General features: G+C 46.8%; 1 protein-coding gene and 1 non-coding gene across 3 annotated transcripts; one reads left to right on the top strand and one right to left on the bottom strand.

Moving 5' to 3' along the window:
• The first annotated feature begins 9723 nt into the window (after positions 1-9723).
• On the top strand, positions 9724-9796 carry TRNAV-AAC (transfer RNA valine (anticodon AAC)). The gene has a single exon. It is a non-coding gene; the product is annotated as a tRNA-Val (tRNA).
• A 16798-nt stretch (positions 9797-26594) lies between these two features.
• LOC137438765 (NUAK family SNF1-like kinase 1) lies at positions 26595-64268 on the bottom strand. 2 transcript variants are annotated; one of them, XM_068134110.2, is made up of 8 exons: positions 64056-64268; positions 63154-63307; positions 46087-46207; positions 41968-42119; positions 40645-40710; positions 36427-36546; positions 30432-30564; positions 26595-28961 (listed from the first exon to the last, which is right to left on the bottom strand). In XM_068134110.2, the coding sequence occupies exons 2-8, from the start codon at positions 63298-63300 to the stop codon at positions 27907-27909; spliced, it is 1794 nt and encodes a 597-aa protein (XP_067990211.1). In that variant the 5' UTR covers positions 63301-63307; positions 64056-64268; the 3' UTR covers positions 26595-27906. The 2 variants fall into 2 exon arrangements, with proteins under 2 accessions (XP_067990211.1, XP_067990202.1); XM_068134101.2 differs by having other exon boundaries at positions 64119-64268.
• Between the last annotated feature and the right edge of the window lie 7821 nt (positions 64269-72089).

Genomic DNA, 72089 nt, shown 5'->3' with positions numbered 1-72089 from the left:
CCAGAAGGACAACCATCACTGCAACACTCCACCGTTCTGGGCTTTATGGCAGAGTGGCCAGATGGAAGCCTCTCCTCGGTGAAAGACACATGAAAGCCCGCTTGGAGTTTGCAAAAAAGCACCTAAAGGACTCTCTCAGAATGTGAGAAACAAGATTCTGTGGTCTGATGAAACCAAGATTGAACTGTTTGGCTTCCGTCTGGCGGTAAGAGTACTTACGCTATTTTGAAAGACTTGTGTCTCCTGGAAATACCTTCTGCTAAAACGTACGAGCAGTTGTGTGAAATGCTACGAAATCATTTCAAGCCGCGAGTGTTAGAAGTGGCGGAAACATCGTTTTCACCGGACGACCCAGAGTGAAAACCAGAATGTCACGGACTATGAAAACAAGCTCAAACGTTTGGCCGTCACTTGCAATTTCGGAAACCACCTCCCACGTGCTTTATGGGACCAGTTTGTTGGAGGTGTATACAGCAAGTCCACCAGGAAAAAGTTACTTTCCTAGGACAGAACATTCGAACAAGCTGTGGCTGAGGAAACGGCTGAAAAGGAGGTAAAACAATTCAACTATGGAGAGCCAGGGTGTCGGACTCTGTGGGCTTTACAACGAGTATAAAAAAAATTATTCGCATCATGGTTCTCGTTTCAAGGATCAGTCGGAAAAAACGACCCTACCGTTTCCAAAGGAAAACGTTGCTGCAGATGTGGCTCTACGGAACATCTGGCTGATACAGGCAAACATGTTCGTACCCTCTGCGGATACTGCCGACGTGAGGGCCATTTGGTTAAGGTGTGTTTGAAGAAACAGCAAAATGCAAAACGGCTTTTGAAACAAACCCATCATGTTATGGTTTCGAGCGATGAGTCAGAGGACGAGCTGGATACGGTTCATTTAATGCGCATTAACTCTACATCTGTTTCAAAAAACACTCCTCACTACCAACTCGAAATCTCCATCGACGGAACAGAGATTCCGATGGAAATTGATACGGGAAGTTCAGTTACTCTACTAAACAGTCGTGATTTTCAACGTCTGTTTGGTGACATCAATACCTTGTAACCAACTACATTATTACTGAAGAGCTCCATGGGTCATGTCATCAAATGCTTTGGTGAGAAAGAAATGTGTGTTCAAATTGGGGAGCAACGTGGTTTTCTTACAGTGCGTGTGGTCGATGGAGCAGGACCTTCATTACTGGGTCGAGATATTATTTCCAAATTTTCCCTTCCCTGGAAAAATATTTTCAATGTTGCCGTTCCCATCGCCACCGATGACATCGTCAGGCAATACCCCAAGTTGTTTGAAAACAACGCTTTGGGGAGGTTGAGAGGGGTACAGGTTACGCTGAAGGTGCGGGACGATGATCCAGTATTCATGAAAGCTAGAACTGTTCCGTTTGCCATCCGTGAAAGGGTTGACCAGGCTTTGGACAAGCTTGAAAAGGATGGGGTCATTGAGAAAGTTCGGTACTCAGAATGGGCCTCACCCATTGTGCCGGTCATTAAACCAGATGCCCAGTTGCGGATTTGTGGTGATTATTCAGGCACCATAAACAAATATTCCGAGTTGGAACAATACCCAGTACCTACGCTGGAAGAACTATTAAACAAACTAGTTGGTGGGAAGAAGTATATGAAGCTGGATTTGTCCCAAAGCTTACCACCAATTAGAGTTGGCCCCTGAGAGCAGAAAGTATACTACGGTAAATACACACCGAGGCCTGTACCAGTACCGAAAGCTTTCATTTGGGGTAAACACAGCCGTTCCAGTTTTTCAACGTACCATGGAGAATTTGCTAAAAGACCTTCCCAAGTGCTGCGTGTACATTGATGATATCCTGGTGACGGGAGATAGTGTTGACAACCATTTTAAAAACCTTCACATGGTTTTGAAAAGGCTGGAATAAAACGGAATTACATTAAAATGTGACAAGTTCCACCTCATGCTGGACAAGATTGAGTATGTTGGATTTGTTATTTCAGCTGCGGGGGTATTTCCGACAAAACAGAAGCTTGAAGCTATCCAACAGGCAGGGGTCCCCGAAAACGTGGATGAATTACAGTCATTCAATGGCCTCGCAAATTTCCTTCGTCGTTTTGTTCCAGATTTTGCCGAAATCGTGTCTCCTTTGTACAAGCTACTAAAAAAGGAGGTGAAATGGAAGTGGGGAAAGGCCGAGGGTAACTTGTTTGAAAAAATTAAAGCTGCTTTGTGCTCCATTCACGTACTACGTCATTACCCTCATGCCTGCTTGGTCCTTCAGGCGGACGCATCCTCCGTGGGTGTAGGGGCAGTCCTACTTCAACCCAGTCCAGAGGGTGAGTTAGAGCCGGTGGCCTACGCATCGAGAACTCTGAATGACGCGGAAAAAAATTACTCCCCGATTGAGAAGGAGTCTTTAGGAATAGTTTTTGGAGTGACAAAGTTTCGGCAATACCTCCTGGGGAGACATTTCACGCTAACGACAGATCATAAGCCTCTGATAACTCTGTTTAACGAGCACAAACCCGTGTCACAGTTAGTGTCAGCAAGGATAAAGAGATGGTCCTTACTGTTGGCAGCTTACGACGACACCACACAGTTCATCACAGGGAAGAAAAAAACGTTTATGCGGATTTCCTCTCATGAAAACCCGTACCGGGTCATCCTACAAAGCCTGAACGAGTGATTGTGGAGGTACTTCTGGTGAAAAATGATGAAATTGTGAATGCCGCTGTCGTCGCGGCTGAAACAAAGAAGGATCCAGGTCTCTGCAAGGTACTTAATTTCACAAAACATGGGTGGAATGAGAATCAGGAGGAGGTGATTCGGCCTTATCACAACAAAAGGCTGGAACTTTCTGTGGAAGACGATATTGTACTGTGGAACTCTCAGGTGGTTATTCCCACATCACTTCGGCAGATTCTACTCACTGATTTACATGCTGAACATTCAGGCATGGAAAAATGAAACAAATGGCCAGGAGATACCTGTGGTGGCCAAATATCGACGAGGATATTGAAAGCACCGTGAAATCGTGTGTAATGTGTCAGGAGAATGCGAAGGCTCCGCCGGGGAGCCAGCCCGCATCGTGGTTTTGGCCTGCCGGTCCCTGAAAACGACTTCATCTGTACCTGGCGGGCCCTTTTAAAGGGAAAATGTTTTTGGTTCTGGTGGACGCTTATTCAAAGTACTTAAAAGTAATTCCCTTGGAGAACACTACTGCCACGACCATTATTCAAAGCCTCCGACATGTTTTCAGTGTTTTTGGTTGCCGGAACACCTTGCGACTGATAACGGCAGCCAATTTACCAGCGCCGAGTTCAAAGAGTTTCTCACGACAAATGACATTAAACATACCCTGACTGCCCCAGGACACCCTGCAACGAATGGTTTGGCAGAACGTTATGTCGGTCATTTTAAAGAGAAAATGAATTTTTTTGGGAGATACCAGAGAGTTGTTACAAACCAAACTGGACAGATTCCTGTTGACATACAGGGCCACGCCGATCTCGTTTGGGAAATCACCTTCAGAACTGTTAATGAACAGACAACCTAGAATACGGCTCAGTGCTCTTCGAGCTAACCAAACCAAACAACAAGTGAAGGTGTTCCAAGAGAACCTCGGACATGTCCCAAAGTTCCAGCAAGGCCAACTCGTGCTTGCTCGATATTTTGGAAAAGGTCCGAGCTGGGTTCCTGGGACTATCTTTCGGGTCATTAGCCCAATAAATTATGATGTGCGAGTAAACGGGTTGGTGTGGAAGAGACATGAAGAACAACTACGTCTCCGGGATGTGACCACCTCTTCATGTTTACAACCATGGTGGTGAAATGGGGGGGGGCGACCAATTTTCAGTCTCACGTTCTGGACCCTTGTCTCCAACTAGTCTTGTTGGGAGGGGGAGTCAGGAAATGTATATTCCGTTTACACCACCTGTTGAACGAGCTGCTCTTCCCGATCAGCATTTTGATGACTCGATTGTTTCTCCACGGGTTGATCAATTTGGGAACCCAGAACCGGTTGTGGATGAACCCGTGCCTTCCCTATCATCTGGTCAACTACCTCATCGGGTTGGCGAGTCCAGAAGATTTCCGGTGTGAGAAAGGAAGAAAACGCGAAGACCAATTGAACAATGCTGAATCTGTGTACTTGCCTACCTCCTGGTTGGATGAGAAATTTGTTTTTTGACCTCTCTAGTCTAACATTTGTGAAACTGAGTTAAGTGTAGGTTGGTTAATGAAATGATGAACAGCTTGATGTGATTGTACAGTGATCTTAATTGGTTCACGAGTTATCAAGTGACCACAATATTTGTCATGGGTGTGTGTGTCTGTCTGTGTGTGTGTCTGTCTGTCCGCAGCATAACTACCCGATGATATCATCCGATCTTGATGAAACTTGGGTCGGAGGTTGATATCATGATCTAGTTGTGTCCTGCCTCGAGTGGGCGTATTGCGCCCATTGTGGGCGGAGCCACGCCCGAAAAAGATGTCCTTTTAGGGGGTAATCGAGTTCAAGCTACATCTTCTCCGAGGGGTTTGGTGGAATCTGACAGGGGTTTCGATATTTGGTTAGGCCAATGTCATGTAGCTATCTAGCCCCACGGAGCTCGAATTTTCGTTTTTATTTTATTTTATTTTATTTTTCACTGAATTTTCTGTATTGTGAAGCTAACTAACCTCAAACTGATTATACATTATTTTCTATCTCATTTCAAGGTCAGTAACCTTCGTTTTGACATTTCCTGGCCTGGCCTGTCCGGGCCTGTTTCGTTTACAGTCGGTCCTTTGTCATTGAATACCGCTCGCTCGTGAACCATCGTCGTCTCCTGACTTGTGATTAACTACTTCTTTGTTGTGAGATTTAAAGAGGGGGCAGTTGCTGTGTCTGTTGGTTCGGGGAACCACGTGATGGGGGGTCAATGGAAGAAGGGTGCGCATGCGCAGAAGAGGGGGAGAATGCCGAATAAAGAAAGCCTTGTGGTGCTGTGCACACATGACTCGATTGCCAAAAAGGTAGGCCACAACGCGTGGATACAAACGAAAGCACTTTATTACAAGCTCGCACATCAGCACTGGGCGGGCTCGACCTACGAGCCCGCATATATGTCCCGAGGCCACGCCTTGCCCCCGGGCATGGCCGATTGGCCGAAAGGCGGGGCATGTATCTCGGTTCCACGCCCGGACGCTCGCGCCACCCACTGGTGCGCGGAATTATTGATCCTTGTGCCCGCCACACACGCCCTCCAAGAATTCCCGTGCACCTGAAGGGTGAGCTTGCGGGGAAGCCGAATGACCCGGCCGAAACGCCCTCTTTCGATGCGTGCAGGGCTGGGGGGTAGCGGGGCTGGGGGATGCCGGGGGTCTGACCGCCGGGGGGCCGCCTCGACGTGGAGGCAGAGCTGCTTGCGGGGGGTGGTCCAGATCGAGGTGGGCCGGCTTGAGGCGGTCCACGGAGATACGATCCGGGGCACCGCCGATGTCCACGGTAAAATGTTTGTCCCCGGGTCTCCAGCATGCGGAAGGGCCCGTCGTATGGGGGCCACAGCGGTGCCCGGTGGGCGTCGTGCCGGGCAAAAACGTACCCCGCTGTGCCAAGCTGCGGGAGGACGGGCAACCGTGGTGTGCCGTCGGCACCAGGGCGAACCTCCTGGCGGTCTCCTGCAGGGTGGAGCGCTGTTGCGCCGCGGACCAAGGAGCCGTGGAGTCGGGGATAAATTCGCCCAGCACCCGCAGCGGTTGTCCGAAGACCAGCTCCGCCGAGGACGTGCGCAGGTCGTCCTTGGGCACCGTCCTGAGGCCCAGCAGGACCCAGGGGAGCCTGTCGGCCCAGCTGCTGTCGCGGAGGCTGGCCCGGAGCACGGCCTTCATGGAGCAATGAAAGCGCTCGCACAGGCCGTTGGCCTGGGGGTGGTAGGCCGTGGCGCGGTGCAGTTTGACGCCAAGCCCTTGCGCCACCGCTCCCCAGAGCTCTGAGGTGAATTGGGGGCTGCGGTCGGACGAGATGGGCACCGAACCGGGCAACCCACGTGGCGATGAAGGCTTGCGCGACGTCAGCCGCAGCCGTCGCCGCCAATGGCACGGCCTCCGGCCACCGGGTGGTGCGGTCCACCATGGTGAGGAGGTGGGTGAACCCCCGCGAGGGGGGCAGAGGTCCCACCAAGTCGAGGTGGACGTGGTCGAACCGACGCTCGGGCACCGTAAACGGGGCCAACGGGGCTTGGGTGTGGTGGTGGACCTTTGCGCGCTGGCACGCGAGGCATGTCCTGGCCCAGTTGCGGACGTTTTTTCTGAGGCCACGCCAGACGAACTTCGCCGCGACGAGCTTCTGGGAGGCCTTCGTGCCTGGGTGGGACATGCCGTGGATGGCGTCGAAAAGCGGGCGCTGCCAGCCAGCGGGCACGATGGGGCAAGGCCGGCCGAGGGAGTCGTCGCACAAGAGGGCCGTGCCCGCGACGTCGAACGGCACCTCGGTGACGCGGAGGCCCGTGACGGCGGTCCGCAAGGCCTGGACGTCGGGGTCGGCGGTCTGGTCCTCCGCCATCCGGGCATAGTCGATCCCGAGGTGGCCCACGTGTGCGACGGACCGGGAAAGGCAATCTGCCACCGGGTTGTCTTTACCCGCGACGTGACGGATGTCCGTCGTGTACTCGGACACGGCAGAGAGGTGACGTTGCTGCCGGGCCGACCATGGCTCGGCGACCTTGGCCATCGCGAACACAAGGGGCTTGTGATCGACGAAAGCCATGAACGGGCGGCCCTCGAGCAGATGGCGGAAGTGTCGGACCGCCAGGTGGAGCCCGAGCAGCTCGTGGTCGAAGGTGCTGTTGCGGCGTTCGTGCGGGCGAAGCTGCCGGCTAAAAAACGCCAGCAGCTGCCAAGCACCACGCACCCACTGCTCGTGCACCGCACCCACCGCGTAGTCCGACGCGTCGGTGGTGAGGGCGATTGGTGCATCGGGCGCCGGGTGCGCCAGCATGGTGGCGTTGGCCAAGGCCAGCTTTGCGCCCGCAAACGCCACGGCCATCGGATCCGTCCAGGCGATGTCACCTTTGCCCGGCTTCCCCCGGAGGGGCTCGTGCAGGGGGCGCAGGAGCTGGGCGACGCGGGGCACGAAGCGGTGGTAAAAATTCACCATGCCCAGGAATTCCTGGAGCCCCTTGATCGTGCGGGGACACAGGAAACTCCTGACGGCCTCCACCTTGGCCGGTAAAGGGATGGCCCTGTGCCTGGTGATGCGGTGCCCCAAGAAGTCGATGGCGGTGACGCCGAAACGGCACTTCGCAGGGTTGATGATCAGGCCATGCTGGCCCAGGCGTTCCAAGAGCGTGCGGAGGTGGAGCAGGTGCTCCTCCCGGGACGCGCTCGCGACTAGGATGTCGTCCAGGTAGACGTAGATGAAAGGTAAGTCGCGCAAGACGCTGTCCATGAGCCGCTGGAATGCCTGGGCCGCATTCTTCAACCTAAAAGGCATCCGCAGGAACTCAAAGAGGCCGAAAGGGGTGATGACGGCCGTCTTTGGGACATCATCCGGTTGTACGGGGACCTTGTGGTAGCCCCGGATGAGGTCCACCTTGGAGAAAACGGTCGTGTTTGCCAACCGGGTGGAACAGTCTTGAATATGCGGGACCGGGTAGCGGTCGGGGGTGGTGGCATCGTTGAGCCGGCGGTAGTCACCGCACGGCCGCCATCCGCCACCGGGCTTGGGCACTATGTGCAGAGGAGAGGTCGATGCGCTGTTGGAGCACCGTACGATGCCCAGCCGTTCCAGCGTGGTGAACTCCGCTTTCGCCACGGCGTGCTTCGTGGGGTCGAGGCGGTGCGCCCGGGCGTAGACCGGTGGGCCAACGGTGGGGATATGGTGCCCCACCCCGTGTTTGACGGCCACCACTGAAAAGGTGGGCCGCGTGAGTGCTGGGAAACTGGCGAGGAGGCAGGTAAACTCATCCGCTGCCGGAAGCGTACAGACTAACCTCGCCGGGACGGAACCACTCAGCAAGCCGCTCGGTGAGCCGCTCAGCGAGCTGCTCAACGAGCCGCTCAGCGAACAAGCGAGCGAGCTGAAGGTTTCGGCCTGGACGAGACGTCGACGCTTAACGTCCACCAACAGCCCATGCGCACAAAGGAAGTCCGCACCGAGCAGGGCCATTGGCACGCTGGCGGTGACGAACGACCATTGGAAGCGCTGCCCTCCAAACCGCAGTGAGAGGCAACGCTTCCCGAATGTGCGGATGGGTGTTCCGTTGGCGGCAAGCAAAGCGGGGCCCCGGCCCACGGCTTGCTTGTCGGACGCGGAGGCAGGGAGGACGCTTACCCGCGCTCCCGTGTCGCACAGAAAACGACGACCAGACGAGGTGTTCGTGATGAACAGGAGGCTGCCGGAATGGCCGACGCTCATGGCCGCAAGTGAGCGCCGGCCCGGTCGTTTCCCGACCCATCAAAAGAACATGGCGGGCGGCACGTTCTAGCCCTGCGGCCGAACCTGGCGTGATAGTAGCACCAGGTTTGCGGCGGTGACGGCCGCGTCGCCGTGTCGGCGGCGGTGGTGGTGGCGGCGGCGGAAGTGGGCAGGGCGTAGCAGCGGCCACGAGGGAAGCCGGGGGCGCTGTAGCCTCTGCACCGGGATCCACTACGGCAGCACCGTAAACCGACCGCGTGTCGCAGGCCGCGAAAAATTTGTCGGCTTCTCCGGCCAGGGCGCGGGGTTCCGTTGTTTTTGAACCGGCCAGCATGAGGCGCACCTGCACAGGTAGCTGGCGGAGGAAAAGTGCTCGGAAGAGGAAATCCGGGCGCTGGTCTCCGAGAAGGGACAGCATAAAATCCATCCGAACGGACGGTCATGTGTCGCCGAGGGCGGGAAGGTCCAGGAGGCGGTCGGCGCGTTCGACCTCCGTGAGCCCGAACGTGGCGAGGAGGAGACGTTTGAGCGCCGCGTACTTGTGATCGCCCGGCGGGCGCCGAAGGATGGACACGACGCGGGCGGCAGTGCCAGGCCCGAGGGCGGCGACCACGTGGTAGTACCTGGTCTCGTCCGCCGTGATGCCCAGGAGTTGGAATTGAGCTTCGGCCTGCACAAACCAAACGTCGGCTTGCGCTTCCCAGAACTCCGGGAGTTTGATGGCGACGGCGTTGATAGCCAAGGCGCGTTCGGGGGTCAGCGATGGCTGAACCAGTCGGGGTCACCAGTGTGGTGCTGTGCACACACGACTCGTTTGCCAAAAAGGTAGGCCACAACACGTGGATACAAACGAAAGCACTTTATTACAAGCTCACACATCAGCACGGGGTGGGCTCGACCTACGAGCCCGCATATATGTCCCGAAGCCACGCCTTGCCCCCAGGCGTGGCCGCTCGGCCGAAAGGCGGGGCATGTATCTCAGTTCCAGGCCCGGACGCTCGCGCCACCCACTGGTGCGCGGAATTATTGATCCTTGTGCCCGCCACAGCCTCTTGATTGTCGTTCCTGTTGCTGTTTAATGACACTACGGACACGACAATACCCTTGCGAGAACTTTATATTTCCACGCGATTCAAAACTCAATTAATATTATACAAGGGAACAACCTAAAATGGAATTTATTTGTGTACAAAATAAAATAAAATGCGGATTCCAAAAAATCTATTAGTAAATGACGTCACGGACAGTTGGGCATGATTTTAATTTGAGGAATGGAAGACAACACGAGTTCATCTCAACACCAGATTCATATATGGAGCTGCTTCGTTGTTCATCACGAACAGTTTCTGTAGTGTAGTGGTTATCACATTCGCCTAACACGCGAAAGGTCCCCGGTTCGAAACCGGGCGGAAACAGTATTTATTGATTCCCTGAGATCTTTTCTCTCAACCCGTCACTATTATTACCCCGCGTACGCGAGCCGCACGGTGTAAACGAGCACATGGTTCATTTCTGTTGACAAACGTCAGTTTATGATCGAGGATCAAGAACTTCATTTCAAAATAAAGTTTTCTTTTAAACTCGAATCGGAACGTGAACCGGAACATGAATCTGCAGTTTGGTAGACCTGCGGCTCCGCGTTGTGTTCCATAACCAGGGTATGTTCATTTACCAGGGTGTGTTCCATTACCAGTGTGTGTTCATTTACCAGGGTGTGTTCCATTACCAGTGTGTGTTCATTTATTAGGGGTGTTTTCCATTATCAGGGTATGTGTTCCATTATCAGGGGTGTTTTCCATTATCAGGGTGTGTGTTCCATTATCAGGGTGTGTGTTCCATTATCAGGGTGTGTGTTCCATTATCAGGGTGTGTTTTCCATTATCAGGGTGTGTTTTCCATTATCAGGGTGTGTGTTCCATTATCAGGGTGTGTGTTCCATTATCAGGGGTGTTTTCCATTATATCAGGGTGTTTTCCATTTACAGGGTGTGTGTTCCATTATCAGGGTGTGTGTTCCATTACCAGGGTGTGTGTTCCATTACCAGGGGTGTTTTCATTATCAGGGTGTGTTCATTTACCAGGGGTGTGTTCCATTACCAGGGTGTGTTCATTTACCAGGGGTGTGTTCCATTACCAGGGTGTGTTCATCTACCAGGGGTGTGTTCCATTACCAGGGTGTGTTCATTTGCCAGGGGTGTTTTCCATTATCAGGGTGTGTTCAATTACCAGGGTGTGTTAATTAACCAGGGGTGTGTTCCGTTACCAGGGTATGTTCATTTACCAGGGGTGTGTTCCATTACCAGGGTGTGTTCCATTACCAGGGAGTGTGTTCCATTACCAGGGAGTGTGTTCCATTACCAGGGTGTATTCATTTACCAGGAGTGTGTTCATTTACCAGGGGTGTTTTCCATTATCAGGGTGTGTTCAATTACCAGGGGTGTGTTCCATTACCAGGGTGTGTTCCATTACCAGGGGTGTGTTCCATTACCAGGGTGTGTTCCATTACCAGGGTGTGTTCATTTACCAGGGGTGTGTTCCATTACCAGGGTATGTTCAGTTACCAGGGGTGTGTTCCATTACCAGGGTATGTTCAGTTACCATGGGTGTGTTCCATTACCAGGGTGTGTTCATTTACCAGGGGTGTATTCCATCACCAGGGGTGTGTTCCATTACCAGGGTATGTTCATTTACCAGGGGTGTGTTCCATTACCAGGGTATGTTCATTTACCAGGGTATGTTCATTTACCAGGGGTGTGTTCCATTACCAGGGTATGTTCATTTACCAGGGGTGTGTTCCATTACCAGGGTATGTTCATTTACCAGGGGGTGTGTTGCATTTCCAGGGTATGTTCATTCCAGGGGTGTGTTCCATTACCAGGGTAAGTTCATTTACCAGGGGTGTGTTCCATTACCAGGGTATGTTCATTTACCAGGGGTGTGTTCCATTACCAGGGTATGTTCATTTACCAGGGGTGTGTTCCATTACCAGGGCGAGTTCAGTTACCAGGAGGTGTGTTCCATTACCATGGAGGGTGTTCAATTACGGAGGGTGTGTTCCATTGCCAGGGGGTGTGCAGTTACCAGGGGGGGCGGGTGGGGGGGGAGGGAGGGTGGGTGTTCAGTTACCAGGGGGGGGGGGTGTTTAGTTACCAGGGGGGGGGGGGGGGGGGTGAGTGTTCAGTTACCAGGGGGTGTTCAGTTACCAAGTTTTTTTGTCGATCGCTTGCCACGTGGCTTAAGCACCCAAGCAAGTACTCCATTTGAAACCGTTGATAAGGAACCGCACGCTTGGCAAGCACTAGAAAGCTGCTTGGTGACTGAACATACCCCTGTGAGCTTGCTATCGCTTGCCAGGCAAGCCTTTGCTTAACAACCGTTTCGTTGGAGTGCTTAAACCACTTGGTGAGCACTTTCCAAGCTTATTTGGACCTCCGTCACCGAGGTTATGTTTTCACCCATGTCTGTCTGTCTGTCTGTCTGTCAATCGCCTTCAGGTCACATTTCTAAACCGATCGTCAGGAAAGTTCACCAAGTTGTGGAGGTCATCACAACTGAGATGCCTATTGATTTTGAGGTCAAAGGTTATCTTGAGGTCAAATTTCTAAAATCATCAATTTTCATCCGATTGACCTGCAATTTTAAGAATTTCCATATTGGGTCACTTAATTCGTTCACCAATAAAAAGCTAGAAGCTGATTATTTTTAGATCTAAAGCTCAAAGGTCAAGGCTGCATAAAATTATGACTTTTCATTTTGTATTTTTACCCTCGCCAGAGGAGGGTATTGCATTTGAGTCCATCTGTTTGTCCGCACAGAATAAATATGATTTTATCTGCAACCGTTGGTCTGATTGACAGGAAATTTTCACCATAGGTGCACCTCCACCTGTATAATTATTTTCATGATAATTATGACGTCATAAGTCACATGGTATGGGTGCCATCTTGGAAAACCGAAACACATTGCACCTCTATTTTTCCGAAAGCGCTACATAGTAAAAATTGAGACATGGCTCATTGTAAAGAACTCTCCATGGGGAATAAAATATGTTAATAATGACATCATAGGTGCCTCCATTATGACGTCATAATTCGACAAGTATAAAACTTCATCCGATCAAGATGAAATTTATTGAGCATCATCTGGGGATGAATTGGTGGAGAAAAAAAAAAGATGTCATCGGTCACGTGGTTCTGCAGCCATTTTTTTTTTAACACAAAAGCCTTAAAAACCTCTAAAACACGTCCTGGCAAGGGTCTGCAATCTGATTGCTCTTTCTTGTTTCAACGGTTTTTGTTATTTTGAGCGTAAGGAAGAAGAAGAAATCTGAATACAAAAAAACGTGAACGGGTTTTGCATTTTGAGATGCTTTCTCGTTAAGATTGTGAAGAGTGCTTTATTTTTGGAACTTATTGACATTGTGAAGATTACATTTCTTGCTGGGTGGGTCTCTCACTTTGAAAAGTTTGTGATAAAGTCGCAAACTCGAAAAGGAGTGGCACGTCTTGATGACAGACTCTGTCTCAAGGTACAATAGTCTACCATTTCACTTAGTTCTTGTGCTGTTTATGACATCTAAAGAAACTTGGTGTGGACAATATTTCAACTTCCTAGACCATAACCTGACAAATAATTAATAATAGAGGGAAGTTCGCGAAGAGTAGGTAAGTCGGTTAGTCGAACGTCAGGCCTGGCCAGCCGACTCGTGAAAGACTTGGGCCAAGCTTCCCTCGGCCAACTCCACGAGAACGTGGGAATAATTGTGGCCGTTAAAGGATAAGAAAAATAATATTAAATGGAGACAATCCAAATAGTACGAATAATTTTGAAAAACCCTGCACTTCCAGGTCAGAGTGTCCTGCACAAAGTAGGATTATTAGTCAAGTGCACCAAAGGGTTATTCTTGAAAAGCAGAAGGGTCATTTACATATGAAAATCAAGCAGGGCCACCAGATGCTATATACTGTATCAATCATTAATCACGGAGATCTTTCATCATGGAGACCATGGTTGTCAGGATAGCTCAGAGGTAGCACACTCACTTTAGGGCCACAGCACCACTCCCAGAAATGATGCAACCAGCAGCCAATAGATGCACAGGAGTTAATGAGTCATACAAACTGCCTTTCATCGAAGAATTATTCTGCATTTCATTTACCAACCATAGACACTCCAGGTACTCGCAGTGACAACCACCAGAAAGTGCTGCTCACCACCTTGAGGTGCTTTAAATGGTAACAACGAATACCAATCAAAGGACAACCCTCACACTCCCTTTGGTTTCTCAGTTTGTAGGAAAGGAAAGGAACTCGGTTTTGTTGAGATATCTCTCGAAAGCCTCCATTCTGGCTTTCCCTGCAAATACCTGCCAAGGATGTGGGTGCTAGGTGGTGGCAGCGACGTAGAGAAATTGGCTCCAATAACATATTCCTGGCAGGTAATACATCATTATAATTTTGGCAGGTGATACAAATGATAAACAAGGAAAAGAGCAATCAGAGATTGAAAACACTCGCCTGGATGTATTTTCAGTGGTTTTTAAGGCTTTTGTGTTAAAACAAATATGGCGGCCGAACCACGTGACCAATGACGTCATCATTATTTTTTTTTTCTAAACGAATTTATTCCTAGATTATCCTCAAGAAATTTCATCTTGATCGGATGAAGTTTTGTACTTGTCGAGTTATGACGTCATAATGGAGGCACCTATGACATCATCATTAACATATTTTATTCCTCTTGGAGAGTTCTTTACAATGAGTCATGTCTCAATTTTTTTCTATTCAGCAATTTTGGAGATATAGAGGTGCAAAGTTTTTCGGTTTTTCCAAGATGGCTGCCGAACCACGTGACTGATGAGGTCATCAATTTTTTTTTCTCCACCAGTTTATGCCTACATGACGCTCAAGAAATTTCATCTTGATAGGATGAAGTTTGGTACTTGTCGAATTATGACGTCATAATGGAGGCACCTGTGACATCATCATTAACATATTTTATTCCTCTTGGAGAGTTCTTTACAATGAGTCATGTCTCAATTTTTTATATTCACCGCTTTCCGAGATAGAGGTGCAAAGTTTTTCGATTTTTCCAAGATGGCAGCCGAACCACGTGACCTATGACGTCATAATTATCATTAAAAAATTGTAAAGGTGGAATTGCACCTGTGGTGAAAATTTCCTGTCAATCGGACCAACGGTTGCAGAGAAAATCATATTTATTCTGTGCGGACAAACAGATAAACAGACAAACAAACAAACAAACAAGAAGACGCCATGCGGAACACGGTACTTGCAAAATCCACCCCCCACCCCCAAGAAAAAAAATTCCATTGATACAGCAAATTGTCCATTTCATCAAGATTAAAATTGACAATCTTGATCAAAGCTCGGGTCAACAGGAAGAAAAGTGCCGATTTTTCAGATGAAAAATGATTTTGTAAGGTTGACCTTAAGTTGACCTTTGACCTTTTGACCCCAAAAACAGTTTCCCTATTTAGTGACTCAATGTGCAAATGCTGTTCAATTTTCAAATCAATCTGATGAAAATTGAGGATTTAAAAAACTTGGCCTATGTTGACCTTTAGGCCTATGTTGACCTCAAAAATAGTTGGTGGTTGAATTCAGTGACCATATATGTAAATCCTCTTAGAATTCCAAGTCAATCAAATGAAAATTGGTGATTTTAGAAATTCGGCCTATGTTGACCTTTTGGCCTATGTTGACCTCAAATATACTTGGTGGTTGAATTCAGTGACCAGATGTGCAAGTCCTCTTCAAATTTCAAGTCGGATGAAAATTGAGGCTTTTAGAAATTTGGCAAAGTTGGTGACCTTTGGCCTATGTTGACCTTTTTACCTTTTGACCCCATAAACAATAGGCTTCTCAAATACGACGACCTATACAACTTCGTGAAGTTTCGTGACGATCGGTTTAGAATTGTGACCTGTAGGCCGGTGACAAACAGACAAACAGAACCACAAACGCAACCGACCAATGTACTTGAAAAATCTTCAATTTTGCAAGTAACAAACAAACGGACTCAAATGCAATACCCTCTCCTCTGGCGAGGGTAATAAAGCTCATTCTAACCAATGACTCACTGATTTTAATGGTCGGTACCTTCCAGGTGTCGTAGAAAGCTGACATTATTTCGATGGCCATCGAAGCCCATACACCGGGAAAAACCACCAAACCGTCGGAAAGCGTCGGTAAATGAAAAATTATGTAAAAATAACAATAAATGTGTCCGTAAAAAAAATAGAATAAAACTAAATTGATATCCAGAAGGAGTTCGTGATGCTTGCCTATAATCATAAAGCTTCTATTTATTATGTACCTAAGTAGGAAACATTATTAGTTATTCCTTACAATGTGCACACCCCACTAGTAAATTATAAAATGAATATTATTCTGAAATGTAGATGAATGTGAAAAATAGGAGTCTGTTTTACAGTATGTACAGACAGGAGTGTGTATGAACCAGGCACGGCAAGTCCAGGTGTAACATGCCGGAAACAATGAAACAGCAGCATCATGGACATAGGTGCAAAAAAAAAAAAGAATGCATATAGCACATGTGAATTATAACATGTATTAAATGCAGAGCGCAATATTATTTAGCCATTTATCAGTGCAAGATAATATATTTGCATATTTTTCACAATAAAATGTTCAGATTTAAATATGTAATGGATATGTGTTGAAGTGAAACATCTCCCAGTAATGAGATTGTGCTCTATCTATCAACTAATCGTTGGGTTCTAGCATGTCTTGGGCCTGGAAGAATATCCTAGGAGGTACGCACACTCGCCTCTCGGTGTTCCGCATGCAGCGTGATTCATCAATGATTGTGCGTTCCACCGGATGGACGTTATGGATTTCACCGGAATTGGGTGTTCCATCTGCCGGCATTAGTTGGTGTACGTTTAATATCTCGCGGTGTCCTTCACGAAGAGTAGGTGAGCTAGAGAGAGGGAGTGCTTCTTGACATGCATGAAAACTGCTCTAGCACCCGGCAGAGCGAGAGGGAGTGCTTCTTGAAACGCATGAAAACTGCTCTAACACTCGGCACAGAGAGAGGGAGTGCTTCTTGACATGCATGAAAACTGCTCTAGCACCCGGCAGAGAGAGAGGGAGTGCTTCTTGACACGCATGAAAACTTCTCTAGCACCCAGCAGAGCGAGAGGGAGTGCTTCTTGACACGCATGAAAACTGCTCGAGCACCCGGCAGAGCGAGAGAGGGAGTGCTTCTTGAAACGCATGAAAACTGCTCTAGCACCCGGCAGAGCGAGAGGGAGTGCTTCTTGAAACGCATGAAAACTGCTCTAACACTCGGCACAGAGAGAGGGAGTGCTTCTTGACATGCATGAAAACTGCTCTAGCACCCGGCAGAGAGAGAGGGAGTGCTTCTTGACACGCATGAAAACTTCTCTAGCACCCAGCAGAGCGAGAGGGAGTGCTTCTTGACACGCATGAAAACTGCTCGAGCACCCGGCAGAGCGAGAGAGGGAGTGCTTCTTGAAACGCATGAAAACTGCTCTAACACTCGGCACAGAGAGAGGGAGTGCTTCTTGACATGCATGAAAACTGCTCTAGCACCCGGCAGAGAGAGAGGGAGTGCTTCTTGACACGCATGAAAACTTCTCTAGCACCCAGCAGAGCGAGAGGGAGTGCTTCTTGACACGCATGAAAACTGCTCGAGCACCCGGCAGAGCGAGAGAGGGAGTGCTTCTTGAAACGCATGAAAACTGCTCTAGCACCCGGCAGAGAGAGAGAGAGTGAGCGCTTCTTGATATGCATGAAAACTGCTCTAGCACCCGACAGAGCGAGAGGGAGTGCTTCTTGACACGCATGAAAACTGCTCTAGCACCCGGCAGAGCGAGAGGGAGTGCTTCTTGACACGCATGAAAACTGCTCTAGCACCCGGCAGAGAGAGAGAGGGCGTGCTTCTTGAAACGCATGAAAACTGCTCTAACACCCGGCACAGAGAGAGGGAGTGCTTCTTGACATGCATGAAAACTGCTCTAGCACCCGGCAGAGCGAGAGGGAGTGCTTCTTGACACGCATGAAAACTGCTCTAGCACCCGGCAGAGCGAGAGGGAGTGCTTCTTGACACGCATGAAAACTGCTCGAGCACCCGGCAGAGCGAGAGAGGGAGTGCTTCTTGAAATGCATGAAAACTGCTCTAGCACCCGGCAGAGAGAGAGAGAGGGGGTGCTTCTTGACATGCATGAAAACAGCTCTAGCACCCGGCAGAGCGAGAGGGAGTGCTTCTTGACACGCATGAAAACTGCTCTAGCACCCGGCAGAGCGAGAGGGAGTGCTTCTTGACACGCATGAAAACTGCTCTAGCACCCGGCAGAGCGAGAGGGAGTGCTTCTTGACACGCATGAAAACTGCTCGAGCACCCGGCAGAGCGAGAGAGAGTGCTTCTTGACACGCATGAAAACTGCTCGAGCACCCGGCAGAGCGAGAGGGAGTGCTTCTTGACACGCATGAAAACTGCTCGAGCACCCGGCAGAGCGAGAGCGAGTGCTTCTTGACACGCATGAAAACTGCTCGAGCACCCGGCAGAGCGAGAGTGAGTGCTTCTTGACACGCATGAAAACTGCTCTAGCACCCGGCAGAGCGAGATGGAGTGCTTCTTGACACGCATAAAAACTGCTCGAGCACCCGGCAGAGAGAGAGAGGGAGTGCTTCTTGACAAGCATGAAAACTGCTCTAGCACCCGGCAGAGCGAGACGGAGTGCTTCTTGACACGCATGAAAACTGCTCGAGCACCCGGCAGAGAGAGAGAGGGAGTGCTTCTTGACACGCATGAAAACTGCTCTAGCACCCGGCAGAGCGAGACGGAGTGCTTCTTGACACGCATGAAAACTGCTCTCGCACCCGGCAGAGAGAGAGAGAGGGACTGCTTCTTGACACGCATGAAAACTGCTCTAGCACCCGGCAGAGCGAGATGGAGTGCTTCTTGACACGCATGAAAACTGCTCTCGCACCCTGCAATGATTATTTGTTATTTGGACCTCGTTCAGTACAAACACAGATTTAACTCGAGCAACAGAAAAACATTTTTGGCGATCAGTTTCCCAATGAAGTGAGCAACAAATTATTTTCCACCACCAAACATGCACGGTCGTTTGTAAGGACTAACTTTCCAGGAGGCCTTGCATGGTTCTCCAACATGGTGGAATCCACCTGCCACAAGTGATGGATTTTGGTTTGAAAAGCTGCACAGGTCAAGATTTGAAAGACAATCATCAGTTCAATGCAAAAGAGGAGGTTGTAGAGCTAGCGAGGCCACAAAAATGTGGGAATAAATCGCCGCTTTTCAGTATTAGGCCATACCAAGGTGGCATGATACCATATTATATTAAAGATGTTGCATCGTGATTGTTTTTAACCATCTGAGTTGCAGTGAATGAAAAAATCCATATCAATGTTTCAATACTACAACAAACTCTACCGATTCTCTGTTATTACCTCCGCCACCGAAGGTGGATGGAGCTTATGTTTTCAACCCTTTCATTTTGTTTGTCTGTGAACAAGAATATCCCAAAAAGTTGTGAATGGATACGATTTGGACGAAACCTGGTGGAGAGGTTGAAGGTGTGACAACAACGAAATGATTCGATTTTGGTGAAGATCTGAATATGGATTCGGATAGGATAATTATTTAATTTTTAAATAGTTCTTCACCATTGAGAGATCGGGTGAAAAGCGATATATAACATGATATAAAAAATGTTGCAGACGAGTTGTAACTAAACTTGGTGGATGCGTTGGTTAGGCGACAAGAACAAGCCGATTAGATTTTGGTTCATGTCCGAATCCAGATCCGGCCTATCAGTGGATACAAAACGTAAACTGCTCAGCCTGGTGGAGGTATGCGCTCTACCGAGTGCAGTTCTAGTTTATACCTGATAACATTGGGTTTGCTAAGTTGTACCAATTCTGGGTTTTCTTTGGTTGTAGGGCAATCATATCCCAGACCTATTCCCATATATTACTTAACTGTACTATGGGCACCTCTCAGAGCTTCCATGAACTCGTGATGATGATGGATGTACGAGTACAAAAATGGAAAAAGATTTGTTCACCTGCAAAGATTATGCCGACACACTCAATGGAGATGAATACAAAGCAGTTATTGAAGATTGAGGGGCTGGCAGGAGTCTTAAGGTATGCACATCTGTCTCTGAGCTGCTCGCCGAGGATTTGAATCTTGACCCAGCTATAAAACCATCATCCCGGTGTTCCACATGTAGTGTGATTCATTCATGTGTGCGTCTTCCCTCTGGTGGTTATTGCACTGTTAAACCAAACGTCTTGTCTGCCAGTATAAGTTGGTGGACATTGAAAAAATTCCACGGTGACATTCACGAAGATTGGCGAGCTATCACCAGCACTCTGGCCGTGGTCCAAATTCCTGCCTTAACCTGCAGGGGAGTAGGGGGCACTGCATCACCGGCACCATCCGGTCCCTGCAAGAACTGACGGCAAGCCACATAATACACCGTGGGGTCTTTAACGTGCACCAAGGACCAGTGTTGGCAGACGGGTCCTCTGGCTTAACGTCTCCCCGATGGATGGCGCACTTAACTCCTCTCTCTGCATGCAAAACACCAGGGTGACAGTTTACATCTGGGTCGAGATTTGAACCCAGGCTACACAGCTCGAAAGCAGTGTGTGCACCTTTCAGCTGTGCTGCCAACCCTCTATGGATATTGTAGATAAGTAAAAATGTAAACAAAACATTCCTGGGTACATAGTAACCCAAGGTAACATGGAATGTATCAAAGTATCCGCTCAAGGATTTGAGCCTTGCATTTTATTTTTATTTTTGTATACATAATCGAGGCTCGTGAAAGAGCCAACATTTATCACACAAACAAATCAAACAGACAAACAACCAAAGTATATAAAAAGGGGAGCAGTAGACAAGATGGGGAGAGAAGGGGAAGCACATAAACACAACATTTGGGAGCAGGGACATCGGGAGTGTGTGGGAGGGAGAGGGCTTGGGGGGAGGCGGCATGGGAAGGGGGGGGGGGGGGGTGGGAGAAGTATAAACACAAGGATACCAAGGACTTCCAGGAAAGAAGTTGGTATTTCAAAAAAGAGGATTTGGGGTGAAATTAGCGGGGGTAGAACAGATCAAGATTTTGGATGGGGGAAGATAAGAGATGGTGGTGAACAGCTGTTTTAAAGACCTGGAGGGAGGAGTGGGATTGAAGGGAGTGGGGGAGTTTGTTCCAGAGGCGGGAGAAAAGAGGAATGAAAGAGTGAAGGTGAGCAGAGAGCCTAGATTTTGGCAGTTTAACCATAAGAGGGTTGCAGGCAGATCTTGTGCGACCTTCAGGAATATTTGGGGGACAGAGCCCAGAGAGCTGGAGGAGCAAGGCCGGAGAGGAGTCGGTAGAAGACACTGTCGACTGTGGTTGATTTGTTCAGGTAATGTGCATTACAACAAATTTTGCAAAACTAAAAGGCAATCGGTGGAAGAAATATACACAATTTCAAATCAAAATTAGATTTTCTTTGCTGATTCTACAAAAATAAGAAAATTCAGTAAAAATAATGCTGCTTTTCAGAAGTTTTCCCTGTGCGGTTCCAAAAAAAATAAAAATTCAAGTTATAGTCCCAGACTTTTCATTCACCTCCCATTGCAACACTGGGATTGTTTGTAAAAGCACGGCCTCGTGCCTGGACATGCCTCGGCATTAACGGACATGCTCTCCAGGCAGGCTTGGGAATGTTTTGAGGAAAAACATCAACTTGGGGCTCTAAACGACATCTCTGGCATTTCTGTTGGATCTGAAGGTGTTGTTCACATGAATGTGCACTTATTCAATGAAGACAACATGTATAAAGGACGTTGATACCTTGAAACTGTGTAGTCAAATATTCAAATGTAAAACTGAGGGGTCATGTTGAATACATCATAGATTTGATATTTAAAAGGATTGCCTCTTTTGCTTAGAAAATCCGATCACTGTTTGATATAATATACAAGCAAAAGTACCCGTCCCCAGTGATGAGAAAAGTTTGAGTTAATCGATATCCTGCTTGTGAAATAAGATTCGCACCAACATTATTCTTGCCTGTTCTCCTGTCATTTCAAAAGTGAATGTTGAGCTTTGCCTGTGCATCGTGGGAAACGGCAGCCGTAAATGGGAGACAAACACGCGGATAGACACCACAGTTTCCATTATATATACAGTCACGTGAAAAAGTAAGTACACCTCATGTGAAGTTTTGTCTTTTTCAACATATTTCAACAAACAGCTATTTGATCTTCATTTCAACAATATTGATAGATAAAGGTGATATAATATAACAAATATCATGAAACATTTACATTTTGTAGTCCATTGTATAATTTAAATAAACATCAATGCAAATTTTGCATGTGGAAAAAGTAAGTACACCCCTACATTTATCACTACTTCAAATACCTAAAATTAGAATCAGGTGTACCAGCTCAGGTGCAAATGATTAGAACATCGTTAGAGAGGATCTTGGAGGAACCTGTCTTATTTAAACCTCAGACATTTAGTTTGGTTTGCTCTTTGTTGTTGAAGTGTGCAGCGTCACCATGCCTAGATCAAAAGAGCTCTCTGAGGCCTTCAGAAAGAAGGTTATAGATGCCTACGAGTCTGGGAAGGGATTTAAAAAGATCTCCAAACAATTTGAAATCAATCATTCGACTGTCCGGAAGATAATCTACAAGTGGAGAAGATTCCAAACAACTGCCAACTTGTTCAGGTCAGGCCGTCCCAGCAAGTTCAGCCCGAGAGCAGACCGCAAGATGCTGAAAGAAGTCTCCAAGAACCCCAGAATGTCAGCACGGGACCTACAGGTAGCTCTTGCCACTGTTGATGTCAAAGTGCACGAGTCTACCATTAGAAAGAGGCCACACAAATTTGATCTACATGGGAGGTGTGCCAGGAAGAAACCTTTGCTGTCCAGAAAGAACATCAGGGCAAGACTAAAGTTTGCCAATGAACACCTAGGAAAAGACCAGCACTTCTGGAACAATGTGCTCTGGACAGATGAGTCAAAGGTAGAGCTATTTGGCCACAGTACCAGAAGACATGTTTGGCGAAAACCAAAGACAGCATTTGACCACAAGAACCTGATACCAACTCTAAAGCATGGTGGTGGAAATATTATGGTTTGGGGCAGCTTTGCTGCATCAGGGCCTGGGCAGCTCATCATAGAATCCACTATGAATTCTTCATTGTACCAGAGGGTGGTTGAGGATAATGTGAGGCCATCTGTTGGAAAGTTGAAGCTCAACCAAAGGTGCACCTCGCAACATGAGAATGACCCTAAACATACCAGTAAATCCACCAAGGAATGGCTGAAAAGAAAGAAATGGAGGGTTCTGGAATGGCCAAGTCAAAGCCCGGATCTAAATCCCATCGAGATGGTGTGGAGGGGATTTGAAACGAGCTCTGCATGCAAGAAACCCCTCAAACATCACACAGCTGAAATAATTCTGCATGGAGGAGTGGGCAAAAATTTCTCCCAGTCGATGTCAGAGACTGGTAGACAGTTATAAGAAACGCCTACTTGAGGTTGTTTCTGACAAAGGGGCAATACCACCTATTAGAGCCAAGGGAGTACTTACTTTTTCCACATGCGAAATTTGCATTTATGTTTATTTAAATTATACAATGGACTACAAAATGTAAATGTTTCATGATATTTGTTATATTATATCACCTTTATCTATCAATATTGTTGAAATGAAGATCAAATAGCTGTATGTTGAAATATGTTGAAAAAGTCAAAACTTTACATGGGGTGTACTTACTTTTTCACGTGACTGTATATGTATATATATATATATTTATATATATATTAGGCCTGGACGATAATGGAAAAACCTATATCACGATAATATCATAATATAAAAAAAGAAGAAAATGACATAAAATGTCACAGCCCCCACCGTGGTTTTAGTAATTTTGCTGTGCAGAGCTAAAGACCATCATTCAGCCATCTTTGGTCAAATTACAAAACAAAATCTTCTGCATATGTATACTCTCATGTATTGTCTTTGTGCCAAGTTTGAAAAAAAAATGGACTCTGCATATACGAGAATTTGTTGGAGACACGTTTAAGCAACAAAATGGCTGCCAGTCGGCCATATTGGATCTGATGTAGAAAAAAATGACGTGTATATGTAAGACATCATTCATTATTTGTGTGCCAATTTGAACAACATCTGAAAATGCACGTCGAAGAAATGGTCGAGAACGTGTTCAACATCGTTGTTTAAAAAAAAAACTAAAATGGCCGCCAGTCGGCCACCTTTGATCGCATCGCAAAACAAAATGAGGTGCATATCAGCGGCGGATCCAGGGTGGGGGGGGGGGCGGTGCAGGGGGTGCGCACCCCCCCTTCGATACAGGAGGGTGCAGGGGGTGTGCACACCCCCCTCACCCCCTGCAACGCAACGGCATGGATGTGCTGGAGGCCGACTCTACGAGTGACAAGAAGGACGCGCAACGGTCAAATGCTGAAACTGAGTCCTCTCTGTGGTTCGATCACGCTAAGGCCATGATAGAATCTGTAGGAGGTGACGTCACAATGCCGAGAGTTGTAAAACGACAAACCCATCGTCCAAACACTGCCAACAATACTCCCTTGCTCTTCTACCTCAGAAACATGTCCATTCCATTTCTCGACCACCTCAGCCAGGAAATGGACACCCGATTCTGTGCTGAAAATCGGGAACGTCTTGATCTGTTTCTGCTGATGCCATCTGCAATAATCGCCGATACCTGCGACATTCCAGCCCGACATCAGAAGCTGTTGCGTTGGAAAAACGACATATCAAACGACAAGTGGGAAAACGACACGTGGGAAAACGACAAGTGGGAAAACGACAAGTGGGAAAACGACACGTGGAACGACACGTGGAACGACACGTGGAACGACACGACACGTGGAAACGTGGAAAAACGAAACGTTGGAAAAACGACAAGCACACTGATAAATGAGCTTAGAGACTCGCAGATGTTTTGGAGAAGGAAGCCCAACAACACGCTTCCAATCACATTCATGGATTGTTTCTGCGCAGTAGATGGAGACGAATTTCCATCCATCAAAGTCCTACTCCATATTGGATGCACCCTCCCTGAAGGCTCCTGTGAGGCTGAACGCTCATTTTCTTGCCTGCGTCGTCTGAAGACCGACCTAAGATATTCCATGGGAGGGTCGGATGGCATCTCTGGCCCTCATGAACATCCACCATGACTTCACCATATCCGCACATGATTGTGACATTTTCATTCGGAAACACAAGCGCCGTCTATTCCAAAATAGCATAATTTACGATTAATAAAATAATTCACATTCCGCTGTCCAATCTGATCTCTTTTGTGGGGAGAACCCCCGGCCTTGAGCTTCACAACCTCGGAGCATGGCGGTGCCGGGCTTTGTGGGGAGAACCCCCGGCCTTGAGCTTCACAACCTCGGAGCATGGCGGTGCCGGCTTTGCCCAGCACACAGTCTGTTATCGCCATCATTTCACACGATGGGAGTGCACAGGTCTTTTATAACGACTGGTGAGCCCGTTGGTCCAATTGACCAAATTTTCATCGCCTTTCATGGCCTTTCATGGCCTTGCAGCATACCTGCCTGCTACAGTGCTTGAGTTGGAATAAATGATTTGTAAAATATTATCATTGTTTTTGTTATTTATTTAGTAATGAGAATGACATGCCATGGAAGGGCCTATTAAGCTGCTCTATGCACCGTAACATGGCGTGCGTTTAGAAACACGGGAATTATTCTGGATTATTTGTAGTTACAACAACAGGCATTTTAAGGCCATTTTCCCTGCTAGAGCAGGGGTTAACCTTGCGGTCCCCATGACAATCTTCTCCATCTTGCCCTATTTTCTACATCTCCCCTTGTTAACCCCCTTGCCCGCATTTCCATCTTTAGCCAAGTCTTTCTCGGTCTTCCCCGTCCTCTACTTCCTTCTACATTCATTTCCATCACTCTTCTCAACCAGTCACTTTCATCCTTCCTCAACACATGACCAAACCATCTCAACCTGTTCCTCTTCACAGCGTTAATTAGCCAAATTAATTAATTAATTTGTAGTTAATTAGCCAAATTAACTCAGGAGATCATAACAATCATTTCGCGAGAACTACACAAATCAGAAAGCTCCAGTAGAACTACACAAAAAACATGCGGCACACATGCGCGCACACACACACACACACACACACACACACACACACACACACACACACACACACACACACACACACACACACACACACACACACACACACACACACACACACACACACTTCATCAATTTATATCAGAATGAACAGCTGAGCAAGTCGTTTCCCCAGTTCCTCTATCTGACCATTAGTCATCGCGAATCTGTTGAACTGTTGGACCAGGGAAGAACTCAAGGAACTGCAGAAACTTCCAAGAACGCACGAAATGCTGGTTCTGACGATCAATTTAAAAAGATTTACTGGGGGAGGACCCCCAGATCCCCCTTAGCCCCCCCCTCCCCAGCGCTATAGTTTCATGCAACCCCCCATCTTGAAATTCCTGGATCCACCCCTGCATATGTATACCATCATGTATTGTATGTGTGCCAAGTATGAACAAAATCGGTCCATACACGATCTCTGATATATGGTTGCGGACACACGGACGCCCGAGACCAAATCCATAAGCCCCGTTTCAGACTAAGTCCAATACGGCTAATAATGTAATTAGTGCCTTGAGAATCATATAACCTAAAAACAAACTCAAAGACACAGACACACAGAGACACACACACACACACACACACACACACACACACACACACACACACACACACACACACACACACACACACACACACACACACACACGATATTGGTATACTCAAAACTGGCTCATCATGTATCCTATGAACACGAACATAATGATGAATAATCCTTGCAGTGAAACTCCAGCTAGACCGAGATTCAAACCCAGGCTGGACAGCTCAGGGGTGAGTACGCAAACCTCCAGGCCATCCTGACAGGCCCAGGAACTACTCATCCGAGTGGATGAAAACACACATTTTGACAGCATCATTTAGATTTTAGACCCATGGATCCTTCTGAACAAGTAATGTGAAATTACTGCATACGTTATGTTTGTGCTCCACGACCAAATGACAACACTCAGAAGTATCAATTTCTCAACAACATTTTATTCTGATGCTGTGAACTCACAGAGCCAAATTAGAGCTCCCAAAACAAAGCAGTTTCCTGCAGGATGGCACGTTTTTTGAAACACTGAGGCCAGGTGAAAGTCCATTAATACTAATCTTAACGAAAAACACTTTGGCATATTTTCCTATCCTTTAAGTAAATCATTTTCAAAACTCCCAAAATACACAAGTCAATGTAAATTCACGTCCATCTATCTTGCAACAAAAAAAATAGATATATTGCAACAGAAGTGTTAACGAAACGATATTTCACATGTTCACGAATGAAATGTCGAAGAACGCAACAGTATTCACCCTCAACGTGGTTTTCAATAACAAAACGGTAAACAAAATCACCTGAAATACAGCTCAAAATTGCCACTATCACGATGATGTGCAAAAGGCTCTGTCCGTGCTAACTGTGCCGGAAGGTATTACATCGGGCCGAAAATTTCAACCGCCTCAGACACATCGGTACAATAATAAGGAAGTGATGTACAGCATCGTTGAACGGCCACGTTGTCTGTCGTGGAAATTTGTGCAAGCTGTGTCGCATTATTGGCCTACATCAATACACTTTTAATCTAATCATTCAGGAAGAAATAAATTAAGAATCAGGTTCAGTTGAGGGATAGAGAGGTGCCAGCAAAATATAACAGATCAGCACATTTCGGTCAAAATGTGAACTTGCAACTAGAATTTTCTTGCGTGACGGTTAAGAGCTTTTCAGAGATGAGGACTTAGGTGACAGCAGATGCAACACCAGTGACTGCAGCATTAGGCCCAGTTAGCAGGGACAGAACCACAAGCCAAATGAAATGTAAATCGACTTGAGAGCCTTTGCTGTGGCTATTAAATACGATGAAGGCTTCAAGACGTCAATATAATAACAATAATAATTATGATTAAAGCGAAAGGTTCACGCTTTGGTTCAATGAGTTGCTGGAAAATAAAATGACATCTCAATGGTTTTACCAAACTGCTGAGGATCTGCATCCTGCAGCTTAAAGCACAGTAGGGGAACATATAAAAAACGAACCGGGGGTGAGGGATCAAAATCTATACAAAACAATAAATAGGTCAAGAAACAACAGGTGTAAGGAATATCAGTATTTAGTTACAGTGCCTCACGAAACTGAATGACCCAGTGATGACTTGTCTCTGACTTTGTGGCAAATGGTACAAGCTGAACGATCACATCGTGCTCTCATTTGCCCCGTCTTTCCTCATCCCACCCTTCCACATTCCTCAGTGGGAACGAAGAAACTCTGAGCCGTTGCTGGAGTGCCTCGTCAGCATAGACGGCGACATATCTCGAGAGCTTGCTTGTACGTCTGCACCCACTCGTCGTGCCCAACACCTGCAGTCTCGTGATAGTTGCGGTCTTGCCAAGATTGTGGACCTGGGGCCAACGGCGTGGTCCGAATATCTGACTGCACAACCGTAATGGTGACCTCGACGTGCGAGTCACCAGCATCTCGCAGTGGTAGTTGAGTGCCGGAAAGTTCCAAGCGGTCAAAGGATTCGCTCGACAGCACGCTGTCGTCACTGAGCACGCTTGATGGGCGGCTGCCAAGTCGAGGTGGGCGTTTCTCCTCCAAAGGCTGCACTTCGTCGAAGACCAGGAGGTCTTCTAGAGAGCAAGCAACTCTTGAGAGTGGGCCTGATGCTCCGTCACGCTTTGGAGTCGGAAAAAACTTTCCATCACGCTTTAGGATTCCTTTCTTTCGCAGCGCCACATTGCCTGTGCTGAATTTGCGCTGCGTTGACCTCAAGCTCACAGCGTCAAGTCCATCTGTAGAATCACTACGCTCAGGAGAGGAATAGTATCCACTCTCACGCTGTGACACCTTCTTAAGTATGCCCTTTTTGGGTATTTTGGGCCCCGTGATCAAATCATCCTTTCCCTCTGGGTGGTTGCTCACACTTGACAAATGTAGCACAGATGCTTCACCGTCATTTGTAAAGTTTTGCAAGCTCTTCAAAAAATCTTCTTCTTCTGATCTCTTCTTAAGGATACCCTTAGGCTTATGCTCCTCTATTGGCCGTGTCACATTGTTTTCTTTTGGAGACTTTTGCAAGAAAGGCGGCAGTACCTTGGGAATATTTTTCACTGATTTTGACCCACCCTCGCTTCGAGTATCTCCCCTGCCCTGGGCCGCACGCCGATGCAAGTCAATGAAGCGAGCAACAAGTGGGGAGGGTGCTCTGGCGTCGCTTGCAGTATCACAGTCACACACAGTCATGCTGTGGCCCCAGTTGACCCACCAGTGGTTGGCAATGTCTTCAATTGTAGCACGACGTTCAGGATTGACCATCAGCATCCAGCGGATTAAACCACATGCATCTGTGCAAGGAGATAGAATTATGAAAAAGTTACAACATTTTCAAGAAGTTGTTCTTCACATTGAGATAAATACTTCTTCAAAGCTGTAAAGCTTGGGGATAGTAGGGGCATATGGACTTACAAAGACCCAACACATCCTCACTTTTATAAGACAAACCCTTTGGAGCATATTTTAACTGCAGGAGAATAACTGTAGTTGCAAAAATCTCTATTCACCAAAATAGCATATAGATCATCTTCTTTAACAGCCACATTTATTCTCACGTTCTTGTGGGGATAGCTGGGGAAGGGTGGGGTGGGGGGACGGGACGTGTGGGGAGTTAGGAGAGGAGGGAGCTTGGCCAAAGCCTTTCACAAAACGGCTGGCCAGACCTGACTATCGACTAAGGTTAGGGCATTAATTTGGAATTTGGCCGGGGTGCGGCGAGAGCTCACCGGCTCTTTGTGAAAAACACCATGGGATCTTTAACATCCAACAACTAATGCTGCCAGATGGGATGCCGTTTAACGTCCATCTGAGGTATGGCATGAACATTGATGAATCACCCTGCCTGTGAAACCATAGGATGACAGTTTATAGCTGGGCCTAGATTCAAGCCCAGGCTAGACCGCTTAGAGACGTGTGTGCGCAACTTTAGGCCATTCTGCCAGTCCCCAAAATATCATACAAATAAAATAATTTTTTAAATCACACAAAATAATGAGGCATAATCACCTCAAAGTCAAACAATAGATAGGTTCAGAATTCAGAATTTATGCTACGGAGTGGCATTTCTTTGCCAGGGGCACTGGAGGCTGCATGAAGCATGCCGTACCAAATGGCAGGACAACACAGGCCTGCAGTAAACCTCAAGCCCTAGTAACCAACAAGAAAAGGCAGGTTTGTTTTTGCATCAGCCGTTGTAGAAACCACAAATCTTAGGTGGTGCCACCCACCTATCAAAGAATGTCTATCTTCAAGCAAACAATAAAAGGATGTGTATGGTTACTGAGTAATAAAACGCAGCTTCTAGGAAACATATGATTTGTTTCATAATCAGGAAAGAAAAAAAAAAAAAATCATTGGGTGATGAAATGGAAAGCAAAATCCTGGTTATGAAGAATGCATGTTATAAAGTACAGACACTGAAAACAAAAAGCAGGGCAAAGTGCCGAAAAGTGCTTTGTTCAATGAACTGCATTATGGGTGATGGTAGAAAGAAAGCGGAAGGAAATTCCAGAGGAGAGAAAAAAAAACACTGGATAGAAAGAATGCCAGTGACGTTCGAGACAAGACTGGAAGTAAAACAGGAAGAAAGTCAAAAGCATGGATACTTTTCAGAGCAGCCGATGGCAGACCGAGAACTTAAAGGAGAGTCAGGGTAAGCGAGTTGCGCAGTTTATAAGAAGCGCAAACGCTTCAGGTTTTCTCATTTGCTGTGACACGAGGGTTTTTCCAATGATTCACACTAGCCTACGGTCACGGCTCACCGGATGGCTGGCTCGGTTCATGGTACTCCCCATGGCTAATCTGCCGCACAAGCGTCTTGTAATCACGGCCGTCAAAGGGCATGGTACCGTACACCAGAGTGTACAGCAGTACGCCGAGTGCCCAGCTATCCACCTGTGCACAGCACGGTCAATCAAGATTAAAAAACAACACTTACAGGCGATTAAAAAAAAAAAAAGATACGATTTTAGGTAATCATTTAGAACCGTGGGTAATGTACTTAACAACCAGACTTTAGGTAATCATTACTTTTCTACTACAAATACTACTACTGCCTTTTAGGGTTGGTTTTTGGGTTTAAGTTGGACTACTTTAGGTAATAATACTACTGCCTTTTCATTGTTAAAAAAGTGTGAGCGAATAGACCAAAAGGGGCTATGCAACAAACTCCAAACTCAAGGTCATTTTAACTTTGTGATGCCAGTTTTAGGAGTTTAACTTGTTCATAGAGGAAATCGTGAAACATGAAAACGTGAAGGTCTTCAGACAAAAGGTCTGAAGGTGAATATCGGAAAGACGAAGGTGATGGCAAGTGGTAAACCATGTGGTGTGGTGGAAAGAACTGGGAAGTGGCCATGTGCTGTGTGCAGGAAGAGTGTCGGAGTGAACTCCATTCAATGTACAATGTGCGCTGAGTGGGTTCATCAAAAATGCAGTGCTCTGAGAGGGTCATTAACCAGTGTGGCAGCTACATTCAAATGTAAGGTGTGCACAGAGGGAGTTGCAGATGGAGGAAATGTTGAGTTGGATCTTGGAGACAGCGTGAAGCTGGAAGTTGGATCTTGGAGACGGCGTAAAGCTGGAAGGTGTGAAAACATTTTGCTACCTCGGAGACATGCTGAATGGAGAAGGTGGATCAGACTCGGCAACGGTTGCTAGAGTGAGATGTGCATGGAAGAAGTTTTGGGAACTGAGTGGCGTGCTGATGAGGAGGGGAGTGTCATTGAAACTGAAGGGAAAGGTGTATGCTGCATGTGTGAGAAGTGTTATGATTTATGGGAGCGAGACATGGGTAATGAACGTAGAGCAGCAACGAAGGTTGGAAAGGGTGGAAATTCGAATGGTTCGGTGGATGTGTGGAGTATCGTTGAGAGAGAGGAAGACAAATGATGAATTGCGAAAGATGATGGGAATATAGCCTGTGATTGATGCTGTGAAGAGGAACAGGTTGAGATGGTTTGGTCATGTGTTGAGGAAGGATGAAAGTGACTGGTTGAGAAGAGTGATGGAAATGAATGTAGAAGGAAGTAGAGGACGGGGAAGACCGAGAAAGATTTGGCTAAAGATGGTGGAAGAAGAAATGCGGTCAAGGTGGTTAACAAGGAGAGATGCAGAAAATAGGGCAAGATGGAGAAGATTGTCATGGGGACCGCAGGGCTGACCCCTGCTCTAGCAGGGAAAATGGCCTTAAAATGCATGTTGTTGTTGTGTTGTATAGAGGAAAGTTTGACAAAAGTTTGGTTCCATAATACTACGGGTTACATTAGGGGGATACGAGCCACCAGAAAATAAACATACCGTACTTGGTTCACTCAAAATATAACTAATTCTTTGCTGTAATAAAACTAATTCTTTGGCTCATTGAGTTTGCAAATATATCAAACTCAGGACAAAGACATTCGTAGACATTTGTATACTTTTTCTTGAATTACAGGACAGGCCATGCAATCTCCACTCCGGATTGCAGCATCTTGAGCCAATTATTCAGATGGGAATGCCAAACACTGGCCAACAAATCCAAGTCAATTGGTAAAGTTTCAACCGAAGAGCAGAAAGATGGTTTCTCTGCATCAAAATGACAGATAATTTTAAATTGGGTTGATATAGCTCACACTTTACACATGGAGGACAGATCTTTGTTAATCATTAAGGTTGGTGTATGCTTTTTAAGACAATTTAACATTTTACAGTTATTAGAGATAAATAAAATATTTTTGTTGTCATGGTGTTACTTAATTCAGCCTAATAATCAGGCTCTACTATGGAGTATTTGTCTATTATGCACTATTAGGAGGTGGAGGTTATGGAGCCCCACCTTGAGGGGGAGGAGAGGACTTTGTAGAGACCCACTCACGTGCCTGTGATGATCGCCTGCTTTTGCCAGACACCCTTGCTTAGGTAACGTCCACCAATAAATGTTAGCAGACGGGTTCCCACCCTAAAGTCCTATCCGATGAACGACACACTCATTACCTCTGCCACCTAAGGTGGGCGGAGGTTATGTTTTCACCCCCGTCTGTCTGTCTGTTTATCTGTGAACTGGTTTATCTCAAAAAGTTCTGGACCCAGATAAAATTTGGTGCAGAGTTTGGGTATGTGATAAGGACAAAATGATTAAATTTTGGTGAAGATCCAGGTACTATAATTTTTAAAATGATTCTTCACCATTGAGAGATAGGGCCAAAAACGATATAATAACCATTCCTTTCAAGCCTTGAGGCACACAGAGCTGCCGAGGCAGTATCATTTGACTAAGGAGTACAATCCTGGATGGGTCGACACTCCGACGCAAAAATACTCAAATGGCTCATTACCCCAGTAAGCTGGTAATAATCCTGCCGACCTCGAAAGGATGACAGGCTGAGTCAACACACCATTGAGAGATGGGGCTAAAACTGATATATAGCACGATATGTTAAAAAAGTTGTGGATGGATTCGGCCGAAACTTGGTGGACAGGTTGGGTGTTTAACAAGGACGAATCGATTCGATTTTTGGTGAAAATCCAAACACGGGAATGACTTTTTTTTTTTTCGAATTCTTCACCATTGAGAAATAGGACCAAAAACGATGGATAACATGATATTTCAAAAGGATGTGGACGAGTTATGACAAAACTTGGTGGATGGGTTGGTTAGGTGCAATAACAAGCCGATTTGATTTTGGTTTAGGTACGGCTTCAGATCCGGCCGATCAGTGGGATACAAAACATAAACTGTTCAGCCTGGTGGAGGTTTGCTCCCTACCGAGTGCCGTTCTAGTTAATGCAATTGTCTGTCTATGAAGCACCAATAAAACACTTTATAGACAGGTCAAGATTAGAACCCAGACTAAATACCTGAAAGGCAAGTGTGCTACCTCTGAGCTATCCTGTCAGGCATATAAAATGAATCCGATATTGCTGATCTGGTAACTATCCTTCATTACAAACATAGAAACCTGACGATGGAAATGATACAGCTACATCGCTCCACCACGGTGGTTATTCAGCATAATTTGAAAGAGACTGAATGTGCTCAACCACAGCCGTCAAACTTGTACTTTTGGCAAGGGTATTAACTGAAAGACTTGCTTTTATTAGACATTGTGTGGGATATTTAACTGTCATAGTACAAACAGGACAGTCAGCTTAAAATCTCATTTTAAAGATGATGTACTCCCTGCAGGCAGTGCATGAGAATGCAGTTATAATCAGATGAAATTTTGCCGATATAATCAAAAGTAAACATATTGTTATGTCGGTAGGGTAGTGATATGTAGAGCCAGATAGATCTGTGTAGGTTAATGTAACATGCTTCGTAGGTAACATGCTTCGTCTGTCGCGGTAAGGAATCTACCCTGTAATAAGTTTCATGTGTAGGCGTTTAGTCGGTTAAGAGTATATCTGTGAGCATACCAGGATGTTCGAGTGATAAGTAGCGTAGGGATTAAAGAGGAGCGCCCGTGTGTCTCACCTGGTAGTCAAATCGTTGTCCCTTTTGGCACTGCACCCATTTAGACACTTAGTTAGGATCTTTATTACAACACTAAATAAATCCCTTCTCTGACATGACTGTGAAAGACGAACAGGCAAGGAAACCAGGCCGGGGCACCGCCGATGATGGCCGCCGCCAATTACACCTCCAACAGGCCTAGCCACATCGAGTGCCATGCGCTATGACCACGGAACAGGGACCGAGTGAGAGGGCAGCACGGCAAGCACGGACCTCCAGCCGGCGATTCTGTGTAGGGCACTGATTGGGTGACGCGCCAGGGCTGACGTCACCACCGCGGGAAGGTTATTTAAGGGCGCGCCGAAGGACATTGTCTCTCTTGCGTCTCTGGCAGCTCTTGCAGCTTTTTCTTGCTCTTCCTTTCTTGTGGCTCTGGCAGCCCTCTTGCTCTTGCGGTTCGTGCTCTTGTTTGCGCAGCTAGCCCTTTTGGACATCCGGTGCTTCGTTTTGCGCAGCCCGAGTTGAGTCGAGTCATAGCCCGAGTGGAGTTCGCTTGCTTCTGGCACGTTTGCTTCGGGAGAGCTGACTGGGACGTGGCAGGTCGATCGTGTGTGAAGATCGACCTCGCTTGGAGCCGCTAGCCTGCGTTGGACGCGCGGTGCTTTTCCTGCTGTGGGACCTCGTGGTGCTTGGAGCGGTGCTCGGTGCTGTGGTGCTTGGAGCGGTGCTTGTGCTTGGAGCGGTGTTCGGTGCTGTGGTGCTGGAGCGAGGGACCTCGTGGGTGCATCGGGGTCGAACGGAGCCGTGTTGGACGACCACAAGACAAGACGAGGGACAGATAAGGCCGCACGCACCATTTTACACACCATGACGAGACAATTCTTTTCGTAATTCATCCTCCTTTGTTCGTTTCTGAGTCCGGTGTGTGGGATCCCAATTTAGTTACATTATTTGATTATCGTCGCGTTTCTCTGTCCCGATTCTTATTTCAATAAACCCTTGTATTATTTTCCATTCCTTTAAAATCTTGTTTGCCGTTTGAGTTCGTTCGCCTTCCACAGGTATGCGCTTTTACCGCAGCTTCCATTTTCCTTCTTCCTCCCGCGTGACCATCGTAAAATCCGTATTGGTTGTTGCCTCCGAATAAAACCCTTTAGGCCTATCCGCGGTCTCTGGTGTTAACCGGAGTCGCACGACAATATAATCACTGAACTATCTCTCTGACATGATGGGTGCAGAGATAGTGACCTTGTCTCGATGCTATCTCATCTGGGTACGATTCTCAACCCCACTATCAGTTGGATTGGTGCTTCACAGGCAGGGCATTACATCACAAAATGGTGTCGTCCCTCAGATGGATGGTAAGCTCGGAACGTCTCCGCTAGCATTAGCTTATGAACGTTAAAATATCCCATGATGTCCTTCGATGAAGAGTAGGTGAGTTAGTACCGGTACCATAACCAAAATACAAATTCCTGCCTCAATGGGAAAGGGCACTGCACTGTCTCCTTTACGTTATGTGTATATCACAATAGAGTACAAGGGGAAATGTCCGGATTTCATATGCATTGTAGGAAGGGGAGTGGTTGGGCGAGAGAGCAAGGAGAATCAATAGAAAATAAAATGGCGAAAAGAAAGGGATGACACAAGGGAGTTGGGGAGTTGTGGAGCCAAAATGAAAGAAAATGGGAGGAGATGGGAGTAAAGGGAAGGAGAGAAAAGTATACATGTGACGAATGATGAGTTAGTTAGTTAGTTAGTTAGTTAGTTCCTCTCGTTCCTGTTTTGGGACATTGGGCAGCTGAATGAAGAGGAAAGTGGTTTAAAAAAAATTCTGTTATTTGTGCATTTAATTAGGGAATTAAAGATTATACATGCTATAGAATACAGCCTGGTGTTGGCTGAGCGGTTAGGATGCGGCTTGGGATCCTAGGATCCTGGGTTCGAATCCCGGTCGATCGCTGAATTAACACCAGGGGGGTTGACTCAGCCTGTCATCCTTCCGAGGTCGGCAAATTGAGTACCAGTTCACTGGTAATTCCCTGTGTGTCGCAAGAGGCAACCCACAGGGTTGGCGGCAGGAAGGGCATCCGGCCATAAAACATTGTTTCAAAAATGGGACCACGGTGCCCAAAAAAGGCCAACCCTCAATCTGCGGGGAAAAATGGCCTCCAAAGGTGGTTCTTCTTTTGTTCTATATGCTATACGTTTGCTTCAACGTAAGCTGAATACACCTTAAATACTTTACAAGCCTGAAAAAATTATTTTGCTAAAAACAACACATTACATTGCGCTAATTAAAAGTAATCACCACATCGGCCAACCTCTGGTCCCTGATAAGGTCTGCCGTTGACGATCTCCGGTGACGCGTACAGCGGGCTCCCGCAGAAAGTTTGCAGAAAAGTCCCCCGTCGAAAAACACTGGAAAGGCCGAAGTCTGCGATCTGCATGCATAGAGCAGGTTTGAGGATGGGGTGGAGGTGGGAGGACATCATTATAAGCTCAAAGTATACAAAAGAAAAAATAAAAAGCATGGCCTGGCATTGTTCTGTGATAATGCTAGGATGTTAGCAATCTCAAAATAAGAGGTAAAAGCATATAGGAGGATGATATCAACAAACATGGTCAACTAAAAATGCAGTTCCTAACTAGAACGGCACTCGGTAGAGCGTATACCTCCGCCAGGCTGAACAGTTTATGTTTTGTATCCCACTGATGGGCCGGATATGGATTCGGACCTGAACCAAAATCTAATCAGCTTGTTTTTGTCACCAAACCAACTCATCCACCTAGTTTTGTCATAATCTTCCATAACTTTTTGAAATATCATGTTATATATTCTTTTTGGCCTGATCACTCAATGAAGAATCATTTGAATATTTTAAAAATTCTTGCATCTGGATCTGTATCTTGACCAAAATCGAATCGATTATTCCTCGTCACAAACCCAACCTGTCCATCAAGTTTCGTCCAAATCCGTCCAGAACGTTTTAAGATATCCTGCTACATATCGGTTTTAGCCCTATCACTCAATGGTGAAGAATTACGAAAAAAATTTCTCTGATCCGGATCGAGATTCAGATATTCACCAAAATTACATAAATTCTTCCTTATCACACACCCAACCTGTCCACCAAGTTTCAGCCAAATCCGTCCACAACTTCTTGAGATATTGTGCTATATATTGTTTTTTGCCATATCTCTCGATGGTAAAGAATCACTAAAAAAACTTCTCGGATACAGATCCGGATCTTCACCAAAATCTAAACGTTTCGTCCTTGTCACAATGTCACCTACCCAACCTCTCCATCAAATTTCGTCTGAATTCGTCCACAACGTTTTGAGATATCCTCTTCACAAACAAACAGACAAACTGGGGTGAAAACATTACCTCCATCCACCTTTGGTGGTGGAGGTAACAAGAAGGTTGCTAAAGTGCAAAATCCCATGACCTGCAAACCCCCCAGTTTGCTGCTCCACGTAGTCAAGGAATGCACGGCAGTAGCTGGTTTGTGTCATGTCGCATTAAAGTAAACTCGTGTAACCCTTGCAGAATATACACGGAATGTGAAAATGGCGAGGGTGCAGTGCCTGAGCTTTTTTGCACTTCCTTTTAGTAATATTTGGCTTGGAACTGTGTCTGAGCAGTCACCCCCCTCCGTATACCATTTTCAACCCGCTTCATCCTCCACCCCACCTCCCCCTCCATCTTTCCTTTCCATCAGCTCTACCTCCTGCTGTTTGCTCTCCCACAGAGACGATGAGAAAGAATGTTTTAATACACAAGCAAGAACAAAGAAATCGCAGCATTGGATTGGCAAAATAATCCCGGCAGATTAAACACACAACTTTTTTTGTATACATGATCGAGGCTCGCTGAAGAGCTAGAGCAGAACGGAAGGGAACAACATGGAAAGGGGGAAACACAAGCAGCTGTGTAGAAATGAGAGTGAGATCAAGGGGAGTGGGAGAAGGACACATGGGGATGAACAAGCTGAACGACAGCAAGAGGAGGAAGGGGTTGATGGAGACGAAAAGGAAAATAAATAAATAAACCGAAAACTAACAAACAAAAATAGGTGAGGGAGAAGGGGTGATGGGGGGGGGGATCACAATAACCTGGAAAAATGGAGTGCTGTGGAATGGGCTAATTTGAGGTAGCAGATATCATGAGTATGGATGGGGGATGACATGAGTTAGTGGTGATCAGCTGAGGTAGTGATCAGCTAACTGCTTGCTTGCTAATTAAGGCCGCACAATTCAATCCAGAAAAAAAATTAAGTTGCTCGCATCAACGATTTTCAGTTCATCGCCAAAAATAATTTTTCATTTGTGACATTGCTTTAATTAAATATTTGGGGGCTATGTATTGCAAATGCAAACATTGGTGCTGTTTTTGACACCACCTCCTCACATTTATTTATCTTCTCTCTCCCTCCATTCTCCAAACCTCTCCCAACCTCCTTTTTATACCCAATTGGCTCTTTCCAAAGTTTTCTACCCTCAAATTTTCTCCTGCTTTCTCCTGCTTTGTTGTGTCCAACTCTAGACCAAAGGCCCCAATGCCAATGCATTGCTTTTTTATCCCGTGTCACCTCGCTCTTCAATTTCGTCCACGAGTATGCCCACAAAGGACCTACAATGTCCCAACCATTACATTATTTGCTTCATTTGAGGACTGGCAAGGGCCTGGCAAGTACATGATGCCCTTTTTGGCTGAAGACATTCAGAAAAGTGTTGACTGTTTCTTGAGAAAGAAGGAGCGAGTGATTGAGGCATTGAGACACAAGAAGGGGCAGGTGATTTGGCAGAAACCTCACCCATGGCTATTCGACATGAACTCATCCAGAATAGCCCTTCATTATGGCTTTTGGTTCGACCTCATTTTACAAAGATGAGCGAGCTACAAAATTACCATCGTGAAGGAATGAGTATGCATCATAAACATCTTATTGTGCCGGTTCGCAATGCAATCAGTAATGCTTGTAATCTGCATTGCACCTCTCCATTTTGCAAACATCCACTAGTTGTTGAAAATAATACCCTCTCACGAGACCACCCTTTATGTTATGCATTCAGCATGACTTCATCATGGAAGCATGCATGCACCATAGTTGGCCATCTATTTATTATGTTTGTAAAAGGGTACAATTTTCGACCTCTTTCAACTCCTTCAATTGCTCCTATGCCATCGCAACCCTCTTTCCCTTCTCTACCCAATCCTCCACACTGCCCTACGTTCCTATCGCCATCCTTCTCCGTTCTCTTCCTTTTTCCAAATTACTATTCCCACTCTCATCCGCCCCTCCTCACTTTCCACTTCCCCATCATAATCATTCAGTCTCTCATGCCATTGAGTGCCAAGGCTACGTTACCCAAGGGAGGTTTAGTATTGGATGCCTTTTTGTATCCAAATTAATATATAAATATATTATGAAACAAGTAAGATTCAGCTACACAACAGAAAATCAGCAAATAAGTTTAATGTCTGCAATCTTGGATGTCTGGGGATTAGTAAAGCTTCTTTGGATCATGGGCAGTGGTGCTTTCGGGATATTAGGATAAAATCCATATGAGGGAGGTACCAGTATGAGGGACCAAAATTCATTGATAAGACGAAATTGGTGACTTATTTCCCTATTTATACGGTAATATTGATTAATCTACAGGATAATTTGAGATGACACCATTGACAATCACAAACAAAAAAACCAAGAAAGAGCAATCAGAGATTGCAAACCCTCGCCAGGATGTATTTTCAGTGGTTTTTAAGGCTTTTGTGTTAAGACAAATATGGCGGCCGAACCACGTGACCGATGACTTCATTTTTATTTTTTTTCTCCACCAACTTATGCCTACATGACATTCAAGAAATTTCATCTTGATAGGATGAAGTTTTGTACTTGTCGAATGATGACGTCATGAAGGAGGCACCTATGACATCATTATTAACATTTTATTCCCCATGAAGAGTTATTTACAATGAGCCATGTCTCAATTTTTTCGATTCAGCGCTTTCGGAGATAGAGAGGTGCAAAGTTTTTCGTTTTTTCCAAGATGGCGGCCGAACCACGTGACCTATGACATCATAATTATTAAAAATTGTACAGGTGGAGTTGCACCTATGGTGAAACGTTCCTGTCAATTGGACCAACGGTTGCAGAGAAAATCATATTTATTCTGTGCGGATATATATATCTATATATATATATATCTATATATATATTATATATCTATATATATATATATATCTATATATATATATATATATATATATATCTATATATATATCTATATATATATATATATATATATATATATATATATCTATATATATATATATATACATACATACATACATATATACATAAACAGACAGACAGACAAACAGACAAACAAAACGGACTCAAATGCAATACCCTCTCCTCAGGTGAGGGTAATGAAAAGTTTTATGAAACATCTGGGGTGTGAGTCTGTGTCATGATGTGACTCTTGCTACAGGTTTAATAAAACCTTTGTCACTTCCTGTCCAATTTGCTCACCTTCACATTGCAATCGCTATCCAGAAGAACGTTTTCCAACTTCAGATCTCGATGCACCACTCCATTCTGCAGAGTCACAGGACATGCATCCTTCAAAAATGACCATCCTTTGTTCAAGACAAGTTGGTGGTGGGAGGGTGGGGCAGGAGGGTGGTGCAGGAGGGTGGGAGAGTTGATGCTTCCCTGGGGGCCCAGACTAACAAATTGGAATACCCAGAAAGGATGCAGGCAGTAGAAGAAGGGAAAGGGGGCACAGCAGGATGCAGGGGGATGGGGAGGGGGAGAGGGAGGGTGAGGAAAGAGGCGAGAATATTCAAAGAAAGCTCCGGATTGGCCTTAGAAACATCTCTGGAATGTCTCCTGCATTGACTGGATTGTGCCGCATGAAAAGAGGCAGACAAAGCCAAAATGACAAGAATCCCATTGCACAAATCTCCAGGCCCAGAATAGCACATTGCTCATGAAGCTTCAACGCTATTCGCTGTACACAAACAGCAACTTTTGGTAACAGGAGAGAATTGGCAATGCCTCAAAGCCCTCTGCCAGGTTTCTCTTCATCTGCCTTTTTTCTCCCTTCTCTCGGACCACGGGGAACGTAAACCCAGCCCTGTATTATTATACAAGTTGTTAAACATAAAAGGCAGATATTCATGGAATTATTATACTTCAAATAATTTAAATTTTGCCATTAGCATTATTTAAATGGCCTATCATAATATTACAGCATACGCTGACAATGCAGGAGGGTCAATGGAATTTGAACACCTGACTAATAAAAAGACTATGGAAGGAAACGCACAGGAAGGACCCCCAAATCCGTCTGACCATCCAAGCCCGGAGCGCTTACACATTCCAGCGCGACCCGACACCACACACACGGAAATGAAGTCTCAACATTCCTGTCTGGAAAGCCGCCTGCTGCATATTTTGAAATGGAGAGTCTTACGAGGCCAGCCTCCCTTCTGGCCGGCGCCTTGCTTGCTACGTCTAGAAACCCAGCTCTGACCCCAACAGATACGTTTTAACATCAACCGAGTCCTGATTATACCTCCAGGAAAATCGTTTAGGGATTACTGAGATGATGCCTTCATCTGCGAACCACATGCAAACTGTTCTGCAGGTATTGAGGAGTTCATCATGTATTAAAATGATACATACACGTCAAACAACAATGACCAGCTCAAGTTTGAAATCCCACTCTTCGATTTGTTTCATCGGTACTTTCCTGAAGCCGAGACAAAATGCCCCAATAAATAAGGTACCCTGAGGTATTGCTAAATTATCAGGGTGTACTCCATTCCACAAGCAAAGTGTTAAACGCACCTTGTGACAGTGGTGCAGCGCAGAGACCATTTGGCGGAAAAAGCGTCGCGCTTCAGATTCGGAAAGCTTCCGTCGCTCGCTCACGTAATCGTACAGTTCACCCTGGTTTGCGTATTCCATCACGATCACGATCTTGTCCTGGTTCTCGAACACTGCACAACACATGCGCATGGAGTGAGCCCTCCATTGTTTGGTGATGCTCACTTTGACCTCAATTTGTGCACAAAGATAGCTGCCATGTAATTTGTGCCAACAGACCATGTAGTGTAGTGCCTGATGAAACCCAGTGGCAGAAAATGGAATTGTATCTCATTGACAGAAATCAAGTTTAACAGCCATTGCTTCTCTGGTAAAGCAGCTACTGTCGAGTCTGAGGCCGAAGCAATAACCCTCATTTGCGTAAATCTGCGTACTGATCATAGTTACAAAATGTGATTCGGATTACATGCATTTCCTGGTTTGGAGCAAAATTTCATGCTGCAGGTCATTCTGGCAAAGTTAACCTGAATATTCACAGCAAATATAACTAAATCAGGTCAAGCAGCAGTTTTTCATTAATTCAGAGAAAATTAGACTTGCTTCTGAACTATGGAACCATATTATGAAAGCATGAGGCTGGGCAGGTAGGTTAGGGGGTGCAGGTGAGAGCAAAATGGGGAAAATTGGGAGAAAAGGGGATGGTAGTAGAGATAAAGGAGGTGAGCGGGTTGAGGAAGGAGTAGATAGAAAGGGAAAGGTTTTTTTTATCGACAAAGTGTAGGCACATGGAAGAACAAGGGGACAGAGAGTAGAAGACAATGCAAAAGAAAAGAGCAGTTGGGTAGTCCGAGGCATATTGGGAGAGGGTGAAAAGAGAGCAAAAAGAGTTTGGCCGTATTTGCATACAAAGTAATGAGATGACTGACCATTGAGTGAATAGAGCAACAATAAGCTGGTATGTATTGTACTGATGAAAGTGGAAAAACTTATCAAACTTTCATCATGACAGTGTCAATATTAAACTAGATCGGCACTTGGTAGGCCACATACCTCTGCCAGGCTGAACAGTTTACGTTTTGTATCCCACTGATGGGCCTGAACAAAAATCCAATCGACTTCGTCTTGTCACCGACCAAACTCATCCACCAAGTTTAGTCATAACTCATCCACAATTTTAAAAAATATGTTATATATCGCTTTTCACCCGATCTTTCAATGGTGAAGAATCACTTAAAAATTAAATAATTCTCTGATCCGGATCCAGATTCGCATCATCAGCAAAATTGAATCAATTCTTCCTCATCACAGATGCAACCTCTCCACCAAGTTTCTTCCAAATCCATCCATAACTTTTTGAGATATCCTGCTATACAGTACATCATTTTTGGCCTTATCTCCCAATGGTGAAAAACCACTTTTAAAAATTCTACTAGCCGGATTCCAATCTTGATTTTCACCAGAATCTAATTATTTCATCCTTGTTACATACGCTACCTCTCCGCCAAATTTCGTCTGAATCCGTCCACAACTGTTTGAGATATCTTGTTCACGGATTAACAGACAGGAGTGAAAACATTACATCCATCCACCTTCGGTGGCAGAGGTAAATATAGAACGATTATAATGGAGGTGATGAAAACCTGGATGTATCACGCCTTTCTGGTGAGTCAGGTTATATAAATCGGCATGGATTCCTACTCCATGCAACGTAAAAGTGGATTAGTGTAGACTTTATTTGTTATTCACTGAATATCACATGTTGTCCCACTTTGTTCTCGCATGAAAATTTGTTTGGAAAACATCTATTATGTCACCATATTGTGACTGTTGGGCAGGAAAAAGATGGCATACACAGGCTGTCCCAAAATAATGTCATCACAGTCATATCAAATTCACATTGAATTGTGTAACGTTTTTTGGGACACTGCACATGTAATGTCTTTGCGCTGTTATAAAAAATAATTTGAAACAGAAAAAGAAACTTCAGCAACTATTTTAACAGAGTGAAAAAAGTAATGTTGCATGCCTCAAAAACTTTCCATTAAACCGTGTTTGACTTTCAAGGCTCAGAGCTTGCAATATTTCAATTGAAAAGCTTTCTTGCTTAGCTCATGGCATTTGGTTACAATAGCGAAAAATAATCCAACATCCGTTCTTCCAGGGAGAAAATAGAGAGCGAGAGAGAGAGAGAGACAGAGAGAGAGAAAGAGAGAGAGAGAGAGAGAGAGAGAGAGAGAGAGAGAGAGAGAGAGAGAGAGAGAGAGAGAAATGTTTCCATGTGATACTGATGGTTCAGGAAGAAAAAGATATTTTATTTATTTAATTATGACTCCGACCACAGAGGTCACGACACGTACACAATGGGGTGCCGTAGCACACCGAGGAAATGCGAGGAGTGCAGTAGCACTTTTTATCCTCGAGTATAGATAGCTTCATGACAAGCGAATGTACAAGGTGACCTGAAAGTCACCTTACCCCCGCCAAATTTCTCGTACCTCCATTCTCTGGGAAAAGTGTTGTTTTCGGATCAATGTGCCATCTATCAAAGCTCACAGACACGAAATGTGGTGTTATGGTCCTAGGACGATCCACATTCCCCATTGGAATTGGAGCATCGTCTTCTACATGTGATGATATGGGCAGGATTATGTCCTCAAGTTATTTATTTGGTCACAATATTTTAATGGACCAGCATAGCTGTGGAGTATATGTTAAGAAACTGGCTGGTACTACGACTTGTGACCAAGAGAATAGCTGAAAGTGTCTGCTTCCAACAAGACGGCACAACCACGCATGTTGCGCTGCATGTTCAGGACTATATTACTTAAACAACAATGGATTGGATGCGGATCACCAACATCAACTAGCTCGTCTTCTGCGGCCACCACGTAGTGCAGATCTAATGTCTCCAGACAAACGATGGGGTTTCATCAATGACAAAGTATCGACAAAATGGTATCTGACGATTGAAGATTTGCTTGCTGCCGTCGTGGCCTCTTTTGCACAGGTGATGCTACAAATGCTACGCAAGATGTCTAAAATGACTTGGTGGTGAACTCAGTGGTGCAACGACATATATGTTGCATGCACAGATACACAGATACAATGACTGGTTAATTATTAGCTCACCTGGAACGACGTTCAGGGGAGCTTATGCGATGACGCGTTGTCCGTCCGTCAGTCCGTCCGTAAGCACTTGAAACTTATTCTCCGAAACCGCTAAAGGGATTGTGACCAAATTTTGCATAAATGATATTTCTTATGTTGTGACTAAAGTTTGTTCATGGCATTAAAAAAAAAAATTGGAGTCTAAGGGGGTTTAATGGGGGTCAAAATGGATCCAGGTCTCACCCCCCAAAATAGGAATTTGCTTTTTCCTCTGAAACTACACATGCAATTTCGATGAAACTTCACCACAACCTTCACCACCCGTGCTGTACCAAAGTTTCTTCACGGCATTAAAAAAAATCTGCCCCTTTTGGCGTCTACGGGTGGGTTGTCCCCCAAAATAGGTATTTGCTTTCTTCTCAGAAACTACACACGCAATTTCGATGAAACTTCACTACAACTTTCATCACCCGTGATGTACCAATGTTTGTTCAAGGCATTAGATAAATTTGGGTCTGAGGAGGTATACGGAGTTGAGGGGGGCAGAGGGTTGCCCCAAAATAAGTATTTTTTGGGTTTTTGTTTAAAGTCTTATGATTATGTTAGTATGATTCTACATGCTGTCCTGTCTTCTAGCAACCATTGAAATGGGTTTAAAATACCTTTAGTCAGTGCAGTACAGTGTTTATTCTACCAGGTGAGGCACCAGGGGTATTGCCCCTATGTTTATAAGTACTGTGCAATAAAGCCAGTATATTAAAATAGTTTAAGAACGAATGCTTTACCAAGGAGGGGTAAAGTGACTTTCAGACCACCCTGTAGAAAGGGGCGTGCTGCATTTTCGAACCTACACCTTGGACATGTCGCTGCATCCCATGTCCCAGTGTCCCTAATAAACAATAGGTATGTGAAAAAGCAGGAAAATAATACCAGACAATGAAGCATCTACACCCTAGGGCCTAGGGAAACTGGAGCCCCATTTCCCTGAAATTTGCACTCAGTGAATATAACACGGCAGCACCGAAGACTCACCTTCATAAATGCTGATGATATGAGGATGGATTAATGAGGACGTGATCTCAATTTCGCGTCGTACGTGACCCATGTCTGCCTCATCCTTTACCTTGTCCTTGCGAATGGTTTTTACGGCCACCTACATGCCAGCACAGGAAAAAAAGGAAAGCTGCTTGTTAGCAGTTTTAAAATCATTTTTAAACTTATAAAATGGATCCAGACACATAAACGAATGAAAATTCTTCTTGGGGAATGACACGATTTAAACAGTTGCCAATAAACGTGGTAGGTATTGTCCCGACAGCTGCAATCCCCCATGCAAATGGCCATGCCGGCGAACAAACGCAAGGGAATGTGACCTTGCTTTTATGCATTAGATTCCAGATATAGCCGTCGGTATTGGTCAGGTGGGAGATACCTTGAGGATTCCTAAAATTCCATTGTAAAACAAAGCTCCAACATAGGTTGGCCTGTTAGCGATCCGATCTGAAGCCCTTACTCACGATGCAGGGAATATGGGTCCAATTATCTTCCATATGTGTTAGTCTATTGTCGAGGAATATCTGTGGAATTCATGTAAAAGTGCACCGATTTAAACTCATGTCTTGGACCAGAATGCGATACATGTAGAAGTTCCTCCATGAGCCTACAATCACTAAATAAATAAATACACAAAGCAAGGCAACCACTCACCCCAATACCCCATATTAAAATATATATAAATCTGGAAATGCTCAGCAAATATCTCCACGGTAACAATATCACGGTCATCTGTAAGCTTAGATCAAATCCTTTTACCCCGACAACAGAAGAAACTAGAATGTCACTGTCACTCAGTAGAGCGCATACCTCCGCCAGGCAAAACAGTTTATATTTTTTATCCCACTGCTAGGCCGGATCTGGATCTGGACCTGAACTCAAATTGAATTGGCTTGTTCTTGTCACCTAACCAACTCATCCACCTTGTTGCATCAGAATCCGTTCATGGATAACTTTTTGAAATATCATGTTATACTGCATATCGTTTGTGGCCCGGTCACTTCTATGAGGTTCATAGATGAGCTGGACGATGAATCATCAGCGGTCATATGTTAACCATGTGACCAAAGAAAACTGGTGGAAAAAAAATATGGAGAGAAGAGGATAATGCAGATGGGGACAAAATAGACAAGACTTAGGACAAATGGAATACAAGGTGTTCACAAAGCCAGAACAGATGATGTGTAAGGATTTGGGGGGGATGGGAAGAGGGGATGGGAAGGAGGGGGGCACCATCTTAAGTTCCAGAGGGAACATGACAGGACAGCCTCGGTGAGTTCTCTAGTTCCCACAGACTGAAGAGATAGAAAGGTATTGTTCGGTACTGCCATAAAATCTTTTGCAAATAGCCAAGATAATAAACTTCCTTTGCTTAAAGCTTAAGCTGTGGTAAATCAAGTCATTTACCTCAATCCAAAATAATCAATTACTTGCTTGTGGAACCTAACTAGGGGTGTGAGGAAGAAGCTATAAAAGCAGACCACCTACAGCCCCAACCAACAAACCAGTGATGTTGATGTGCCGTTGCACAACTAGGGACTTAAAGGCAATGGGCCCAAACATGCCTTTGGGCAAAGCGATTGTAAATAAACTGCAATAAAACCCGACCACCCCCACCACAACTCCCACCCCCCCCCCCCCACTTCAACCGTTTCCATTTTTTCAAAAATGAAAAAAAAAAAAAGAGGCAGAATGCTGTTGATAATCAACAATGTTTTGGGAAACATTTTGCAAATCGTTTTGACAGGCCTCCCACAGGAGGGCTAGGGAGAAGTCTGTGGGAAATAAGGAATCTTTTCATGCAGGGACTGAAAGTAAGGTGCTGCCACTCCGGAGAAAAGGAAACACTGCCCGTCTGTAAGGCACGGGCAACACCCCATCAGAAATCCTGACTTCGCCCCTCATTCTTTGGCTTCAGCGAGTGGAAACTGAGGCTAGGGGGGTTTCCGTTACCAAGCAGAGCCAAGAAGCACGTTTTCTGCTGGCGCAGCAGGTCGAGAGCAGTTCCCCAACTCGTACGGAAAGCAGCGCGTCGTCTCGCTGCAAGCATCAGGCCCTTTTCATTCCCATTGCAAAGCCATCTTTCTTTTGCCACAATTCCAGGCGAAGGAGTGTCTCCAGGAAGCTACGTTTGGATCACATACTTTCCACCGAGTTATCTCTTCAATTAAGGACGGTTTCACATTGTTATGCTCGCCGTCCATAAACACAACTGCACGGCTGCATATACAACGGCAACGCAATGTGTCGCAAGATATGGGAAATCTAATAACAAAGGCATGTGTGGATATTGTACACAAAGCAATCGTCTCATGATCGCTTCAGCTATTGCAGAAGTAGGAATGCAACGCACCAAAATCCACCGGTAGCGAGTTTGCAGATTTTAAAGCCGTTTCAAAGGATCAGGTTTCTTTTGCATCGCGGAGACTCGAGCATGCATGGACGACAATAATGCACGGACACCTTTGTTTCTTTTTCTAACACACTCCGACACCCAGCTATTTATGCGTGAAACTACGGGCTCGTGAATGTGAGCTCGGCCAACAGTGACAAATAAAACGATGCCCTGCCAATTGCAATGCAGACACAATCTGGGTGTTCATAAACACAGCTCCTGGGGCCTTGCACCATATTCCACCGCCCACACGGCCAGCGATCCTTTTGGGCGAATTGCTCTCTTCCAAATTGCACTGACATTTGCCGTGCAGAGCAAGCAAGCCAAACTCCAAATGCTAACTGCTCTGCAGAACAATTGCATACAGTGAAGGCAGGCAGAACCCTCAAAAGCTACATGGACTTATTCAGGGGAAAATAATTTACCCCTGCTCGCCAAATCCCACTCACAATCACCCCACCTCCGATAAAATAGGAAAGCGACTTGTAAATCCTAAGCACTGGAGCATGTAATGCCAAATGTGATTCCCCTTTGAGGAAACCAGGACATCACTTATTGGATTGGCTGTACTTAAGTCTGTGTATCACTCTGTCCTCTCTGCAAGGGCATTGCAGAGGGAAAGTTAAGTTGGCTGTCACAAATGCCAGCATTCACTTGTGAATGTTAAAAGTCCCTTTGGGATGCCTTTTAAAGGAATAAATAAAGAAAAAGAGGTCAGCTTTGTGCGCAGGTACCCTGGCTAAATCCAAGACTTCTACATTAACTTCCAGTGGGAAAGCAATGGCAGACTAGTATATTGCTTGCCAAGGACTTATTTGCCAGTTGCTGTGTTGCTTTCAAGGAGGATGGTATGGCACACAAACTATGTGCGTGCACAAACAAAAACACACACACATCTTCTCTAGTCTTCCTCTAGATCAGTGGTTCTCAACTCGTTTCAATCCACAGGTATCAGGCCAATCAAAATGTTTTTGTGGACCTCCTCCTTTTTGAGATACTAGGGCATGCCCGTACTATATATATATCTAAAATTATATCCCCCCCCCCCCTCTATTTACATGAAATGGTTTGGTCCATTCGCAAAGCCAAAGCGAACGGCTTGCGAGTACGGTGACAATCCCCCCCCCCTCTATTTACATGAAATGGTTTAGTCCAAAGCGAACGGCTTGCGAGTACGGTGACAATCCCCCCCCCCCTCTATTTACATGAAATGGTTTGGTCCAAAGCGAACGGCTTGCGAGTACGGTGACAATCCCCCCCCTCTATTTACATGAAATGGTTTGGTCCAAAGCGAACGGCTTGCGGAGTTTGGTAAAGAAATCGCCATAGCGTGCACAAACGCGCAGGAAAGCGAATGAATCGCAAATTAGTTTTAATTAGTTGTAAAACATAGTTTAACGCCAACATAGTTTGCCAACGTGAAATAAATGAATACGCTCTCAAATGTGCCGTCCGAGGCAGAGTCTGTTCGCCACGTTCGGCACACGTGATAGCTCGCTGCTCTCTGATTGGTTGAATCGTTTTTTGGACATAGCTCGCTAACTACTTGTCCGATTAATATGAAACCTTGAAAAGGCACATCCTCGGGTCCCCAGCAATATACCTGGCAAGTTTCAAGTATAACGGACCCGTGGTTGTCGAGAAACAGCGGTCACAGACAGACACACAGAGATTACTGGCATTATAGATAGACTAGGGCATGCCCGTACTATATATACTAGGGCATGCCCGTACTATATCTATATCTAAAATTATATCCCCCCCCTCTATTTACATGAAATGGTTTGGTCCAAAGCGAACGGCTTGCGAGTACGGTGACAATCCCCCCCCCTCTATTTACATGAAATGGTTTGGTCCAAAGCGAACGGCTTGCGGAGTTTGGTAAAGAAATCGCCATAGCGTGCACAAACGCGCAGGAAAGCGAAAGAATCGCAAATTAGTTTTAATTAGTTTTAAAACATAGTTTAACGCCAACATAGCGGCAACATAGTTTGCCAACGTGAAATAAATGAATACGCTCTCAAATGTGCCGTCCGAGGCAGAGTCTGTTCGCCACGTTCGGCACACGTGATAACTCGCTGCTCTCTGATTGGTTGAATCGTTTTTTGGACATAGCTCGGTAACTACTTGTCTGATTAATATGAAACCTTGAAAAGGCACATCCTCGGGTCCCCAGCAATATACCTGGCAAGTTTCAAGTATATCGGACCCGTGGTTGTCGAGAAACAGCGGTCACAGACAAACACACAGACATACACACATACACACATACACACACACACACACACACACACACACACACACACACACACACACACACACACACACACACAGATTACTGGAATTATAGATAGATATCTAAAATTATATCCCCCCCCTCTATTTACATGAAATGGTTTGGTCCAAAGCGAACGGCTTGCGAGTACGGTGACAATCCCCCCCCTCTATTTACATGAAATGGTTTGGTCCATTCGCAACGACCACAGAACCCCCCCCCCCTCTATTTACATGAAATGGTTTGGTCCATTCGCAACGCCAAAGCGAACGGCGAACGGCTAAATCGCCATAGCTCGGTAACTACTTGTCCGATTAATTTCAAACCTTGAAAAGGCACATCCTCGGGTCCCCAGCAATATACCTGGCAAGTTTCAAGTATATCGGACCCGTGGTTGTCGAGAAACAGCGGTCACAGACAAACACACACACACACACACACACACACACACACACACACACACACACACACACACACACACACACACACACACACACACACACACACACACACACACACACACACAGAGATTACTGGAATTATAGATAAGATGACAAAAAAAAAAAAAAAAAGAGTAGACAACAAACATTCTCAATTGGATTCTCAATGGACAATGTTCCTGTGGCCCACCGAAAAAAGTCACCATGGATCACCAGTTGAGAACCACAACTCCAGATCAATGAAGAGTATCAGAATGAAGCATCTTGTAGAAAAAGCAGGAAGTGACCTCAACAACGTGTGTAAGTTTTGAAAGACCTTGGCATAAAATAAATTAATGAATGCAAATAGCAATCAATCCAAAGTTGGTTTCCTGAAAATTGGGTCATGCTGATAAAACAATTGCAGCACGGTGCAGCAAGCACTGCAGCTGCTCAATTGTACAGAGCTCACTCATGTCCAAAGGAGCTCCCTGAAGGCAAGCAGGAAACAGAGGTGTCTTTCAACACTTTGTTTGTGTTGCTGGACCTTGCCAAAGTAACCTCCAGGGAAAAAGACGTACAAACAACTCCTGAGGTCCACGTGAGCAATACGCAGTGAATCATGCTCGCACCGAACTTCTCATGGATTTCAAAGGGAGTGAAATGAGGTACGAAACAGCAAGTGTCTTGGCAGATATATATTTACAAATAAATGATACGACCTAACCGACCTTTTACAAAATGTGTCTATTCCCACAGCCATAAATGTGCTGTATCATATATCTCAAACCTATATCACCATATCAAAAGCTTCTCCGCATCCGATCTGGAGAATCCAAAGATTACTTCATACAGTTTTGAGGCTAATGAATTAGCTGAACAGAGGGCGAAATGTCAATGTTGTCACGTAGGCCATGATAAACAGGCAGACGAGGCACAGCAAGTCATATCACATTAGTGGCCATCTACATATATATATATATATATATATATATATATATATATATATATATATATATATATATACACACACACATACATACATACACACACAAGGGGGAGGGGAAGAGGGTGGAAGTGGTAAATTAATAAAGGAAATCCTGAGAAAGAGGTAGGATAAGGAAAGGAAGGAAGGGGGTCATGCAGTAAGCACGAAAAAGGGGGAAAGACATTTTGGAGGAGAGTGAGCTAACGGGAAATGACAGAAGGGAACTAGATAAACATAGAGGGAAATACGTATATGAACGGTAAGGTTCATTGGTTCATTTGTGAGTGACCAATTCACAATACCATCTTTGCTTGGATTGAACGTCACTGTTCGAGGAGGTAAACCGTGCTCCAACTAATTCCCATTTGCGGAAGAGGATACATGGCGCATTTCCTTACCCAGTGCATGCAGTATTGTTTCAAGAGAGAGCTTTGTCCCATCTGGAAACAGCTCATATTTAACGGAATCCAGCATCTGAGACGAACTAGTTGGTGAAAGAACCCTGTCTGTCTGCTCTGCCTTCTGTCTGCCAACAAACCGACCCTGCAACATCTGTGCAAGACGCCTTTCTTTAAGCACTCTGAGGCTTTAAACAGTTGTTTAGGGATGTAGGAACAGATACTTCCCAGGCTGGTATCACATGTGGGAAATGGACATGCCCAGGATGGGTTGGGGGTTGGTGATGGTTTCTGGAGCTGTTTGCCTCCCTTTGTTCATCTCCCCCATTGAGCCATAACGCAACACGCCCCTGCGCCTCAGCCTCACACCACCATGCTGTGCGGTAATCTTTAACCTCCCATCAATGCACCGCTCCAGCCAGAGTAAACTGTCTCTGCTCAAGGGGGGTGGGGGGCCCGAGACATCATTGTTCGATCAAATAAAGCAAAAAAAAAAAATAACCTGCCATGCTCCCCTCTGTTTAGGCCGAATACCTAGCATGCCAGGCATCGTGTTCTCTCCTCAGAGCAAACCCAGAGCACCGGGAAGCAATTTGCGTTATTTGCAGTTCATGACATCAAAGGGCAGAGCTGGGCACCACATCAGACACGGTGGCTGGCGGCTATCGATTGTTCTCGACCCGGATTCACCAATGTATGCACGAGCTCCCCCAAAGCTGTCACCAAACTCATCCCTGCCCCCCTTCCTTCCTCTTAAATACCATGCCAAGATGGACATTCCACACTCATCCTTACAAATCTAAGTCCTTTCAACATTTAAGCCGTTTATAAACAGCCACCAAATGAAATCTCACTTTAGCATGAATAGAAACTGCTTTCTTTTGAACAAAAAGACTATTCATTAGAAATAACCACTTACTAGTTAGTACACGGTACCACATGACGTCAGCAGCCCCTTATTTTTTAAGAAAAAAAAGAAACCGCATTTCTTGTTCCACTCTCAAAAGGATGTTGCACTTGTTTCATTTAAACACATAAAACATCCGATGACCTGAGCTTACTATTCACTTCTATTTTCAGTTCAGGCCATTTATTATATCGTCACCCATAAAGCGCAATCTTCACAGGGTGTTCCTCATACATGATGGTCATAAGTGTCTTTGGAAGTCTTCTTTTTTTTTTAATTTACACTGATCATTTAAAGTGTCAAGTACTCTAGACTCACGCTGAAACAAATAGAATGAGAAAAATTGTCAAAATCACAAAGAATAATTACAATTTCTTTATTTATGTAATTATTTCATCGACATTCATCTCAAATACCGTTCATTTTAACAAGTCTCCTGTCGTTATTATCCATGCCTCAAGGTAATTATATGCAATTTAAAAAGTACACCTTATTTTTGATAGGTCTAAAACTCGTCGAGGAGGTGCAACACAAATCATGCAAAAACATGCAGACATAGACGTGAGATAATACTGGACTTGACATCACAAAAACACAGCCACCGAGCTTGGATGAAGTGACGAGACTTGCGGGGTTGGTCCGGGTACCGGTGACACCATTCTTATGATCCTCGTGATGTTGCTGTACCCTCAGGAAATGAAGGAGAAATTTCCTCCTTCCCGATACCGACCTATAGGGTTCGTCCATGTTCTATCCTTTAAGTGCTGAGCATTAAGCAAGAAAGCCTTTTTTTTGTAGGACTCAGCCGAGGTACGAACTGCTGATGTCTCACATTCAGACCGGATGCACTTTCAAAATTTCAAGAATTATAAAATCTCTACTTCTAACCACTTAAATACAGAACATTTGTCCTGCATATTCTTTGATGGCACAAGTCCCATAAAGCATGGGCTTGACTCATCACTGCCTGCGATCCCCGTAGACCACCCTGTAGCAACAGGTCAGTCACCCTCCGGAGCCGTGGAGTGCTCAAATTCTGCTGTAACACATTGCCATGGGCATCCAGACTGTTTTCCAGCGATCTCGTCAAACCAATATGCCATAGGTATTACTGCTATGCTAGGAAGAACCTTAAAAATGTTTGACAACGTCACAACTATTAATTATCACCCCAAAAATATAATTATTCAAAGAAGTTTAAAAATACACACCCAAAAGCAAATGTCAAATGAGATTCCATTTTTTGGCCATAAAAAAAACCTTTTCCAAGTTGCAATAACTCTTTTCAGAGCTCCCCCTCATCTGTTGGCCTTTGCAAGGCCTCAGAAGATTTTTGGCACAGCTGGTACTTGTGGTTCAAAGATGGAAACAGCAGATGCAACAGCCAGGACAGCGAGTGAGCTGCACCGCTTTTGAAGTACATCAGAGCGGGCAGGCCGGCAGGCAAAACACCATGTATAAAAGCCAGAGGGATAACCCCACGTAGAAAGGGGACCGGGCCTACATATGGATCGCATTCTCCGGCCTGTTTTCGGGTGTGAGCTCAAAGCCGAAATCAAATCGTTGTAATCAAAATGCAGTCAGCACTTGCAGTCTCATACAGCTTTTATGCAATGCTCTGGGAGTTTTCAGGCGAGCACAATCGCCATTTCAACTTCGGCTATTACCTTAAATGGCAGAGACTGCACACTCTTTTCACTATGACCACTCGTGAAACTTGTAATGTTTAAAACCAACACAAGGCAAAGGTTTGTGCATTATGGGCCACTGAACAGTTACACAGCAGGAAGTGCTTTCATCAAATAAGGTGTAGAAATTCAAGCCTGGCTGATTAGCTCAATTGTCCTCTGAATGTCTCAAGCAAATGTTATCTTTGATTTATGAATCGCTTATGCCAGATAAGACGGATGTTACTTTATTGGCAGTGAGATGCATGGATTGAAGCCCGGCTTCTGTTCTTACAAGTCATGTTGGATGCTCACCACATGGAGTTTCTCGAGCTCACTAAGGCAGATATATACCAGGCATATATAGAGTCCTCATTCCCAGCAAATGAATCAGTCGCTTTATATATACAATGGTCTGGTCTAGGCTCATGGAGGAGTTGAACGACAAAGGACAGCAGGTTCAAAAACTAGCAAAGGATATGGAGGTGAAGGGCATACATTCAGCATTCTCTCTGAAAACAGTGTATTCCAAAATGGCGATGTGGGCAATTGAATTTCCACAATGGGATTTCGTTTTAATATTAAATTAGGGGGATGTTGGAAAAAGTCCTGTCCTTTTCTTAGGTGGCCATTGAGTGCCCATGTCAAGTTATGATGATGGCATTTAAGAATGAACCACATAGTGCCGGGGACTGCTTCCAAATATATACCAGATGCCAAATGAGCTTGGGCACAAAGTTTACCTCCTTCCTGAAAATCATAAGTAAGCCTGCAGGGTTTCATTGGCAACCTCATAGTAACATGCTAACTCTCCTAGGGCTTGTTCAGTTCCCAGAAGTTGAGAATCTGGGATGACCAAATCCTTGGGGCACAAGCTTTGAAGCCACAACGTCTGGGATGACCACCCAGCATCCTTACCACTCGACCAACTTACCTACCTGCACTGCACTAAAGGGCAGTTCAATTCGGATCAAATTCAGATAGCAATCAGATCCAGGACTAAAGACAAATATTGTCAAGCTGTCCTATGGAAGCCTTAAAATAAACAACATTCAGAGCATTTCCAGTGGAAATTTTCCACTATTGGAATACTGAAGTCAAAACATCACGCACAAGGTCACATCAAAACACACAATATTTTTGACTTGAGGATCTGAGAAATATTAAATTTGGAAGAAGAAGAAGAAGAAGAAGAAAATAATCTCTAAAACTGACATTTGTTACCCTGTGCATGTGAAGCAAAAATCAGGGTAAAGCGATTTGTTCACTTTGTCTGTCTGTCCACAAATGTCAGCTTATGACTGAGGAACAACTTCATTTCAATTGAACATTATATTTTGAACAGGAATCGGAAAAGTAACCTGCAGTTTAGCAGTACTTTGGCTCTGAAATTTGCAAAATGTTTGGCATCTTGCCCGAAGCACACATGCGGAGAGAAGTAAGGTAATCTTTTTAGCCTGTCTGGCAGTCAAACAAAGTTGAAAATCTTTCCAAACAGGAAACTTACTCTGTTTTTAAGGACGTTAAAAAGGACACGAGCAACAGGCATGAAGAACTAATAGAATGTGTTAAATAAGATGGTGCAAAAGATGCTGCATCAACAGCGGGAGACTTCCGGAATTTTCTTCTTCCACTACCTTTAAAATATTAATTTTATGATTTCAATTGAATTATATATCTGAACACTGGAACACAAATCACCTTTTGGCACTTTCAAAACCCTTACGTTTAGCAGTACTTGAGCATTTTACATAATCTCGACCAATCAAATTTGCCGCTCATAAGCCCCGCCCATGTCCTTTTTTTTTTGGCCCATGTCCTTTTTTTCTCTCTCTCAAGACTGCACGGGGTAAGGTGTTCTATGAACTCTCTACTTATTTTAAGTTCCACTTTTTTTTTTTTTTTTGCAATTATTCATAATTGCCTCCATCATGACCTTAAATAACTGTTGTATCTCTTTGAAGATTGTTGTTGCTCTGTAGTTATCTGTGGATATCCACGAGACTGCAGGGTGTAGCAGAATGCGTGTAGACAGTAACCTTGTGCCGTCACTACGAGCAGCTAGTCGACTTCAGCAAGCTCGACATACCAAGACAAACCGCTTCGCATTGTATGCCAAAGTTTGCACAAACGTCATACCATGTTTGGCACAAGCAAAGCACTTCACAAAGTCGACAAGAATAGAAATTCTCAGACTCGACAGGACTGTAATAATAAAAATATAAATATGTTAGCGGGGTGTAAAACGCCACAACAACAAAACACACCAAATAACTCACATGTGGAGGGAGAGAGAGAGAGAGAGAGAGAGAGAGAGAGAGAGAGAGAGAGAGAGAGAGAGAGAGAGAGAGAGAGAGAGAGAGAGAGAGAGAGAGAGAGAGAGAGAGAGAGCGAGAGAGAGAGAGAGAGAGCGAGAGCGAGAGAAAAGACTTCCTTCGATCCATGTTATACAAACACAGTAAATGCTAACACATGTACAAAAATAACACTATTTGTCTTTTTAATGCAGCAACAACATGATGATCAAATTAATATTTACAATTCGAAACATCACTTTCCCAACTCACCACACTTAATGACACATCATCTGATCATCTGGTCCTATTTATTCATAAGTTCCTGTATTGTGTATACTCGAACCATTACTTTTGTTGCACAAGCTCCCCTGCAGGCCCCCAGCAAAGAATTTTCAGTTGAGCAAAAATTGACGGAAAACTGGAATATAGAGAGAAAATTCACTTCCAGCAGCTTAAGAAAAAGAAGAAGTAGTAATAAATGGAAACACGACCACAAAATAACGTGCTATTTGTCTTGCTTAAAGAAAAGGAACAACCATGCCAGCAACACAAAAGACGAAACCCGTCCATTATATTTTTACATTATGTACTCATCTTTTCAACCTTTTCCCGTCACCTGCTCGTTATCGATTTCATATTCCCTCTTTTGTCAGGTGTCGGATTGCCTGCTATGTTCCCATCTGAACCCCCTGGCTCATCAGGCCCAGGTTAAAATCCCTTATACCACGTGTGTTTGGATGTTGTTACTAAGGTCCTTGCAATTCATGTTTGATGAACCCGGGGGTTCAGATGGGACCACGAGCAGGCCAACCCGACGCCTGACAAAACGTACACCGATGCCTACTCACGTCTTTGCTCGGAATGTGATACATATACAAGTTCCTCCATAATCGAGTCTTAGATCACGATGAAAAAAAAAGAAAAGTGTTGTTCCTTGATCCGACAAAGTTCTGGGAAGGTGTCAGCAGGGGGCATTGCATTATGAAGCATACAATAATTTAGAGGATAGAGGAAGTGTAAGATAGTTGTTCTTCATGGATAAATGGCAGTACAGATCTCAGCGTGGGTACTTGATGAAATTTCAAAATGCCTGCATAGTCCAGTGTAGGTTTGATCCCTGTGTCTCATTAGGATATTTTCCTAGTCTAAAACAGGCGTGGCAGCACCATAAGGTTTAATGAACGGTGAGCTTCCAAAGGGAGATTTGCCCTATGCAGTGCAAGTTCACCAAGTTTCAACAGTCTGTCATTTCATTTGTTTAAACACAAACACAAACTCACAAAGTAGGACGCAAATACAAGATAAAGGCACGCGTCAAAGTGTACACATGGGCATTAATATGTCTGCTGCAACCATTCGTATTATGATAGGCAAATAATGTTTCTTCCAGGTGAGTGGTTCATCCATGCATTATGAACTAATGTTATTCAGGGGATGCAAAATACAATTATCTCACTGTGACATTTATTGTTCCATGTTTTTCTGTAGACTTTAGGCTAACCCTCGCTCCAGCAGGGAAAATGGCCTTAAAATGCCTGTTGTGTTGTGTGTGTTTTTCTGTAGACTTCAAGAATCTCCACTCTCCTCTCCGTTGTCGCCGCTCTCCTCTCCGTTGTCGCCGCTCTCCTCTCCGTTGTCGCCGCTCTCCTCTCCGTTGTCGCCGCTCTCCTCTCCGTTGTCGCCGCTCTCCTCTCCGTTGTCGCCGCTCTCCTCTCCGTTGTCGCCGCTCTCCTCTCCGTTGTCGCCGCTCTCCTCTCCGTTGTCGCCGCTCTCCTCTCCGTTGTCGCCGCTCTCCTCTCCGTTGTCGCCGCTCTCCTCTCCGTTGTCGCCGCTCTCCTCTCCGTTGTCGCCGCTCTCCTCTCCGTTGTCGCCGCTCTCCTCTCCGTTGTCGCCGCTCTCCTCTCCGTTGTCGCCGCTCTCCTCTCCGTTGTCGCCGCTCTCCTCTCCGTTGTCGCCGCTCTCCTCTCCGTTGTCGCCGCTCTCCTCTCCGTTGTCGCCGCTCTCCTCTCCGTTGTCGCCGCTCTCCTCTCCGTTGTCGCCGCTCTCCTCTCCGTTGTCCCCGCTCTCCTCTCCGTTGTCCCCGCTCTCCTCTCCGTTGTCCCCGCTCTCCTCTCCGTTGTCCCCGCTCTCCTCTCCGTTGTCCCCGCTCTCCTCTCCGTTGTCCCCGCTCTCCTCTCCGTTGTCCCCGCTCTCCTCTCCGTTGTCCCCGCTCTCCTCTCCGTTGTCCCCGCTCTCCTCTCCGTTGTCCCCGCTCTCCTCTCCGTTGTCCCCGCTCTCCTCTCCGTTGTCCCCACTCTCCTCTCCGTTGTCCCCACTCTCCTCTCCGTTGTCCCCACTCTCCTCTCCGTTGTCCCCACTCTCCTCTCCGTTGTCCCCACTCTCCTCTCCGTTGTCCCCACTCTCCTCTCCGTTGTCCCCACTCTCCTCTCCGTTGTCCCCACTCTCCTCTCCGTTGTCCCCACTCTCCTCTCCGTTGTCCCCACTCTCCTCTCCGTTGTCCCCACTCTCCTCTCCATTGTCCCCACTCTCCTCTCCATTGTCCCCACTCTCCTCTCCATTGTCCCCACTCTCCTCTCCATTGTCCCCACTCTCCTCTCCATTGTCCCCACTCTCCTCTCCATTGTCCCCACTCTCCTCTCCATTGTCCCCACTCTCCTCTCCATTGTCCCCACTCTCCTCTCCATTGTCCCCACTCTCCTCTCCATTGTCCCCACTCTCCTCTCCATTGTCCCCACTCTCCTCTCCATTGTCCCCACTCTCCTCTCCATTGTCCCCACTCTCCTCTCCATTGTCCCCACTCTCCTCTCCATTGTCCCCACTCTCCTCTCCATTGTCCCCACTCTCCTCTCCATTGTCCCCACTCTCCTCTCCATTGTCCCCACTCTCCTCTCCATTGTCCCCACTCTCCTCTCCATTGTCCCCACTCTCCTCTCCATTGTCCCCACTCTCCTCTCCATTGTCCCCACTCTCCTCTCCATTGTCCCCACTCTCCTCTCCATTGTCCCCACTCTCCTCTCCATTGTCCCCACTCTCCTCTCCATTGTCCCCACTCTCCTCTCCATTGTCCCCACTCTCCTCTCCATTGTCCCCACTCTCCTCTCCATTGTCCCCACTCTCCTCTCCATTGTCCCCACTCTCCTCTCCATTGTCCCCACTCTCCTCTCCATTGTCCCCACTCTCCTCTCCATTGTCCCCACTCTCCTCTCCATTGTCCCCACTCTCCTCTCCATTGTCCCCACTCTCCTCTCCATTGTCCCCACTCTCCTCTCCATTGTCCCCACTCTCCTCTCCATTGTCCCCACTCTCCTCTCCATTGTCCCCACTCTCCTCTCCATTGTCCCCACTCTCCTCTCCATTGTCCCCACTCTCCTCTCCATTGTCCCCACTCTCCTCTCCATTGTCCCCACTCTCCTCTCCATTGTCCCCACTCTCCTCTCCATTGTCCCCACTCTCCTCTCCATTGTCCCCACTCTCCTCTCCATTGTCCCCACTCTCCTCTCCATTGTCCCCACTCTCCTCTCCATTGTCCCCACTCTCCTCTCCATTGTCCCCACTCTCCTCTCCATTGTCCCCACTCTCCTCTCCATTGTCCCCACTCTCCTCTCCATTGTCCCCACTCTCCTCTCCATTGTCCCCACTCTCCTCTCCATTGTCCCCACTCTCCTCTCCATTGTCCCCACTCTCCTCTCCATTGTCCCCACTCTCCTCTCCATTGTCCCCACTCTCCTCTCCATTGTCCCCACTCTCCTCTCCATTGTCCCCACTCTCCTCTCCATTGTCCCCACTCTCCTCTCCATTGTCCCCACTCTCCTCTCCATTGTCCCCACTCTCCTCTCCATTGTCCCCACTCTCCTCTCCATTGTCCCCACTCTCCTCTCCATTGTCCCCACTCTCCTCTCCATTGTCCCCACTCTCCTCTCCATTGTCCCCACTCTCCTCTCCATTGTCCCCACTCTCCTCTCCATTGTCCCCACTCTCCTCTCCATTGTCCCCACTCTCCTCTCCATTGTCCCCACTCTCCTCTCCATTGTCCCCACTCTCCTCTCCATTGTCCCCACTCTCCTCTCCATTGTCCCCACTCTCCTCTCCATTGTCCCCACTCTCCTCTCCATTGTCCCCACTCTCCTCTCCATTGTCCCCACTCTCCTCTCCATTGTCCCCACTCTCCTCTCCATTGTCCCCACTCTCCTCTCCATTGTCCCCACTCTCCTCTCCATTGTCCCCACTCTCCTCTCCATTGTCCCCACTCTCCTCTCCATTGTCCCCACTCTCCTCTCCATTGTCCCCACTCTCCTCTCCATTGTCCCCACTCTCCTCTCCATTGTCCCCACTCTCCTCTCCATTGTCCCCACTCTCCTCTCCATTGTCCCCACTCTCCTCTCCATTGTCCCCACTCTCCTCTCCATTGTCCCCACTCTCCTCTCCATTGTCCCCACTCTCCTCTCCATTGTCCCCACTCTCCTCTCCATTGTCCCCACTCTCCTCTCCATTGTCCCCACTCTCCTCTCCATTGTCCCCACTCTCCTCTCCATTGTCCCCACTCTCCTCTCCATTGTCCCCACTCTCCTCTCCATTGTCCCCACTCTCCTCTCCATTGTCCCCACTCTCCTCTCCATTGTCCCCACTCTCCTCTCCATTGTCCCCACTCTCCTCTCCATTGTCCCCACTCTCCTCTCCATTGTCCCCACTCTCCTCTCCATTGTCCCCACTCTCCTCTCCATTGTCCCCACTCTCCTCTCCATTGTCCCCACTCTCCTCTCCATTGTCCCCACTCTCCTCTCCATTGTCCCCACTCTCCTCTCCATTGTCCCCACTCTCCTCTCCATTGTCCCCACTCTCCTCTCCATTGTCCCCACTCTCCTCTCCATTGTCCCCACTCTCCTCTCCATTGTCCCCACTCTCCTCTCCATTGTCCCCACTCTCCTCTCCATTGTCCCCACTCTCCTCTCCATTGTCCCCACTCTCCTCTCCATTGTCCCCACTCTCCTCTCCATTGTCCCCACTCTCCTCTCCATTGTCCCCACTCTCCTCTCCATTGTCCCCACTCTCCTCTCCATTGTCCCCACTCTCCTCTCCATTGTCCCCACTCTCCTCTCTCTTATTCCCCTCTATTCCTATCATTGCCTTTTCTTTCTTCGTCAGTTACATTTTTTTTTTAATTTGCTTCCCCATGGCATTCATGCTGTGTCCCACATGCTTTACGAGCAGCACAAAAGGGCTTGTTTGCTTGAGCATGCAATCAACCATCTTGCCTACAAGATGATCGTTTGCTTGAGTTAGTATTAATATGAACTTTAAAACTAAATAGTACAACTATGAATATAAACTATTATTTAAAAAAAAAAAAAAAAAAGTTATGAGTCGTGGTCCACAGTATTATTCTGTTGAGATCTCCAAGATGTGCACAGCTTTTAACATGCAAGACGATAAACAGCCACAGCTGATCATGCAAGTGAACACAATCGATAGAAACCCACAGGTTACTCAAGGATTGCGCAACAATTAAGCTAATGGAGTCAGAACGTGGATGGCAATGTGGTTATGCGGAGGAGAAGAAACCAGATGGGAGGGGTTCCAAGAAGCTTACAAACTCCTGAACTCTATTTGCATGAATTTAATCAATAAACAAATCAATTAATTAATACAACAGATCCTCCTGAAGGTCCAGCGGAGAGCATGGCACCCTCACACGCCCCTTACCATTCTCCCGGTGCTCCTCTCCAGTGCCTTTTTCACCTTGCCGTACGTGCCTTTACCCAGGGTCTCCAGAAACTCATAACGGTGCTTCAGATTATGCTTGTGTTGATGACGTTTCACTGCCAGGCGAGTCGTCTGCCCACGCTCCATACTTGGCCTGGTGGTGTGCGGTAAAGATCCAGGTAAGCATTGCAGCGGTACACACAAACATACCTATACACTCCTATTTTAAACATGTGTGTGTATGTATAAAATATACACATTACATTGCACACGTGTTTAAAATAAAGGGTTCTAACAGGGTTTGTGGGGTCTATAATAGTTGTCTTAATGTATATATATATACATACATACACGTGTTTAAAGGTAATTATTAGCCAAGAAGAACACTAAGTGTTGTAAATATATGTGACATATGGCAGTAACAAAAGGGAGGGCAGGGAATTACACCATTTTCTGCACGTAATGGGATCCATACAGGTGAAAAAGTTACCTGCATAGTTAAAAGCCATTGATATTTTTCCTGAACACAAAGCAAGCTTCTAACTTCCTACAATTGAGGAAAGTCTTGTACACTTTGCAACATGAGAATCTCGAAATTAGGAACGAAGAATAACATCAATACCTTGCACCAACATATGTAGGCCTATATATATATATATATATATATATATATATATATATATATATAATGACATCGAAATAGCAACGGCTATACTTGCACTTGTCAAGAAATGTATATAAACGAATGCACGGAATAGAAGTGGTCGTACAGCGCAAGTTAATGTTATCGAGCGAGCAATGGTGGCGCTTTCGCACAAAATGCGCCCGTAAATGTCAGCGGTCGCCGAATCCAGCAAGCGCCGGTGTTTGTTGGACGTGCTCACACCAGGTGGGAACATCACCTTGATCCTGAGCTCGGATATTCACATAAGCGTGGGTCGGACGAGCGCGGCGGCAGCACTCACAGTCGAAGAGACGAGGCCACGGCGGACGCGCCGACGACGACGTGCGACCTCGTTATAGCAGGAGAGGAGCCGCGGCCGCCAGAATGACACCAGACCAGGGATTCTCCTCACAAAGGAAGCGACCGCTGTCTAAACACGTAACTGGGCATCGTCCGGGCGGCGCGCGCCGCTTTCAATGCCCGCCCACCGGTGCTTGGGGGCGGAGACTCGGGAGAGGAGAAAGAGCATTCGGGGCGTCATTGGTCAGACGCAAGAACCAATTACCAATTAGAATTTAACGCGCCAACCAATGGCCTCGGCGTTCTAAAAGATCTTGATAACGACTTCCTGTTTCGGGGGGTTTTTTTTCTTTTTTTTTTCTTCTTTTTTTGATTACTTTTTCTGGACCATTTTAACACAAGTGTACCTTCGTTTTTAATTTGTTTGCGAATAAGCATCTCCGAGTGGATCATGTGAGGGACTGAGGATGCGTGCTGTGTAAGACACAACCTGGTGTACCTTTGTGCGCTCCACGAGTGAGGCATTTCCTCGGGAGCTTGCTTCTTCCTTTTCCTGAATTTGTAATCGAATTGTCCTCAAAAATAGGAATGCGCGATTCCTAAATAATATATACATTTTTACATTGATCTAAGATACGTCGCGACGTCGCGTGCAGCACAAAAACATTGATGCACTTTTACCTGAATTTCATAGACATTGGTAGACAATGGACACATCGTTATACGGTTACGTTAGTATATGGGAATTGAATCTTGAACCTGGGTTCCCTGAGCTTTTTCCCATCCAGACTTGAACCTCTGCAGAAAAGCATTATTTAAACGTGATCGAAATTTCCCGCGCTCTTACAGTCGATTATTGCCATTGGTTAGAGGTGAAGGCTCAAAATCAAAACCGAAACTGATTTAATATAAACAATTTAGAATACGTCATCATCATCATCACCATCATCATCACCATCATCATCACCATCGTCATTGTCATCGCCATCGTCGTCATCATCGTCGTCGTAATCATCAGCATCGTTATCATCATTGCAATCGCCATCATCATCGTCATCATCATCATTGTCATCGCCATCGTCATGATCATCATTGTCATCACCATTGTCGTCGTCATCAACATTGTCAACATCATTGTCATCGTCGTCATCATCATTGTCATCGTAATCATCATCGTCATCATTGTCGTCGTAATCATCATCGTCGCAATCATCATCGTCATCATCATAATCGTCATCATCACTGTCATCGTCATAATCATCATTGTCATCACCATCGTCGTCATCGTCATCATCATCATTGTCATCACCATCATCGTCATCATCGTCATTGTCATCGCCATCGTCGTCATCATCGTCGTCGTAATCATCAGCATCATTATCATCATTGTCATCGTCATCATCATCATTGTCATCGCCATCATCATCACCATCGTCATTATCATCGCCATCGTCGTCATCATCGACGTCGTAATCATCAGCATCGTTATCATCATTGTCATCGCCATCATCATCGTCATCATCATCATTGTCATCGCCATCATCATCACCATCGTCATTGTCATCGCCATCGTCGTCATCATCGTCGTCGTAATCATCAGCATCGTTATCATCATTGTCATCGCCATCATCATCGTCATCATCATCATCGCCATCGTCATGATCATCATTGTCATCACCATTGTCGTCGTTATCAACATTGTCAACATCATTGGCATCGTCGTCATCATCATTGTCATCGTAATCATCATCGTCATCATCATAATCGTCATCATCATTGTCGTCGTAATCATCATCGTCATCATCATAATCGTCATCATCACTGTCATCGTCATAATCATCATTGTCATCACCATCGTCGTCATCGTCATCATCATCATTGTCATCACCATCAGTATTGTCATCGCCACCATTGTCATCACCATCATTGTCATCGCCATTGTCGGCATCATCAGTATTGTCATCGCCATTGTCATCATCAGCATTGCCATCGCCATCATTGTCATTGCCATCATTGTCATCGCCATTGTCGTCATCATCATTGTCATCATCATCATCATCATTGTCATTGCCATCATCATTATTGTCATGATCATTGTCATCACCATCGTCATCATCATTGTCATCACCATTGTCATCATCATAATCGTCATCATCATCATCATCATCATCATCATCGTGGTCATCATCATCATCAGCATTGTCATCATAGTCATCATCATTGTCAGCGTCGTCATCATTTTCATCATCATTATCATTATCATCATCATTATTGTCAGCATCATTGTCATCACCATCATCACCATTAGCATCATTGTCTTCGCCATCATTGTCATCGCCATCGTCGTCATCATCATCATTGTCATCATCATCATCATCGCCATCGTCATCAGCATTGTCATCGCCATCATTGTCATCGACATTGTTGTCATCGTCATTGTCATCACCATCATAATTGTCATCATCATCATTGTCATCGTCATCATTATCATCATCAATGTCATCACCATCATCGTAATCATCATTGTCATCACCATCATCATTGTCGTCGTCATCATCATCATCATCATCGTTATTGTCATCATCATTGCCATCATCGTCATCATCACCAATGTCATCATCATTGTCATCACCATTGGCGTCATCACCATCATCATCATCATCATCATGGTCATCATCATCGTCATCATCATTGTCATCACCATCATCGTGGTCATTATCATCATCATTGTCATCACCATCATCATCATCACCATTGTCATCACCATTGCCGTCACCACCACCACCACCATCATCATCATCATCATCATTGTCATCGCCATCGTCGTCATCGTCATCATCATCATCGTCATCATGGCCATCATCGGCATCATCATTGTCATCACCATCATCGTCATCATTATCATCATCATTGTCATCACCATCATCATGGTCATCATCATCATCACCATTGTCATCACCGTCGTGGTCATCATCGTCATCACCATTGTCATCACCGTCGTGGTCACCATTGTCATCACCGTCGTCACCATTGTCATCACCGTCGTGGTCATCATCGTCATCACTATTGTCATCACCATTGTCGTCATCATCATTGTCATTGGGGGCATCGTCATCAGCATCAACATGGTCATCAACATTGTCATCATCATTGTCATCATCATCATCATTGTCATCGTAATCATCATCATCGTCATCATTATCATCATCATCATTGTCGTCGCCATCGTCATCATCATCATTGTCATCGCCATCGTCATCATGATCATTGTCATCGCCATCATCATCATCATCATCATCATTGTCATCACCATCGTCGTCATCATCAGCATTGTCATCGCCATCATCATCGTCATCATCATGCGATTGTGGGATTGAAGTGGGATTGAAGAGAGTTTGGGAGTTTGTTCCAGAGGCGGGGAAAAAGAGGAATGAAAGGGTAAAGGTGAGCAGAGAGTCTTGATTTTGGTGAAATGATGAAAACCATCCAAAATGCGAATTCACCCCAAATCCACTTTTTTGAAATACCAACTTCTTTCCTGGAAGTCCTTGGTTTCCTTGTGTTTTATACTTCTCCAACACCCCCCCCCCCCTTCCCACGCCTCCTCCCCCCAAGCCCTCTCCCTCCCACACATCTCCCGATGTCCCTGCTCTCAAATGTTGTGTTTGTGTGCTTCCCCTTCTCTCCCCATCTTGTCTACCGCTCCCTCTTTTTATATATTTTGTTTGTCTGTTTGATTTGTTTGTGTGATAAATGTTAGCTCTTTCACGAGCCTCGATTCTGTATACAAAAAAAAACAAAAAAAACATACAACATACAAAGGCAACACACAACATACATAGGTGACACACAACATACATGGGTGACAAACAACATACATAGGCGACACACAACATACATAGGTGACACACAACATACATGGGTGACAAACAACATACATAGGCGACACACAACATACATAGGCCACATACAACATACAGGGCGTTTCAAAAAGATTGATACAAATTTGACTTCCTGCCATTTTTGTTTTTTGACCCATACCATTTTCCTTTTCAGGGTTCGGTGGTGTTATCGTGGTATTTGTTTCCTGGGATTTCTAACTTCGTAGCTCAACTTTGCCATTGACAGTGGAGCAGAAGACAAAAGTGGTTTCTCCTTGGTATGAGACCAAATCAACAACCACAAAAACATTTTCTGGGGGGCAGAACCACCTGAGGAGATCACTGAGAGGTACCTGAAAGTGCCTAAGGTCACATGCTTCTGCACCTTCAATGCCAGATGGGGAATGCTAGGGCCTTACTGGTTTGAGAATGACAACAGCAGGACGGTGAGCGCTACCGGGCCGTGCTCCAGAAGTTCCACAACGATCTAGCCCCAAAGGTCACCCCAAACCAGCTCAGCATGACCTAGTTTATGCAGGATGGAGGATGGTGCACCCCCACATACAGCTGGTGACACCATCACTTTCCTGCGGCAGATTTTCAGAAACCGCCTCATTGCCCTAGGTACCGCTCTGTCTACGTCAACCGCTCTGCCACACTGGATGATTTGAAGCAGGCGGTGTCAGCCTACCCACAGGCAGTGACACATGAGACTTACAGGAAAGTTGGACAGAACTATGGAGTCAGGATCAATGACTGTCTGAACCGTGGAGGGACACACATCGAGAACGTCAATTACAAGGATTTTGCTTAAATGCCAATTTCAGAACTTGGGCTCTCACGAACTCGAGCAGTGACTGCAATAGCAATCAGTGAGAGAAAATCCTGAGGTTTCTGTTTCTTTGTAAATAAACGTTTAAAGTTGTATTAAAGCGCGGCGTTACGCGCGCTGCTTGCGAGCAAGGAGGAAGCGGACAAGCGGTAACTTATAAGCGTCTTTATTTCAGGAGCTCACTGTAACACTGGCGCGCTCCGGGCTGCGCGCCCGGTGTATCTCATGAGGCCACGCCTTCCCCTCGGGCGTGGCCACCGCCCACTTGGTGCGCGGAATGATGTCACCACGCCAGTGGGCTTTTGTGTCCGCCACACGCGCCCCCCCAGAATTCCTGCGCACCTGGAGGGCCAGTTTGCGGGGCAGACGAATGACCCGGCCGAAGCACCCCCTGGCGATCGGCGGCGTCCGGGGTGCAGGGATGTCCCTGGCTGGCCCTGGGATGGGTGCAGGACCGGGGGGCGGCGTGGCAGCAGGGCTGGGCGGTGCCGGGGGTCCGCCCGCAGGGGGGCGGCCCCGACGTGGGGGTCGGGCCACTGGCGGTGGATGGTCCACGTCGAGGTGGGCCGGCTTGAGGCGGTCCACCGAAACGCGGTCAGGAGTACCGCCGATGTCCAGGGTGAAGTGCTTCGCCCCGGTCTCCAGCACGCGGAAAGGCCCGTCGTACGGGGGCCGCAGTGGTGTCCGGTGGGCATCGTGGCGGACGAAGACGTACTCCGCCGTGCGAAGCTCCGGGGCGACGTGCGTCGGTGGGTGCCCGTGGCATGCCGTTGGCACCGGGGCGAACCTCTGGGCGGTCTCTTGCAGAGCGGGGCGCTGCTGTGCCGCGGACCATGGTGCCGTGGAGTCGGGGAGGAACTCGCCCGGCACCCGCAGCGGTTGCCCGAAGACCAACTTCGCCGCGGATGCGCGCAGGTCCTCCTTGGGCGCCGTCCGGAGGCCCAGCAGGACCCAGGGGAGCCTGTCGACCCAGCCGCCGTCGCGGAGGGTGGCCCGGAGCGCGGCCTTCAATGAGCGGGGAAATCGCTCACACAGGCCGTTAGCCTGGGGGTGGTAGGCCGTGGTTCGGTGCAGCCGGACCCCGAGCCCCTGCGCGACCGCCCCCCCCAAGCTCCGAGGTGAACTGGGGGCCGCGGTCGGACGAGATGTCTGAGGGGGCGCCGAACCGGGCGACCCAGGTGGCGATGAAAGCCTGCACGACATCGGCCGCCATTGTCGACGCCAAGGGCACGGCCTCCGGCCACCGGGTGGTGCGGTCCACCATGGTGAGGACGTAGGTGAAACCCCGCGAGGGGGGCAGAGGTCCCACCAGGTCCACGTGGACGTGGTCAAACCGGCGTTCCGGCACCGTGAACGGGGCCAACGGGGCCTGGGTGTGCCGGTGCACCTTGGCGCGCTGGCACGCGAGGCACGTCCTGGCCCAGCCGCGGACGGCCTTCCGGAGGCCATGCCAGACGAACTTGTCGGCGATCAGCCTTTGGGAGGCCCTCGCGCCCGGGTGAGACAGACCGTGGATGGCGTCAAACACCTGGCGCTGCCAGCCCGCGGGCACGATGGGGCGAGGACGCCCGAGGGAGACGTCGCACCAGAGGGCCGCGCCCGCGCCGTCGAACGGCACCTCGGTAAGGCAAGGCCTGGACGTCGGGGTCAGCGGCCTGGTCCGCTGCCATCCGGGCATAGTCGATGCCGAGGTGGACTGCGTGGGCGACAGCCCGGGAAAGGCAATCCGCCACCGGGTTGTCCTTCCCCGCGACGTGCTGGATGTCCGTCGTGTACTCGGACACGGCCGAGAGGTGACGCTGCTGCCGGGCCGACCACGGCTCGGTGACCTTTCCCATCGCGAAGATCAGCGGCTTGTGGTCGACGAAGGCAGTGAACGCACGGCCCTCGAGCAGATGGCGGAAGTGCCTGACCGCCAAGTGAAGCCCGAGCAACTCGCGGTCGAAGGTACTGTAACGGCGTTCGGGCGGGCGAAGCTGCCGGCTAAAGAACGCCAGCGGTTGCCAAGCTCCACGCACCCATTGCTCGTGCACCGCACCCACCGCGTAGTCCGAGGCATCGGTGGTGAGGGCGATCGGTGCATCGGGCGCCGGGTGCGCGAGCATGGTGGCGTTAGCCAAGGCGAGCTTCGCGCCCGTGAACGCCGTGTCCATCTGCTCGGTCCAGGTAACGTCGCCTTTGCCTGGCTTACCTCGGAGAGCTTCGTGCAGGGGGCGCAGGAGCTGGGCCATACGGGGCAGGAACCGATGGTAAAAGTTCACCATGCCCAGGAACTCCTGCAGCCCTCTGATCGTGCGGGGGCGCGGAAACCCCTTCACTGCCTCCACCTTGGCCGGCAGGGGGACGGCTCCGTGCCTGGTGACACGGTGCCCCAGAAAATCGATTATGGCAGCGCCGAACCGGCACTTTGCGGGGTTCACAATCAGGCCATGCTGGCCCAGGCGTTCGAAGAGCGTGCGGAGGTGGCGTAGGTGCTCTTCACGGGACGCGCTGGCGACGAGGATATCGTCCAGGTAGACGTAGACAAAATCCAAGTCGCGCAGGACGCTGTCCATCAGTCGCTGGAACGCCTGAGCCGCATTATTCAGACCGAAGGGCATGCGCAGGAACTCGAAGAGTCCGAATGGCGTGATGACCGCCGTCTTCGGGACGTCCTCCGGCCTGACGGGGACCTGATGGTAGCCGCGTACGAGGTCCACCTTCGAGAAGAAGGACATGCCTGCCAAACGGGCGGAAAAGTCCTGAATGTGGGGGACGGGGTAGCGGTCGGGAGTCGTGGCGTCATTGAGACGGCGATAGTCCCCGCACGGTCGCCATCCCCCGCCGGGCTTCGGCACGATGTGCAGCGGCGACGCCCAAGCGCTCCCTGAGCGCCGAACGATGCCGAGTCGCTCCAGGGTAGCGAACGCCGCTTTTGCCACCGCCAGCTTCGTCGGCTCGAGGCGGCGTGCCCGGGCGTAGACCGGTGGCCCGACGGTGGGGATGTGATGGGCCACCCCGTGCTTGACGGCCCCCGCCGAGAAGGTGGGCCGCGTGAGGGCCGGGAAGCCGGCGAGGAGGCGGGTGAATGCATCCGCTGCCGGAAGCGTACAGACCAACGTGGCCGGAACCGAACCGTTCGGCAAGCCGCTTGGCAAGCCGCTCGTTGAGCTGCTCGGCGAGCTGGGCAACCCACAAGCGAGCGAGCTGAACGTCTCGGCCTGGACAAGACGTCTGCGCTTGACGTCGACCAGGAGCCCATTAGCGCACAGGAAGTCCG

This window comes from Myxine glutinosa, chromosome 1 (assembly GCF_964187855.1).
Source record: "Myxine glutinosa chromosome 1, kmMyxGlut1.1, whole genome shotgun sequence".
In the NCBI taxonomy this organism is placed as follows: domain Eukaryota; kingdom Metazoa; phylum Chordata; class Myxini; order Myxiniformes; family Myxinidae; genus Myxine; species Myxine glutinosa.
Note: the sequence above shows the minus strand (reverse complement) of the source record. Positions and strands in the feature narration are given on the sequence as shown.

Coding starts and splice junctions, on each gene's coding strand:
- LOC137438765 (XM_068134110.2), bottom strand. CDS start 63,300: ATGGAGCGTGGGCAGACGACTCGCCTGGCAGTGAAACGTCATCAACAC. Junction 42,120..46,086: donor TATCATCAGCATTTATGAAG/GTGAGTCTTCGG, acceptor TGTGTTGTGCAG/TGTTCGAGAACCAGGACAAG. Junction 40,711..41,967: donor CGCTGCACCACTGTCACAAG/GTGCGTTTAACA, acceptor GTGACTCTGCAG/AATGGAGTGGTGCATCGAGA.